The following is a 72089-nucleotide window of genomic DNA, read 5'->3' on the forward strand; positions in this document are numbered from 1 at the left end:
TGAAATGAAATTATCATCTACCCGAAACCCCAAGTATAAGTATAGTTTCTACCTGGCAGAATTATGCAGTTCCTACCTAGTGTAATAATATTACTAGTACGGCATGGTTGTTTCATTCTAGGAGGAGCATGTTTGTGACCTCCCGAAGCGTCACACGGTAATTCGGACCGCACGCTGCGAGGAGAGATCCGGTCCACTGCTAGAGATTAATGCAGTTTACATCTAACGCAGTAGTTGCAGTCGGGTTGGCACATGAAAAATGCAAGCTCGCTGTTAATAGGTTGACTCTCGTGCTCTGCATGTAAACGCTTTATTATAATGCGCTGCGCTGCCCATATTCTAAACTGTCAAACGGTATATTATATAAAATAAATAATGTAGAATAAATAAAAATATTTAAAACATAATGTCTTACACTTTTAAAGTTTTCATATACTGTATTTTTATGTGAAACCGCACAAGAGACCCAACTGCCACCGACAGTCAGGAGCAAGTGAGACCGTGGAATTGAGGTTTATTGAAGGTAGTGGGGAAGGGAAGGTGACGGGGAACAGGAAGGTGGTGAAGTACCTAGCTATTCAGAATTGGTCACCAAACACGTCCAACGCTATTTCAAGCATTGTTTAAATTCTGAATGGTGGTCTTACACCAGAGCGATACTGATAGTATCTTCCACTCTGGGACGTGCTGCAAATATACAATATATTATTTAAATGAGTAATTTGTTAATTAACACAAATTAATCAATTTAATTTATTTGCACACGCCAGGATTTGAACCCGCGACCTCCAGCTTGCTAGTCGAGAGTATAGATAAAGTTAATAAAATTACTCATAAAGGTAAGCTCATTGAATTGATGCAAAAATTGTATTGGTGTCTATTGTAATAGTAATTAAGTACATTCGAATTCGTAATTATTTTTTTTTCAAACGATAATTAAAGAAAATGAATTGATTCAAAAAATTTCGATTTTTTTCAATGTTGATACCTTCCTGTATGTACCTATTTTCTTAGAATTAAAAACAGTTTTTGTTTTTCGAAAGGTTATCTCTTATACTTGTGATTTTGAGAATATCTTCCGGTTTGCTGTTGTTGAGAAGTTATGGAATAAGACACCAAATAAAGTGTGCTTTTACATCACATGCATAAAGTTATCAGATATCGAATTTTATAAAACTTTGCACTGCACTTCCCAGACAAGCACCGGCGCGTACTGGCAATTGTCGAATTCAATTTGGTAATTCGGTTGTCTGTGGAAGTAAACAAGCCAGCGCAGAGTGTTGATACATACATACGGGTACAGTACATATATACACACTGATAATATATTATATCGCGAGAGCAAATCTGAGGCAATCTTCATAAGAAGGAGACGTGCGACTAGTCTGCTACTAACATTGCTATGCAACTCGCACATGACGAAAAGCTGCTTAGCATTTTAAGAGAAATTTCCTTCGGGTTATATTTTACGTCTTCTTGTGTTTAACAAAACTATGTCACTAACAAAATGGAAAACAAAGCTAGCATACCAATTTGTGGTTCAGTGCTGGACACTCAATAATTTATAAGCTTTTACACACATACATATATCTGAAGGTCGATGGAATCTTTTCGCTGAAGTTGATAATTTTGTATTTTTGTTGTTTACATTAGCTTCACACAGGAGGCCCTGAGGAAAATAATTTCTCTCAGGGCCTATGTCATTTTTGGGAGTGCTGTGTGGAGGGTTTTTTCAAGGAAAGGGAGGAGAAGAAGGAAAGGGAGATCTGGGAAGGAAAAAGGTATAAGGGGTGGGTAGGAATCTGGGTGTCAGTGTGTTTTGGAGTGACGGGCGTTTGAATTCTATTCCAACTGTAGTTGAAGAGTTCTACTGGAAAGGCAAAACAATATCTCTCAACCAGTCTATCCAAATCCAGCCATCAGTCAATTCTTAGTAGGTGGGCAAATGCATCCGACGCCAAGACCTAAACAATCCTCATTCCTCACCCCATTAACCCGGGCACCCCTGCTAAGTCACGAAACGTAGCGAAACACTTGGGGTGATCTATGGTAGAGGTGTTGGTTATCCAATGAATGGTTTCCGGGGCGGTGGTACCCATAACCACCTGCAGAATTTTATTCTCCTGGAAAGCAATCACTTTATTATATTAATCTTAATCTTTTTTAAGCTTAACTGTTTTTCACGCAAAGCACAGAAAAAACATAACTAGTTAAAATATTTCACCATTAAATTAATAAATATATGTATTGACGCCGCCTAGTAGGAGATTTAGTATTTAACAATGCCTTTCCTACAAAAATAAAGTTGGTTGTTTCCAGGTGAAAAAATCTGATAAGCAATAATGGTTGAATAAAATACTAGTATTTATTGAATTATTTTGCGGCTTAAAATATTTTGACGTAGCATAGTAGCTAGTGCACCAAACCAGTAATCGAAAGGCAGTTGGTTCGATTCCCGTCAGCGGCATTTATTTTTTCTCGAAAGATTTTTACTATTTATGTGAGTGTTTCAGGCTAATAATTATTGTTTATAATAACTTCTTAATTTATTTGTTTGTAACATTTAGAGATTAACAACACCACATAAAATTATATATATACGTAACAAAAATCACGGTGACAATAATTTATTTTTTAAATTAAATATTACTAGCTAATATTTTTTAAACCCAATTACATACAACAGCATTATTGATAACTACTTATTAATATGAATTATAATGATTATGAAATAAAAATTCATTTATCATTAGTCTTCTGACGGCATCCAAATTGCAGATGTGTTAGGGAATTATCCTTAATGTCTTCTGAAGGCGAAAATAATCAGATTCACAGACCTCGAGTAAATTGTGACGGATTTCATTAAAAAATATATAAGTAACACAATCAAACAGAACAAGTATCTAGGAATCGTAATTGACCATAACCTTAGATATAACAAAACAATACACATTTTCCTAAACATAAACATACATCAAATATAATAATTGAAAGCAATATATTTTGCACTTTGCCAATCAATAATAGAATACGAAATTATTGCTTGGAGAGGAGCAACAAACTCGGCTATTGATTACATAGAAATCGCAAAGAAAACGATCTTAAAGATAATACCAAAAAAACATAGACTGACTGATACAGACAAAATAATCAATAGTTGTGACGTACTAGATATACGCCAATTATACGTTAAAACACTGCTACACTACATTTTTGACCAAAAAAATTTTTTAACGTACACAAAATATAACAGACCAGTTAGACAAGCGTACAAAGAAAACGTAAAAACTCCGACGGTAAATACAAGTTTTTGTCAAATACACTATCAATACCATGCTATAAAAGCATTCAACAGTCTTACACTTTAAAATAAAATTGAGGAAAACAAAAATAAGTTCAGACACAAAATTACAAAACGGATTAAAGAACAAAAAATACAATATTAATAAAATTTCATAACATAAAATAATAAAACCTACGCGTAACACACAAAACTAATATAAAACACACATCACTCACAAACACACAACATATAGTAAAAATATACCGATTTTAACTTGATTTCTTTTTATTTTACTTCAATTTTAATTCTATATTTTTAGTTTAAATTAATTTTAATCTTATTTAATTAAATTTAATCTTATTAAATGTATTATAAATATTTTTTGTATTATAAAATGGAGGCCTCAGCACGGGTAATCCACTCAGTGAGGCCAACATTACTGGATTCTACTATGAAATGTAAAATATTGTACCAAAAATTAAAAAAAACGTGTTTATTATAACTAGCTTTAACTTCTTTCATCTCCGCTGTCTTGCGTTGTTGAAAGTTCAGTGGCCATTAATATATTCTTATTATAAAACGATATCTAATGGCCGTATATTATTCGCATGTGATTTGTATAAGCGATGTTTCCCTTGACTAGCGTTAATCAAGATACATTGTAAATGTTTCGAGTTTTAAATGACTGATATACAAGTTGTCCAAAAAGAGTAGCGTTTATTTAATAGTTGGATTAAACAAAAAAATACAAACTTATTTGACTATTTGTTTTATCCAATAGTTAGATAAAACAAATAGACACTGATCTGAAAAATTATTTAGCAAAGATTATGTTGTCCAAATGCCGCCCTTTGCACTGTTGACACTCCTCTAATCCTAAACGAAGATTGGCAACAACGCGTTGACACATCTCTCTTAAGATGGCTTCCGTTTTTGATCTGATATTTTGCTTCAATAGTGTCAAATTCGTCGGTTGGTTCTCGTATACCTTTTTTGTTTTATCCAAAAATCATATACCCGCTACCCTTTTTGTGCAAAGATGAAACTGATATAAGTCAGAAGAAAAATCACACCCAAACATCACATTTAAAACCTTATTAAATGCCACTGGCCTCCGGTTAAATTATTTCTTTGCTATGTTGTGAAATGCATTTGTTGTTTATAACAAGTAAACTCTTTACAAACAAATAATGTCTATTAAAATAAAATGTGAAATACAACTGAACATAATCTACAAGAAAAGATATAATTGAATAAGAGAATATGATAATTTCTGAAGTTTGGAAGACAAAATAAATTAATAGTTTTAGCGTTTAGCAATAATTAAAGGGTTTTAGTTTATGAGATCAAGTGGGTACCTACTTTTACAATGGTTAGATTTTAGAAGTAATAAAATCAACGTTCTTGATTCAAATAGAGTAGGGTATCTAGCATATACATGCCAATAAGTCATCTCTGTTTAACCTAACCACAGTTTGATAATTGAGTTTTCAGTTTTAGTGCCGACAAATCGCTGTTTATTGAAATATTGTTAACAGTTTTATACAATTTAATATAATGTATATCTATGATAATTCGCAACCTGTTTTAAGGTATTTATATTTAAAATATCTTGATTTTTGTAATGGTTTTGAAAGCTGAAACCGATGTCCTTATTTAATTTTTATTTCTTACAAATAGTAAAATGTTTGCAGATCTTAATAATAAAATCTCTAAATTTGATTACTTAAAAAAATACTCAATATATATCTTACACGGTAATGTTATTGCTAAATTTAGATACCTACGTTATTGCTTAATTTTTTTTAAAATTGAGCCTCGTGTATTTAGAAATTCATTACTATGGACCTCACGCTTCATATATATTCAACATAAATTTGCATTCATTAAGTTATTCAAAATTTCCACAAGCTTGCAAGTAAAATATTACATTTTCATTCTGTGTTGCGAACCCGTTCATACTGTAATAATTGCGGAACTGTTTCCTTCTGATGTTCAGTTAAAATAATGTTTTCAAGAGTTACATATTATATATACATTTGTACTGTGTAGTATGGTCAATTGTGTGGGGCGCAGTGTCTGATCCTATGGGTGGGGGTTAATTTAAGCTGGGGGTTACCGCCCCACCCTGTTACCAGCATTATTCTTGGATGATAAACTGGAAAAAAGTTGTAAAACTATGAAATTGATTCTAAAAATAGTGTCTCTCGATGTCTAAAGGTCATAATTCAATGAATTTTGCAATTTAAGGTTTGAAATTAACTTACAACTTTTGAAGACTTGTTCATAGTGTTAACTAATGAAAACAATATCAATAACTTTAGATGAAAATACGAGTTCAGGTCTCAGTTATATAGTCCATAATCTTTATTTTTTTTATTTTCTGGGTCTTTTTGTTTCACATTTTCATTAAAAGTCATTAATATTATTTTCAATAATTAAGGCTTAAAACTTTTTCAATAACGATCATACGATTTTAAGGGTAAATGGAGGAGGTTGATTTAATGGTTAGATTTCGTAGTAAATTACGTACTGATAAAAATAATTAAATTAAAATATTTATACACCACGTAAGAGACTACCGTGCGGAGCCAGTGCGACTACGGCATCTCCAATTGTCAATATGTTTTGAGACTGGGGATGAGTACGGACAGAGTTTCACCGTGTAACTGTACTTAAAATTATGTAGAATAAGCGCCTGATTATTTTAATATTTTGTCACGGTCGGAACGTCAACACACAAGTTAAAATGGAAAGGTATTTTTTTAATGAACAACCGATACTTTTTCTACTGAAATTCCGTATTTTAGCATTTTTATTCATATTTTATTTTTTTGTTTTTGAGCTGAAAAAACAGGTTTGAATTACCTCTGTACATATATTTACTCCACATAGGAGGCCTGAGGAAAATAATTTCCCTCAGGCCTGTATAATCTTTGAGGATGCTTTGTGGAGGGTTTTTTAAACAAAGAAAGAAGAGGAATTTCCTGGAAAAAAAAAGGTTTTTTATTAATTGTGTATTTGAAAAGGGTCGGTATTTGAAAGGGTGTTTGAAAGGGTTGTATTTGAAAGGGTGGGTCAGTGTGTTCAGGAAAGACATATATTTAACGCCTTTTTATGGCGCAAGGCGTTGGGTCGAGAGATTCCGGCTGGAGATTTCAAAGGTAAGTTTACGGATCACATTTGTAGTGACCAATAGCAAAGGTGTTGGTTATCGAATGAATGGTTTCTGGGGCGACGCTCGGCAAATACAAGTATTTACAAAAAAAACATAGGTAGCACTTACACCCGATATAATCGGATTTTTGGAAAAAGGCGATGCTTTCCTTAAAAATCGCCCTTCTAGGAAAGACGACACATATTTTTAATTCAAAATATTTAATTAATAACAAGCCGAAAATAACAACAAGACCTAGAGATGTTTCACAAAACATGGAATTGCTAAAATTTTGCAAATAACAGCGCAATTGAGGTGATTTTTAGCCAAATTATTATTATAAATAGAATATATTAAGGAAGTCAAATATTTTTTAAATAATCATGTTTCACATTGCGCAGTGTCAAATTAAATGGTTTATTAAAACCAACCACTAAATAAAAACCTAAGATATTTCAATTCCAAAGACCTCGATTCAATGTTAAAACAACTGTCAATTTACATTTCAATGATGGTTGCTAAGGTTGCTTTGTTCAGGTTCAGATTGATTAAAACCCAACCTTATTTCTATCTCAACATCGTTGTTCCTATCCCAAAATATAGTTATCTCCTCAGTACCGGCACACCAAGGGTAGAATAATTCCAGGCTGGGTTTTTAATATAGATAATAGAAACAAGAGAAAGAAGGGACATGAACAATTATTAGTATGAAACCGGTGAAACAGTCGCTAACACCCCATACATGGTATTATATATCTTGATGTCGTTTTATCGTCGCTCGGCGATAGCCGACATGTTTTTTTCGCATTACTCCCTGTGTTTCTATTATCTCTGTTATGTACCTACAGAAAATAACCTATAATATTAATAATACCTACAACTTCTGACGTTTCTCATACACTCTGATGGCAACATGTTACACTAGCTCCTCCTAGCGGTAAGAGTTGTGCGCCTTGGTTTTCTCTCATATATTGGATTTCATCTGAAATTATACTAATTATTTTTAATTAATAAATATAGAAAGTTTTTAACAGCAACATTGACCATATTTATAACTTAAAAATGCTGAACACTGAATGCTACAGGAAACTAACACAGCTTTGCTGAATAATCCTTCAAATTTATTTTATTTTCTTTATGTAATCCACGTTGAACGTAATCAAGAACATTTTATTTGCTAGGATTTAAGGAAATCATTAACTTCACCAACTACTGTAAACTGTATACGTTTTTTGGCATCTTGAAAAACGACTTGGAAGAGTTTTGAATCACGGAACGTACTTTTTGAAACAGTTTTATATATTTTTTAGTTAATATTGATCAAAATAAAAATTAGAAAGGACAAACACCGCCACCAATAACTAAATAAATTCAATTTGCGACCATTGAAAGGAATGTGAAAGTCAATATGCTACACGAGTACCTCTAGCGGTATCTGATAGTATTAATACTCCAACGTCTGGACGGTGTAGGCCCTCTGATTGGTCAAATTTAAATTGTCTGTTTCGGTTAAATTCCGCTAACTTGAAAATTAACACGATTTGAAAATTATGACACGATTTGAATATATATATCGAATAAAATATATCGAAGAAAATATGTTTTAGAAAGTTCACAATCCATTGGATTAATTAAATTACAGTAAAAATTATCCACAATTACGTATTGAAATTTGACGTTTATCATTATTCACGCGAAAGACACATTGTTCAGTGCTGCCAGCGTATATCGATTTCCAATCAATGCAAAAGGACTTTATAGCCAGTTAGTGTCAAGCAATGTACAATGTCAGTGTAATTTTTTAAAGTTAGATATATATATACAAATATATAATTATAAATATAATATATTTAAATCCACCATTAAAAAGCCGGCTGCTAAAATAACCAGTTCCACTCGATACTTAAATACGTAATTAATTATTTTTTGATATTACAACACCGACCCCATGCGCCACCATGCGCTGTCAATGTTTGATATGTGTCATATGTGATAATTATAGAATTATTGACGTGATAACCAAGAAATTTGTTTACAAACTACCTGTGAATCGCTAAAAAGAAATATTTTGTTTTCAGATTATTATTTCAATTTAATTACTATGGCTAAAAGGAATGTGGACAATATTTTACCAGAATTGGTCGAATTTCGGAATGTTCGAATGAGAGGGAAATTTACCAAGCGAAGCGATAGTAGTGTATTCTTGAAGTGTGCTCAATAATCCTAATTATATGCTTCTAGAACAGAATTATTTCGGCGTCATATCAAAAGAGTGTCATATAAAAAGGTAAACTGTTACATTCTTGCTGTCATACTGGAAAAATAATACCATAAATTTTAGCTTATTATCCAGCACCGAATTATTGACAGGAGATTGTAGTCAATCTAAAAACTTTAGGAATTTTATTTATCAATACAAGAGTGCTAATAGATTTGCCTCATTTGAAGCGCAAATAGCTAATATCCCAGGTAATGGTCCATATTGTTTAAAAATTTCTGGTTAGGTTTATCATCTCACTTCCAGAAGTATACAAGTTGCAGGTGAAATACCTTCCTATGCTCAGCTTTATCTATACGATCCTGATGAGGCTGTTAGAGTGCGTATGAGTCATCCATCGAATGCTGATTGCTATAAAAATATAATGCAAATAATTGATAGTGAAATACGCCAAATAAGCCCTCATCAGTATAAGAAACTAAAAGAATCTGTCGAGGAAGAAGAAATACGCATTGCGGCTGAGGGTGGGCAGGTGAGAGATATACGTCTATTATTTACACGTTCATCAGAGGTAAAATGCTCCAACCAGTTCTCACGATATCGCCATGGTATACGTAGCAGACAGACGGGAATTTGCCATTGGGTATAGATATCGCTGTTTAACCTAAAAATGTTGAGGACTTCAAAGGATGGCAACTTTATCAAAGCATTTAGATCCTATGGTTTTCCCACTACTATTTCCATCAGGTGAATGTGGTTGGACCCCCGGCTTTAAGCATCATGCTGATTTCTGTACTGCTCAATGTCATACTGTAACTGCTATGTAGTTTTATGCAAGTAAATTAGCAGTGCGAAGAAACATATTTAATCCAATCCATTATGCGGGTAAACTTTTACAACAGTATTTAATTCATGCTTACATTATTTATCTATTATCATTATTTATGAATCTGGTCGCCTAGATTACATTAGGAAAAACCAACGACACCTCAGAGTGGAATGCTATCAAGGTTTGCAAAACCATGTAAGCAATTTAGCCACTGATAGAGGAGTATGTGCAGGTAATACAGTCATTCTTCCATCTTCATTTACTGGTGAACCACGCCATGTGAATAAACTTTATCAAGTTTCAATGGCTATGGTACGTTAATTTGGTCGTTCTGTCGTCGTCATAACTTTTACATGCAATCCCAAATGGCCAGAAATACCAACCGAATTGGAACATTATCAATCGGCCGCGGACAGGCCTGATATAGTAGCCAAGGTTTTCCATCTAAAAGTCAAGGAATTTATTCATGATATGACTGAGAAACATGTTTTTGGAAAGGTAATTTGTTGGGTGTATACAATTGAACAGCAAAAAAGAGGACTACCTCATCTACATGGTGTGTTTACACTTTGCAGCGAAGATAAGTTGTATACAGCTTCTGATATTGATAATGCCGTATCTGCAAAACTACCCCATCCGAAGAATTCGGCTTTGTACCGTATTATTTAAAAAAATAACATTCATGGACCATGTGGCGTACTTAATCCAAGGTCAGTCTGCATGTTAGACGGTAAGTGCTCTAAAAAATTCCCCAAATCATTTAAAGATGCTACTGATAATAATTCCGCAGGCTACCCAGATTACAGGAGACGTGATAATTTTTCTGAAAATCACGTTATTCGGGATATACGTATCGACAATCGATTTGTTGTTCCATATAATGCATTCCTTAGCAAAAAATATGATGCTCATATTAATGTTAAAGTTTGTTCCTCTTTGGATAGTATTTATTTATCTATACATGATCAATCTCACTCAATTTTACTTCTGGCTTTACATTTACCCGACAGCCAATCTGTTTATTTTGTCTCTACAAAATAAACCTGTTCCTCCCTCCCCTCTGGGCAGGAGGAACAGGCTCTCAGGGAAGCATCTACAAGGAACACCTCTTTAACAGCGTGGTTCCAATTTAATCTTCAAGATATTGAGGGACGCTCTATTCTCTATCAAGATGTACCAAATAACTATGTCTTTACAGCTGGTAAAAAGTGGACGAGGCGACAGCGGGGAGGCGGAAACATAATTGGATGAATATCTTCAATTTTTGACTGTCCTAAAACGGGAAACTTCCTAGTTGGACAGTCAAAGCTTCCTTTTATATTTGTATATCTTGTATGTAATAAATGTAAAAATAAATAAATAAATAAATAAATTTCTCCTAGAAATATAGAACTGTATCATTTACGGCTGATTCTTATAAAGGTGGCTGGAGCTACATCCTTTGAATCTTTGCGAACTGTTGATGGCAATTTACTATGTAGCTACTTTTCATGATGCGGCGCGTGAACTGAAGCTCATTGATGACATACGAGAATGGTCGCAGTATGACGGAGGCTTCATTGTATTTGACGCCTAAAATTCTTAGACATCTATTTGTTTTAATTTTAATACAATGTATCCCTTCGATCTTCGGCTGAAGATTTTTTTCATCATGGTGTTGCTGAAGAAACAGCTATTAATCTTTGTCTTTTAAACATAAAGGATATTCTCATGAAGGAGAATTCATCTTGCAGAATGCAGGGCTTACCTGAACCTGATGAAAGTTGCAGTTTTGGACAAGTATCTGATTTTAATGTAATTTCTGAAAACACTTTAGGTGAATTGATGGCTGCCTCAATGACGTACAACTTCAAGCATATAATTCTATTTTGAATAAGTTTTTTTCACATGAAAATGATGACATTAAATTTTTCTTCATTGATGGCCCAGGCGAAACAGGGAAAACATACCTTTACTAAACTTTAATTCACACTTTAAGACGAAAAGGTAAAAGAGTTTTATCAGTCGCTTGGACAGGCATTGCAGCACTCTTGCTTCCAGGTGGGGTAACGTGTCATACTGCTTTTAATTTACCCCTCAATTTACAGAACAATACAACATGTAAGGTCACATCAAAGAATCGGAAAATTATAACAGAAGCAGATATTATAATATGGGATGAAGCACCGATGGCTCCAGGTGTAGCTTTAGAAGTAATTGAGCGTACTATACGTGATATCATGGGAAGTGATTCTGTCTTTGGTAACAAAGTTATTGTTTTGGGCGGAGACTTTCGTCAGATCCTTCCAGTGTGTCGACGTGCTTCACGAGGACAATTAATTGCCGCTTGCATAAAAGCAGCACACTTTGGTACCATTTAAAAAATTTTCAATTAAAAACAAATGTCAGAGCTTTAGAAAGTGAAAATATATTTTCTAAATGGCTTTTGGACTTGGAAGATGGCAAACTTCCTTTTGTAGAAGGAACATTAGAGTCATCTGTGCTTATTCCCAATGTAAATATTTGTCAAGATTCACTATATATACGGTGAGACACATACAACTGCTGATGCCTTAGGGTTGAGTCAACGTACCATATTGTGCCCTAAAAATAGTCATGTTTATGCAATCAATGAGGATGTACTTCAACGGAAAGCGCCCCTGAGGTGATATCTCACAAAAGCGGTGCTATAAAAATTTCAGCTGTAACTTAATTCAAGCCAAAATCATTACAGGGAACAGAAAAGGTACAGTACATTTCATTCCTAGAATTTAAAACACTTTGTCGGATGTTACAATATAATTCAATATGTGCAGGAAACACTTTCCAGTCAAATTAAATTAAATAAATCTCAAGGACAAACTTTTGAACGGGGTGGACTGTTACTTCCTGAACCAGTATTTTCTTATGGACAGTTTGAGCGCAGTCATCGTTATTTATACAAATTCTGACTGATTGGTATACGGATAATATTGTTTATAAAGAGATTTTTTCCTAATGAAAGTGTATAATATTATGTTGTAGATTGTAAAAAATAAAAGTATAATAAATTGTACTTGCTTAAAAAGTTTTGTTTTTTGTGTCCCTTGAAATGAAAATGACTCAATTTATCCCACCTGTAAGGTTTTCGCGAATTAAGAGAGTTTTGGTGTATTTACTTTGACAATCGTTAGGTAAGAGCGTAATATTATTTCACCCAAATATGTAGATTTTTAGGACTTATCCCAATAAAATAATTCTTAATATATTTAAAAAAATGTAATTACTTTGACAGTCTTTTGGTAAGAGTATATTATTTACCAAAGTTATATGTAATATGTTGAAATTTTTTTATTTTCGAATTACATATAAATATTTTGCAATTTAATTTCGATTTAAAAATTAAATCATTTCGGTGGTATGGAAGAGGAAACATTTTTCTCATTGACGAGATTTATGTTGGGGTGAGGGGTGTTTAATGGTGCAGAATGTCTTTCTATTATTTATCTACCCAATGATCTAATATCTACCTATTAAATGTAACTGTTAGTATCACATAAACTGGGCGAAGCCCAACCAAATGCCGCCCGCAGGGCCTAGCAGCAAAAACCCGCGGAGCGGGTTTTTAACTGCTAGTGAGTTATTGATTTTGCCACTATTTCACCGGAGTTATTAATATTAAGAATTGTTTATATTTAAGGGTATTTGCTTACAGTCACAGCGATAATTTAACCATCTAAAGAATTATCGCTAATTAACGAACCTTAATTAGTTTTTCATCTCTCGCATTACTTATTCAGCGTGTGAACGCACTTGAATGTTCTAACCATGCTTTCATTATGTTGTTCTGAAATTTTAACAGAGCTTTTTTGATAAGTTTTTTTCGCCTTTTTTTAATTCCGCTCGTTGTCTCGCTGGCATAAATCTCAGCGAAATGGCCAGATATTTTCAGAGCAGCGGCGGCGCTACAGTCGAAAGAATTTACAAAGGCGAATGCCGCCGGACCATTGATATAGCTGCTCAATTTAAGAAGATTTTACAAGTAGAAAGGAAACCCCATAATAATATTACCAAATAAACATGCAATATATATTTTTTTTACTTTACAAAAAAATAATTTCGTGGTATAAGTAAGTATATAGTTGAAGAAATCTTCTTTCCATTTTTCGGTTGGTTTGAAAAAACCATACGATTAACATTAATATTTATTATCTAACGTTATGTGCATACTAATTTCTACTGTTAGCTTTGAATTTGTGTCATTTTCAAAAATGGAACTGACTGTTCGAAGAATTCAGACAAGTGATAAAGTAGATACCTATTTTAATATTTTTGACAAAAAATTATTTTTATTGAAAATTTCAAAATCGCAACTGACTTGTCGAGAATTGGCACGATCCCGTGATTTTTATCAGGTCTGCGATAGTTTTTATATAAAAACAAAGATCGAAATATTCATTCAGTCAAAACTAGCAAAAAAAATATCTCCAAGCGGAAAGGGAAAGACTGGATAGTTAAAAGATAGAATTGATAAACACTTTAATTAAAAGGCTACATTACATTATTCATTTGTAGGCCTAAAGCACAAATCACTGTTCGCCAATAGTATCAAGCTGGTTCCGCATTTATTACTTACGCTAACCCCCCTACCAACTATAATGCTTGTTTATCATCAGTTGTGCAAAATTTAAGCCACGTTTATTAGTAAGAAACTTTTCCGAAAACCTTTTCTGTCTAGGTATCGGTAAAACGTCTATTTATTTATTTATTTGAACATAATATATTACAATAAAATCATAAGCCGCTTAAATTACTTGGATATTTACAATTATAGTAAATTCTAAGAAAACATCTGAACTTTATATAATATTGATAATATAAACCTAAAAAATTATTGCAAAAATAAACTACAATAAGTTTGATGAACTAAAGTTAATCAAACTAAACTCACAGCTGGGCCAAGTAGTTAAAAGTTGGCAATAAAAAATATTCCACTGACTAAATAAGAATGACAAAGTAACAGTGTTGTAACACAATAATAGAGTGACCGTACTTACAATGAATAACAAAACGGAAAGTGTGAATAATTAATACCAAAAAATAACAACAAATAAATGAAAATAAAAATTGATAACTTGATCGAGGCCATTTTTTACCCTATAGTATTTTATTTCAACGCACAAGACGGATTTATTATTCCGGGCTACGCTTTATTGGGCATAATAAGGCAACTCCATTAAGATTAAAGGACGGAATTCGCAAATTAATTATGCCGCGTAACATGAAATATCGGAAGGTACTTTAATTTGATCAACTTTTGATGAATTTTATGCTTAGCAATGGGTTCAAGGTAGAAGCTTACAACCTACGTCTATTTGCGAACCATTAAAAAAGATTCGTGAGGAATTTCAGACATTTTTAGATAAAATTAAAATATGGTGACGTTTTTGAGATTGAATATATTTTTACGGGCTTGATAAGAAAACAAATGACATCCTTAAACCAACCACACATAAATAAGTTATAACATTGTGTTTTCTTGTACTATGGTGGTTGTTACCAAGAAAAATCGTGGAATGTAACTTTTGCTAAGATGTAAACCGTGAAATTTTGTTTCCACAGAATAAAAAACTATTATACATTTCAAATATAGAGGAAAAATAATTGTTCTTAAAATACACACATATAATTACTCTTAAAATATATCTATAGATTTGTTATGCTGAATCGTGGAATAATATAAAATTCTCAAAAAATTATTAAAAACACGTTTTTTTCTGTTGGTTTATATGTTATACACATGAAAAAATTCACAGTGCATCTTTAAATAAAACTAAAGCGTTTTTCGAGAGATTTTGTTCTCTTTCAAACGATTCGTGTTTCATTAAATATTTTCACCATTTTCGCTTTATTGTTACCGTTTTTTTTTAATATAAGCGCCATCCCTCTAACATTCGTATTTGCTTATCTCTCTATCAAACCATGTTTGAAAGCTTACTACGTGGCCTTATTGGAATTTAAAAATTATGTTTCCATGTTTTATTTAAATTATTTTTTAGTACCGTATATTTTTAAAGTATTTCTACACCAATGAAGAAAACAGGGTTTTATTTAGTTGCAAGTGCTACAAAATAATATAGGGCTGTACAAATAATGTATCTTGTACTAGGATGAGGTAGTATTAATAATTTTGAAGTGTCACCAAGAGAGCTAGATTTATAACACAGCTGCCCAGATCAAACTTACGTCAACGATGGTGATTTATTGTTTACTTCATTACTGACGCCTTCAGAACGGATATAAGATCTTTTAATTTAATTTATTACATAATCCAAATATTATATTACATTTCATCGGACATTACCATAGGACCGCTGGATAAAACTGTTCTTTTTGTTTTCCAGTCGGCTTTTATTTAACACATTTCATAGGAGTGTCATTTGTTTGTACGCGGAATACGTGAATTGATAAAATATTTTAATGTTAATTTCTCGGTACGGTTTTTGTCTTTTTGTTTGGGTATTTCAGGGATACCCAAAGAGCCACAGAAGAGGCAAGAAGAAGCAAGAAAATGTCGGTTAGAAGAAGCATGAATACACCAGTAGGGTCGGTAAGAATTAAGAAGATACACAAAGAGCCAGGAAGAAATAAAATGAACCAAGAAGGGGCAAGAAGATGCAAAAAGATGCAAGCTGAGGTAAGAAAATCCACGAAAAGACTAAAACGGCCAATAATAAACGAGAAGAGCCAAAAAGGGACAAAACTACTTGAAAATGGACAAAAGGAGCCAAGAACAGACAAAAATATCCAAAAATGGACGTGAAGTTTCAGAATGAGGCAAAAAGGGATGAAATTTACCAAAAAGATGCAAAAAAAGGAAAGAAGAGAGTACAATACCCTAGAAGATATTAGAAGAGACAAGACGAGCCTAGAAGGATCGAGAAGATGCAATAAGAGGCTTGAAAAGCCAAAAAGAATCAAGAAAAGATAAAATGAGCCTAGAAGGGTGGATAAGATGAAACAAGAAAGATTAAACAAGGATAGACGACAATTGGCAAGAAGAGACAAGAAGGGGACAATAAGAGACAAGAAGAGACCAAAAGAGACAAGAAAGGTGGTAAGACTTAATAATATCCAAGAAGAGACTAGACCAGTTAAGCAGGGCTGAGGAGATGCAAAAATATGCAAGAAGAAGCGAGAAAAACCAAAGAAAACAGAAGAAAAAGGAATAGACAAGATGAGCCAAGAATATACAAGATGAACAAGGAAGAGCCAGAAAGAGGGAAGGAAATGTAAGAAGAGGCAAGAAAAAGAAAGAAATAAAGAAGAAAAAAAACTCTCAGACAATTCCTTTATTCTTGCTCATTCTAAATTCCAACATTGGCTTATTAGGTTGGCGGAATATCGGTCGATTAAAATTCAACCTCTTTCCCATCCTCAGAGCACGTGTTCCAAGTCCTAACAAAACAGTGTCCCCTGGCGTACCGGTTGCACCGAGACAGGGGTGCTCCTGGCTGAGGTGGTACAATCGTATCGTTTTTTAAAAGATGGACAAAATCAAATACTCATAACACAGTTACGTATTAAATAACAGGAATTAAAGAACAGAGGTGACAGGCTATTTTTCAATCTTCAACACCTTTCGTGATGGAATTCATTGAAATTAGGACGGGTTGTTTTATAGAATTCGACTTTTATTTTGCCATACTAAGATCACATCACAAGATCTTAATGTAAAAGGGCATCATGTGAAATGCAAAGGCATTACAATACATTATGCAGACTCACTGAAAGCTTAAATCAGTTCAGAAATACATATTACAATATTGTTAGGGTGACAATAAAATCCATGCAAGTATTTCCTTTGTTTTCCAAATTTTTATTCCTCCGGGTGATTTCACAAAGAAGAACAAGATTCACGCACACTGTAATACTTGTATGCACACACGACAAGTAGTAGTTCTCAAGTAGCAAGGGGTGGATAAACTAAACTTGTTGCCAACCGCACATAGTTGTACGTCGCCTAAGATAAATAGAAGGGGATTTACTGAGCAACCCCTTAACAAAGAAAACTACTGAAAATAAAAACAAAACAAACATTTAGTAAGTAAATTAATTTACATCGTTAGGGTAGGACGGGGGGATTGAACGCGTACTAATGGGTTTGCAAATGATCCTTAACCTCTCCTTGAATGTATTCTGAGTTTAACACTTTAAAAATTTCTTTATGCTGTTAATAATGCATTTTCATTACGGTATAGCAGACCTGTAACATTCTAGGTGTAAAATTAATGGAGTTTGAATGCAAAATTATTTATTATTCAATGTTAATATGATTTTACGAAAACTTAAATTTATAAAGTATTTTTGCGATATCCACACCTGGCAGATTTGAAAACAGAATGATAAACGGGTGAAACTAAATTAATGGCGGACTAATATTCAATTTGAGAAACGGGTTTGGGGTGCTACGTTTGGTAATTTAACAGGGGTGCCCGGGTTTATTGAGTGAGGTGTGTTTAGGATGCGCTTGGCCACTAGCTGCATGCCAGATCGGGAGAGGCTAGTTAGGGGTGACCCTTTGACCTCTCCAACTACTCTCTCGACTCATCGCTTTGCACCGCAGCCAGAGGAGTGTATTCATACGTCCGTCACTCCTGGACACATTGATCCCTAGATTCCTACCCACCCCTCATACCTCCAGTGCGGGGCTAAAGCAAAAAAAGCTATCAAAGGAAGCGAGAATAACAGTCAATAATGGAGTTGTAATACAAAACCAGATTTCATATTATGCCACAAACCCATAAAACTTGCAGAAAAAGGACGACAAATGCAAAAAAAAATTGTAATCCCTGTCGCGTATTTATGATAAAATCTGGTTTTACTAGAGCATTGATAGGTAAAGAGTTCAGAATTAATGAAATAAAATGACAGCGCAATGAAGTCATGTATAACATGTAGATAGCATAAGAAGTCAGGGAAGTTTATGCAAGATATAGCATGGTCAAATGAATCGTAAATAAGTCCGGTCATATGGTGAGTCGGAACTGCAGATTCTCCCGGCGTGGAGGAATATATTGCCTCTGAACCAAATCTCTTACGTTATCGATATATTTTGCGTCAGTGAGGAGAGATTTTATTTATTTTTTTATTTATCTATATACGTTCGATTATAAGTATTTTTGTGATGCCCATCTCACCAAGATGTAGAAGGTACGTATAATTATGCATATATACGTATGAAGTATAAAGGTTTAATACATTTTAACAATTTTATTTCTTTCAGGTCGATAGAATCATTTTTAAATGAAATAAAAAAAAATGTATTATGAGGCGTAGGATATTCTAAAGTAAAGAGATTAATATTACAATTATAGAAAAACGATGAAATAGAATAGATATTGTAATAATTATTGTAAAAGTTAGGTTTGCAAGATTATATTATTTAGGTTATGTTGTGTGTAAATTAATATTCACATCTGCGGGTAATTTGTTTTACAAAAGTTTGCAATTAGTTTGCAAGTTTTAGCAATTAAATTATTTAATTTGGTCATTTTTTCTATTGGTACAATTGTAGCTGACAGTGAACACAAAAGAGAAATCCTGTTGATTCTTGAAAGAGTCCCTCCTCATTGACGCGATTTTCACCACTGCTTGAAATTTGATAATTTTTAAGAAATTTGTCTCTTTTTCTGTTTTGTATATGATTTCTTTTGGTATTAATTAAGAGTTTGTAATATATGAGTAATTTATAAAAAATATTTATAATTTAAAAAAATACTAGGAAATAAAGGAAAAGCTAGTAGTAAACTTACCTAAGCGTGCAGATGGGTGTTGGCGGGATAGTAATTTTGAACAAAATTATTGAAAATTAGTTATATTTTCATGTCCCTTTAAAACGTTTTGATAAATGCACTTTGCCAATTCTGTTCACGGGAAATGTCTTGCAATAAATGTTTAATCTGAACATAAAGTTTCACTCATTTGTATAAAAATTTCACACTTCCTTTAACAAAAGTTCTCATAGTGAGCAAAAAGATTTGCAAGATTAAATTGGATACTACAAATGACTGAAATATAATAGGTTACCCAGAGTTGATTTTGCTGGTAAGAGCTAATGATTAAATAGAACTCGAGGATCCGCTATGCCATTTATTTTTCGGAAAATCTCTGAATGCGGCTACACCGTCTACCGTTAGTACTGTGTCAATTTGGTTTACTTTAAGAATGTGCAAAAATGAATAAATTTTAAATGTTCATAAGCCTAATTTAATTTCTTCTATTATATTAATGTCTTGCTTTTAACATAGACATAATTGCAATACAAAATAAACTAAAACTTAGTTAAGCGAAGGGCATTCACATAGAATATACCACTTGCAGTGGTATATTCTATGTGAATTAATTTAACATTTAACATTCCTTAATTTAACATTCGTTAATTTTTCATAATATTTAATTAGGTTTTAATCGCGCCTTAAGGACTATTTAAGGACAGCATAAAAACAATATTTAAATAAGGTGAATCAAGAACCAAATGTCTAATGATGATCAAAATAATTTCTTTATCAAAATTATAACTTTTTTCTTATTACACTGTATCTTCTGAAACTGTAAGGTCCTCATAGGGAACAGGATTCACTTTAAACGTCGCGATGTAAAGTTTTAAACCAACGAAAAGTTCGCGCGGATAAGTGTTCGCCATCGCAATCCACCCCTCCACCCCTCCACCCAACTACCCAACCAGACGAGTGACGTTTGGCTTGTCCCCTTTCATTTAGGGGAGTACCTACTCTGTACCCACCAGCCAGTCGCCATCATTTCATTATTCAGACCCCATAACAATTATTGATCCATTTATTTGTAGACAACTCTTAAAATAATTCTTTTTTTAGCTTTGTGTATATTTGTGTGATGGGAAGTTGTGCGCCTAACTGTGTCATTCTCATTACCGATTCTCTACACTTGCGACTCCAATTTTGTAAAAGCGTTGCGATTGGTTCGCTCCTTTCCCATGATTCGTGTTCCGGCTCGAGATTCAGCTCGCAAGTGTATACGTAGTGTTATATAAATACAATTTTCAAATGATAAAATAATTCAAATTCTGAACATGAACATCTTAATTCAATCGGCTCTTCGTGTATCCGTGAGATGTTAAAATATTAGTTAAAAGGTGTTAGTAAGTAGTCTAAAAAACATATTGAAACAAACAAATTGATGGAAAAAAATGTTTGGCTAAATTTATTATTTTTTTAACAAGAAGAGAGAGAGAGATTATTTGGAGAGGAGAGTCGGTTATATAGATCAGACCATATATATCATATGTCAGCAATAAACTCTATAACTGGGGTTCACTTTGATTTAAAAAAAATAGAACTGATTGTGAGAACCATTCCGGCTAGCGATAAAGTAGGCATCAAAATAATTTTATTAATTAATAATTTTATATTTGAAATGTAAACCTACCTATTTCTTCTGTTAACGTTTTTGATAGTTGTAGATTTATAACACTCACTTTGAATTTTTTTGGCATTTTCCTTAAATTAGAGAATTCCTTACAATCCGACCGAATACTAAAGGTGCTCATTCTAAATGAAAATTTCAAATCGTATCTAAAAACGACTATGTTTATTTTTGAAATGCAATCCCGAGGCAAATGTATATTTTTTTAAATACTTTCAGCTTTAAAAATCATCATAAATATGTTATAAAAATAAATATATGTACCTATAACCTAGTGGAAATTTTTAAAATAATCATTTGTCCGCAGTAAGTAATTTTGTAACCTGCAATATCTGAACCCTACCTAGAGCTTAAAATACATGTATTTCAATCGCACATTGCATAACAGAATAAATGTCACATTACGCGTGAAAGAACATTACATATTATACTATTTGATTTGGCTACATTAAATTTTTTTGAAAACGATAAACCTTTGTAATTTACATATTTTGTTTGTTTGGAGGAGCAAACAATTTGGTTCTGTGTTGAATAGTAATTTCAATGTAGATTGCATAAGAGTATTCATTGCATTTTTAATGTGTGTTTTTAATTATGGCGATGCACCATTAGATGCTGCAGGAATCTTAAGTGCTTTCTTTAATAGCGCCGAGAGGGTTGATAAATCTACTTAATTAAATGGTTGTTTATGTAGCCATTTTATTGTTATATTGTCTATTTCCTTTTGTTGGTCATTTCTGCAATACGTATGTGTTAGATAATGCTTTTATCGTGGAATAGAAGAGCGGTTATTTACGTTTTTGTGAAAATAAAACGGTTAAATAGTGAAATGCCCTGAAAATAATAATTCGTCAAATAATAAAAAAATTAATTTACGAGAAAGATTATTTGAACAGTTAATTAATGTACCTGCATACTTCTATAAATTAGCCAAAGTCGTTGATATTCTCACCAGTGAAAGACAATCTAATTAAATTTATATAATTTCGTTTCATTCATCAATTAACATAAAACATATTTGTGGCACATTACAGAATTGTAAAAACTCTCATTACGCATAGCCGTCTCGGCAGAAGTGAAGGACCACCACTCAGAATCGACCCCTTTGCTTGAAATGGCTTTAGTCTTGTCGAGTGATCGGATCTGAATCCCGAACTACTGAACTTCTCCTTCACCTCCTCGTTCCCCCCTCCCTCCAACCTCAAAACATACCCCAATTGGGGATGCGAAAGTCTCACTGTCTGTGGAATAAACTTAATAAGTTACTGCTTTTGATTTCTTTTTACTTGAGGGCACTGACTCATATGAAAAAACATATTTTTGATGAAAATATATTTCTAACTCTATTTTTATAATATGACTTCAAAATACTCCAGAATCTGTCAAATTAAATTTCCAGGGAAAATAAAAGTTCTTCGGCTGATATTAAATATGTACAAAATTAGGTTTTTTATCCAATTTAAGGCTTCTAGCATAAAGTACCACGAGGCGCCACTACTTAAAACCACGATTAACTGTTTTTTCCACTTTAATTAGAAAGCGAAATTTTCATAAATATTCAAATCATCTATATTTATTTCTTCCCTACATAATTACATAAAATATACCTAACTTTTTAAAGTTGAGCTTTGATCAAATTAAAATTACAATGCAAATTGATGGAAAAGCCATCATTAACTAATATAATATACTCTATCATATTCCACGTGCAACATTGTTCCAATCGTTTTTCACATTCCGTACGCGATTGGATTTTTTTGTTAACTTTGGAATTTAATAACCGTTCACAGGTTAAATATTGCGTTGGCACGTACGTTTCGTGAGAAATAAAATAAACTAGATGTGAAAATTCATTGTAATAAGTAAATACACGAAGTTAGGCTAATCCCAAAACAATAAATTAGAAGAAAGTAAAACTATACTGGGCTATCCATATCTTGCGACAAAGTTAAATATTGCGTTGGCACGTCCGTTTTGAGAGAAATAAAATAAACTAGATTTGAAAATTCATTGTAATAAGTAAATACACGAAGTTGGGCTGATACCAAAGCAATAAATTAGAAGTAAGTAATTTTTTACCGGGCTTTTCATATGTTGCAACCATGTTCAAACTAAATAATAGTATTTGGATGACTCGTATAGCGCCGTTTTTGTGAAAAATCGCCACAGGGTAGCTGCACTAAGAATAAAATAATTTTTTGCTCTGAAAGATAATCCTCCTTAAGGGACGAAACTCATTTAAATAATACGCAAAAATACATTATTGAATTAGACTTAAATGTTGTTTTACAAATTTTATATACACATTCGGTATTTTGAAGAAAGACACACAAGACACCCGGGTTACGAATAATTTTATTTATTACGTAAAAATTTAAAAAAGACTGCTACTGCTATCATTTGAATCGATAATGTTGTTTAAGTGATGATTTATGATGACTACGCGACACATTTCTTAACTCAGCTAATAACCGGTCAAATGTTACCCCTACTACCACTTTGCTACCGAGCCTCTACTTTTTCAGTTGTGAGTGACGGTCATTTGGGATACGTATTATGTAAAACAAGACAAAATAATACTATGCTGACAAAGAAGCATTGTTGTATTCCGATTTTTGGAACAACGGGTTTATAACATAAATATTCTTCCAATTCTGTCGAGATATTTTTTTAAATCTTTCAGTTGAAATGTACCGACACGTAAAACATATTTAGACACATAATTGTAATTTCATTATAACACTAGTCCTTAAATAATCCATTTTAGAAACAAGATAAAAATAATGTTTTTGATCGGGGCTAGAAAGACTTTATATGTGGTGCGGTTACAACAACTTCAATAATGCAATTATTTTTTAATATTAGCACTCTAGTTCACCCAAAAGCCATTTGTCGCCAGTGTAAAGGGTTAATATATTATTATACAAGTTAACAAGGAATCACTAAGACAATTTTGTTCAACAACATTGGTTTCCAGAAATCCTTGAACACCCCCTTGCTTGATGCCTAATTTGCCGGAATATTAATAAAATGAGATATTTTTTGCCTAAATATCTAGAGTTCTCTACATCAATGGGTAAAATGGATTGAAATTCAAAATATGTGCAAATATCGGAGCGCAGAGAACACGGGCCACGTGTGGAGGGGAGATGAAATAAAAAAAGAGAAATTAATGTAATGAGTCTAGGTACAGAATGTTGCATTTATTCATATAAACTTCTCTGGACATATGGATCGAATAAGAATTATCGTTAAATTGCATAACAAAAACCCATTTTAAACATTTTAATGATGAAATACCGATGACAAACAAAGCGAACTTTTTTAATTATCTGCTTTGCGTGAGCTTATAAAATAGACAGTTTCATAGAATTCGATGAATAATTATTAAGTCGTGAATACGATTCATGCGCATCGCAAATATACATACATATTAACAAAAAATCTGTAATAATTTTGTGGCCATAAACTCGTCTGGGTAATTTAATGTTGAATGCTTTATTATTTGTTTAGCTTAGAAAACTAGTTTCACGAAAAATGAAAGTTAATATATGTACAGAAGCGGACATTAAACATTATTCTGCCTAACGTAAAAATTTTCCAACCTCAAATTATGCTATCTGTAATGAAATAGGCACAGAATAGAAACATTAAATCAGCTGAGAAGTTTAATCATTTTCAAAGCCACTTTGTTATTGTAAACATTATATCTTTTGTCTTAATACATATAAAGAAGAGTGTACGTGAAGGCGTGGTTTTGTATTTATCAAAATCTACAGTTTTATTCCGAAATTGATGAAAATTTGCACACTTGACTTTCAAAACAAGAGAAACGTGATTGTCCACATGAAGTTTAAAAAATGCCAACATTCCCTTCCCCAACCCAAAAATCAGAATTTTAATTTTTCTTGATCAATTTTAAAACTTGAAAATTACTGTTTACATCTGATTTTGAAAACTAAACATAGTGCTCGGGCAACGCCGGAAACTTTAGTTGGTATAATAAAATAACATTTTCTTTTACACTGTTTTGAGACAGTATGTACCTCAAAGATATAAGCTAAAAAAAATCAAACTGTTAGAGAAAGCAATGTCTGTAATAATGCATTTTTCGTTTATTCCATAAAGCGTAAATATTAAGTAAACTTTTAAAAGCCTATTTGTACAAAACTGGCTTATAGGATTTTTCAAAGTACGTTATCTATATTTTAAAGTTATTTTTCACATTTGTAAAGTTTACTGGTAGTGACACTACAAATAAAAAAAATGTTTATTTTTAAGAAAAAAAACTCTACGAAAATTCACATGCCAGCATTAATTTATTTTTTACAAGATTTCAAAAGTATTTTGTTCTAAATTATAAATAGAAGTCTTTGTGTATTGTGTTGATTACAGAGCACTTAATGCCCCTTCACTTAGAAGTCATCAGCGAGAAGCGCATCTTCATTTGGAAGTGTGAATGAGCAACACACTCTTTCATTATAATATCTCTACCAGAGGGAAGCCGGCGTAATCAATTATGGGTCGTAAAATGCCAAGTCAGCCATAAGCAATCGTCTTACTCTTTCTACTACCCTCGCTCTTTAAACTCAGTACCCCCGAACAGATCAAAATCTCAAGAAATCAACAGACATTTCATAAAAAGACCCCCTTTCAACGATGAGATGCACTTTTCACACAGCTTTTGATTTGAACTTTTTTATAACTGTACACATTTTAAAGCGTTGACCCATGAGTTACTCCTGCTGAAGTTTCAATCTTCAAAACGAAAATAAAAATAGCGTGCATTTCCGGTTAGTTAAAAACCCGGAGTAAAACATGCATTTTATTTATTTGGCTATAAATCGCAAAGAGTTTATTGGTTTATACCTTTTGTAAATGGTGTCTTGCTGAAGTTATATTTTGATGATGAGGATATCTTGGTTTATGTTATCCGTAAATCTGTGTGCACGTAAAATATTTAGTGCTGACGGTGGAATGAAGCTAACTGAAAAATGTTATAATATTTTTTCATAAACTATATGAACTTGCTTGTATCAAGTCTGTAAGAACTTACACCCTGTTTTGACGTCAAAAATCATACTACTCATGCATCGAAATTAAAATTTTATTATTTTGTTTTGTGTTTATATCCTCAAAAATAATAAAATTTCTTTTGTCATCAGACCAATACAGTTTATTCCATTATGTAACGTCATGCAAACGTAACACACGTATTTCGTATTTGGAATAAAAATAACCGTCTGGCAGAAGTACCTACTAGCATTACGCTTTGACCCTTCTAACTGGGATATGAAAAATATTGTGTTTCTCGGATATATTCGATTAATAACTTTTTTAATTGTTTTCAAGTTCGAAATTCGAGTTCTAACTGGATATAAAAAAAGAGTTCGATCAATAAAATCTGCTAATTAATTTCAGTTCTTTTGAAACAGACACTGTACTTGCAAGGAAAATTATGAAGACATTTTTAAAGCGGTCCCATGTAACATAATGACAGTTAGTCAGGCGCTTAGCGTAAGTGTGACCCAACCAACAAAAAATCACGATCAGCGAAAAAAGTGGCCAAATTTTAGTTTTCAGTAATTTCAAAGGATGGCGCTATATAATATCGTTCTTCCATTACTAAATTAGTTACTTACTTTAACAATCTGATGTTTTCGTTGGTTGGGCCACTCTTCCGCTGAGCGTCTTAATTAAACGCACCTTTAAAAGGTGATGTAAAGTCATTGAAAGTGATGAAAAAAAAACTCTACAACAAACCTAACCTAACCTAACCTAACCTAACCTAACCTAACCTACGTTACCTGTTTTTGTTCCATCACTTTTCTTGTACTTATATCATTTTTTAAAGGTGTGTTGAATTGTCCGATTTTGTTGAGTTATCCGGCCACTTTAGCATGGTCGATTGGCGTAAATATAAGGTTTAGGCAAAATTACAAAATGGAGTAAAGAACAAAAAAGACAATTTTACCAAAATTTCAACCAATATAAAACACAAATCACTCATAAACACACAAAATTTAATATAAATATACCGATTTTAACTTTTATCTAATTTTATTTTTTCTTACTTAAATTTTATTTTACTTTAATTTGAAATCTATATTTTTAGTTTAAATTTATCCTTATCTATTTTTTTTCTTCACCAACATTATATATATATTTTTTAAATGTGTTATGTAATTTTTTTGTATTATAAAATGGAGGCCTCAGCACGGGTAAGTCACCCAGTTAGGCCAACATTACTGTATTGTACTATGAAATGTAAAATACTGTACCAAAAATAAATAAATAAAATTGCGTCAAACGAAGCTCATTCATTTAATAAAAAAAAAACATTTCAATGCTTCCATCTTCAAAGTCCAAACTTCTATCTTCCATACATATTATTAATTATTTAAATGAACGTTTTTTTGTTCTGACATAATTAATTTAGGTAACAAAAATAATTAAATATCAACATTTTAGAGTTATTTTTTATTAATATGAAGAAAATTTTTATGTTTTTCTGTATGTATTTATTTTATCCCGACCAACTAAATTTAAGTTGATTTCATCTTGTTTTAAATAATTTTACACTCAAATGACATCTTTGTAAAGTTTTGGGAAATAGTATAGCCGATTAATTATAACGAGACACGAATAATAATAGTCTATATTGCTTTTTGGTTGCCACATAGTTAAGTTTGATTTATAATAAAACTTAACTATGTGGCATCCAAAAATCAATATAGACTATTATTATTCGTGTCTTAACTACTCTTGGTTGCCAAATAGTTAAGTATTTTAAATCAAACTTAACTATGTGGCAACCAAAAATCAATATCTATAATATTATTACGCTAGCGTCTGGACGGTGTAGGCTCTCTGATTGGTCGAATTCAAATATTATGTTTCGGGTGAATTCCGCATGGCGTTCGCACAAAATATCACGTGATATAACGCATTCGTTCCTTGAAAATGTCAATCCCTCCTTTACCGGCCGCTGGAGTAGTTTCCCTATTGGCCGACAGAGCGCACCTCTGGCGGCATAATAGCGAATTATAGTGTTTCATTAAAAATAATCCATAACAAATACCTACAATTTCATCTATTCAAACTAACTTTTTAATACGTATTTAAAAAGAAAACAAATATTTGATTCAACTTAATGACAATAAACAACAACTCTTTGGATTTACAATTTTTTTTAAATTTTGATATTTAATATTATTTACGTAAATAATAATTTCGCACCATTTTGACAGAAGAAGCTCGCGCATAATACGGGTTTGTTTGTAGGAAGTGTAGGCACTGCTAACCCAATAAAAAAACATGAAACACAATCGGAAGCTATAAACGCTTCATTGATTGTAAAATTAGCCATTTATAAATATCAATTTATATTTCTAAATCTCTAATCTGACATGTACTTATTTGTATAATAAAATGATTGGTTAGGTTAGGTTGGGTCGTTATAGGTAAACTGTTGGTAGTATCACTTAAACTGGGCGAAGGCCAACTCAGTGCCACCCGCAGGGCCTAGCAGCAAAAAACCCGCGCAGCGGGTTTTTAACTGCTAGTAGACTATTATTATAAATCAAACTTAACTATTTTTGGTTGCCACATAGTTAAGTTTGATTTATAATACCTAGACGATTTACCCTCTTATATTGACCAATAATCTTATTTTGGATTTAACGTCACCTTTTTTATTTCTTTAACTGTTTACAGACACTTTGATGATGCCTTCAGAAATAGCTGTCACGCGTAATAACTACACTGAAGAACTTGTTTATAAATTGAATAATAATATTATTGAAATATAAAAGAATGAAATTAAAATTAAAACAGAGTTTAACAAATTAAACCGGAACAATTCGATCTTTGTTGAAAAGAGTTAAATATATGAATGCTGTCCAGCATTTCAACCTCAGGACCAGTTCTTTCATCCAATTGAAATAATTCTTCAAATTTGAAAGTTAATTTTCAAGTTCCGTGGAAAGTTCTATTCAAGTTCTGTTATTATATCACTATGGGTCAGTTGTTTCACAGAACTTAAATTATAACAGAGCATGAATAGAATTTTTATAGAACCTTAAAAATGAATTTGAACTTTAATTATAAAATTTAAATTTAATTAAAATTTTAATTAAATTTAATTAAAAATGAATTTGAACTTTAATTATAAAATTATTAATGAATTTTTCAAATTTTGTAAGACAACCCGTCTTTAGTGTTTTGGCACCCGTTTGAGAGCAGAATTCCAGCTTTCAAATTGAATAAGAAATTTATATCTTACTTCATGAAACTGCATCCGATTTGAATGCAAGTCACGCGGCGATGAAACATGAAAAAGGAAATGCATGGTCCGTAGAGCGGATGAACATTAGTTCTCCGTCATTTTATATGAAATCCTATGCAAGATTTCGGCATAAAATTAACTCGAGCGTGAATTAATACTTTATAAATATTCTTTAAGAGTCTTTGCGCTTATAATTCTGCACATTTGGGAGTAGGTACGTGCCGGTTAATGCAGTCACGTTTCGGTGAAATGATATTGAGTGTTTATTTAAATGTGAAACCACACTAGAGTCCCAACTGCTCCCAACCGCCTAGAGCCAGTGAGACTATGGCATCCTCAATTGGGGTATATTGTGAATCTGAAAGTAGAGGAGAGGGGAAGGAGATGGGGAAGAGGATGGTGGAGAAGTACCTGGCTATTCAGATCTGGTCACCAAACATTTCAAGCAACGTTTCAATTCTGAATGGTTGTCTTACAACAGAGCGATAATGAGAGTATCTTTCACTCTGGAACGTTTCGCAAATATACTATATATTATTTTAATTGAGTAGATTGTGAAATAACACAAACTTCTGAAAGAAAATTGATTTGCGCGGTTTGAACCTGTGAACTTCGGTACGCTAGTCGAGAGAATTGCCCCTCGACCACGGAGGCCGTTAGATCACCTAATAATGTGGAAAATAAACTATTTACAAATGAATTCTAAACATATTTTGAATTATTGAAAGAAAATTTAATAATGCAATGGTGTTTTTTTGTGAAATTGACGAAGATAAAAGTACTGCATTCATTGAGGCCGGATCTGGTTGGTTGATTTATACTATTTCAGGAATGGTTAAGAGATAGATTAACTATTTGGATGAGTATACAATAATTTCACATGTACATAATACATTTTAGTAGGTTAGGTTTTTAATTTATTTAGGTAGGTAATTTACAAAAAGGCTGTAGTGGTTGACGGAAAGCTAGAAGAAGAAACCTTATTCTCTGGGAAGGAACTCACTTATCAGTCATAGAAAAGAGTTACACACAAAATCAGAATAAATGGAACACCGATGAACTAATATGAATTTAAAATGCTTTGGACAGATGGTGGGTAAGGGAGGATCTTTTCACGGTAGACTGGAACTTTTCTCCTGGTGGTGATAGGTGTGAAGCGATAAGCGCAATAAGAAGCAGGAAACGAGAAGCAGCAGGAGCTACGAGCGGGAAGCAAGAAGCATTGTAGGGGCCCCACCACTTTTCCAGCAACGCAACGAAAACAAAAAAAAAGAAGCAGCCAGAAATGCGAAGATGTGAGAAGCTGCAAACACTAAGTGGGGAGCAGGTAGCAAGAATTAGTAAGCAAAAAGCAGCGATAAACAGAAACCAAGAAACAGTAAGTGGGAAATAGGAAGCCAGAAGCAGCGGAAGCGGAAAATATGAAGCAACGTGTAGCTGGAAACGGAAAGCGTAAAGCATAAAATAATGGGAAGCTAGAAACAAGAACCAAAAAGCAATGGGAAGTAAAAAAAAACATACACGGGAAGCTGGAAGTAGGAAACTGTAGGTGAGAAGCTGGAAACTAGAAGCAGGAAGCTGGAAGAAAGAAAAACAGGAAGCAAAAATAAGCGAAAGGTGAGAAACGAAAACCAAAGCTCAATAAATTCCTTTATTCCCACCCATCTCAATATTATATTCATTATTAGGTCGCCATGTATACTGGTCGATTAAACTTTGACCTCTTTCGGGTCGTCACAGCAATTTAGTGTTACAAGTCCTAAAAAATCTGTTTATCTGGTGTACTTTCGTAAATCACAGAAATTTACACATAGTTTTATAAAATCTCTACCCAAAACTTCGGTGTACTTAGATTCTTTTCCAAACAGTACGTATCTACTAAGTACCTAATCAGTCAGGTCACTTTTAAATTATTTCGGATGACCGCATATCCAAATTTAAATCCATGAGAGCTAAAAGCTTTACAAATGCTATTATTTAAAGTGGTGTGGTTTTATGTGTCCTAATTTGATAGTGAGAGTGACTTTCAATCAAATTTATTATTTTATAAAATGCTGAACAAAATATATCCGTATATCACAAAATGTTTTAAAATAATATCGACACTGGAATTCCCTAGTGAGATGAGCGGCTTATGATATTTTTTTGTAATATGCTATAAAATAATATCGACACTGGAATTCCCTAGTGAGATGAGTGGTTTATGATTTTATTGTAATTCACTATAAAAAAATATCGACACTGGAATTACCTATTGTTATGAGCGGCTTATGATTTTATTGTAATATGCTATAAAATAATATCGACACTGAATCCCCTAGTGAGATGAGCGACTTACGAGTTTATTGTAATTCACTATAAAAAAATATAGAAACTGGAATTACCTAGTGTTATGAGCGGCTTATGATTTTATTGTAATATGCTATAAAATAATATCGACACTGAATCCCCTAGTGAGATGAGCGACTTATGAGTTTATTGTAATTCACTATAAAAAAATATCGACAATGGAATTACCCAGTGTTATGAGCGGCTTATGATTTTATTGTAATATGCTATAAAATAATATTGACACTGGAATTCCCAAGTGAGATGAGCGGCTTATTATTTTATTGTAATTCACTATAAAATAATATTGACACTGGAATTACCTAGTGAGATAAGCGGCCTATGATTTTATTGTAATAGGCTATTTTTGGAATACATAAATATTTAGATAAAAAGGTATATTTGAATTTCACTTTTGTTTCTTGCATGTATGAATGAAGTGGAAATTAATTTCCCGATATCCGATTGAGCTGAAACTCGACAGGTAGACTCGTTGTCAATGACAATGAATTCTATCTTTCTATTCTATTCTACTTTTCGTGGATAGAATTTAATGTGATATTATCACGCTTCTCTTCTCCATCTCCTCCCACTCCCCACTACATTCAGCTTCATAACATACCTCAACTCGGGATGCCATAGTCTTACTGGCTCCAGACAATTGCGAGCAGTTGTGATCATTAAATTTTTTTTTATATTTCTGTGTGGGGTATCTTTTTTTAAGGAAAGGAAGGAGAGTAAGTTTTGGGAAGGTAAAAGGTACGAGGATTGGTGGGAATCTAGGGATCAATGTTTCCAAGAGTTACAGACATATGCATATATCCATCCGACTATGGCGCAAAACGATGGGTCAAGAGACCAGTTGGAGAGGTCAAAGGGTCTCCCCGATCTGGCACGCCACGCAGCCGGTGGGCAGGAGCATCCTGAACACACCTCACCCGTTGAACCTGGGCACCCCTGCTTAATCACCAAACGTAGCTAACCACTTGGGGTGACCTATGCCAGTGGTGTTGCTTATCCAATAATAATTGGTTCCCGTGGCGGCGGTACCCAAACCCACCTCCCAAATGGATTACTTGTTCGGTATTCGTGAAATAAATGTCGGTCTTACTCAATTTGTATATCTTACTCAATTTGTATATCAAAAAAAAAAAAAAAAAACTAAAAAAAAAAAAAAAAAAAAAAAAAAAAACTAAAAAAAAACTCCGAATTCGTGTGCAAACAGTATTTATATGGAAAATTTAAGTGCCAAAAAAGTTTATTTTTGATAAAACAGTAATAAAATAATACTATTCTAGCGGATTCTAAACATTTTTATCCAAAGTTTTAAAACAACCTAAGATTGTGTGTTTGTTCTCATTGAAATGTCCATCCCACCGATGCCTGATGAATGCTGCCATCGGCGTAAAAAAAGAATGCTGGATAAGATGACGTCCCCATCACAAAAAAAGGCCTCGGGAATGATTTCTCCAGTGGTTGAAGATGAGGAATCTGACGGAGCATCGGACTATTCCGACGTGTCTGAAAATGAGAGTGAAATCCCAGTGTCCTCAGTCCAGATACTGAACGACACTGAAGCAAGTCTAAGAGCACTCCAAGATGTCCTTGCTGAAAAGCAGTCAAGAGTCTCAAAGGATCAACAACTGCGGATAAGCGCATATGTATCCGCTGTATTCAGATCAGTTTCACAGCTGCTATTGGAACGAGAGGGCTTCAAAGCTGATCTGGCAACAGTCAATGCCAAATTAATAGTGGCAAAGGGAGAGATCGCGATTGAAAAAGCAGAAAACCAACACAGGTTAGAAAAAATATTGCAGTTGGAGTCAGATCTAGGACCAGTGATGCGTAGAGTAGCCGATGCCACGGAAGCAAGCCTATCGTTTGCCGATATTGTGAAAAATGGCCCACAGAAGATGATACCATCAATCAACCGCTCAGGACTTAACGTTGGGACCCCCAAACCTGCTGTATGCATCTTCCCAAAGCTGGATTCTACAAAAGATAGCGACGATACGAAACAGCTACTAAAAGATACATTACGACCATCAGAACTTGGAATCCGTGTGACGGGCATTAGGAGCATTCGAAACAAAGGCGTTGTAATCCATACTGCAACACAAGAAGATCAGGATAAAATTCTGAAAACCCCATGTCTAGCAAACTCGGACACTCTAAGCGCTCGATTACCAACAAAACGGCTTCCAAGGGTGATTTTCTTCAACGTTCCTCGTGACCTAACGGACGAGTGCTTCCTAAAAAATGCCTTAGCAGGAGCCCAGGACAAAGCAGGCCTAGATTTCGCAGTAAAAAGTTGCAAGCTAAGTCACCTTGCTGGCGCTCGAACTGGATCAACTTGCCACCGGGTCTTCGAGGTTCCTGCCCACATTCGTCACGTGCTGGTGGAGCAGGGGAAAGTCTTTGTGGACTGGAATGTGTGCCGTGTTCGTGACTTCATTGGACTTACAGTGTGCTCCAAGTGCCAAATGATCGGACATTCCTTCAAGTTTTGCAAGGACCAGCAAAGATGTGGACACTGCGCAGGCGAAGGTCACGCGCGGATAAACTGCCCAAAAGCCGCCGCCGAGCCTGTCTGCGCCACCTGTACAAGGTTTGGGAAGCCCGCTGCACATCCGACTGGAGACAAGGACTCCTGCCCGGCCTACAAGGCTGCCCTTGCCAAGGACTTTGCAACTATTGATTATGGCGTCTAATTACATTGAAGAAGATGACGAGGTAGATTATGAAAATACTCATAATTTCTGTGATTGGCTAAAGTTTCATAGCAACTACAATATGGAAAATATTAATATTGTTCAGTTGAATGTTAGATCGATTTATAAATACTGGGATACTTTGAATGTCTACTTAAATACTTGTTGGAAGCATATTCATGTGTTAATGTTATGTGAAACGGCTATAACACCGAATCTTGTCTGTCTGTATAATATTCCTGGATTTAATTGTTACAACTATTGCCGAACTAAAAAATCTGGAGGAGGTATATTGCTATATGTTCGAAATGAATTCACATTTCAACAGAAAACAATAGAAACAAATCATTTTGAATGTGTGCTTGGCTCTATGACACTTCCAAACAAGAGTATTTTAAACATCATAGCAATATACCGCCCCCCCAACTCTAGCCAAACACAATTTCTTAATGAAATATCTGCCATTCTGCATACTATAAGCCCCAAAGAAAATGTTTTACTTATAGGAGATATTAATCTAGACTTGTTGAATTATCAAAACCCTATTATTATGGCATATGAAAATATAATGTCGGATAATTATTTAATCAAATGTATTTGTGACGTAACTAGAGAAGCAGTTTTAGCAGGAAAAGTTACTCGTACTTGTTTAGACCACATATTTATCCGATTTAACAGTGGATGTAAACAAAGCGATTCTCTTTCCTCATGTGTATGTAATAATATTACTATAGCGGATCACTTTTTAACTGCAGTTAATATTAAATATAGTGCAAGGAAAGAAGCCCCAGAACACGGGGAAAGAATTTCGTTTTTATCGCAAAACAAAATCGACAAAAACATTCATAATTTTAAGTGGCACTCCTTGCTTGAGGAACAAGATTGCAATATACTATATAGTAAAATTAAAAACAACTTTAAGAATTTGTATGAACAGAGTAAAATCGTTATGAATTATAAACCCAAAAAAAGACCTCTGTCAATAAAACCTTGGATAACTTCTAATATCTTAGAAAACATTTAAAAAAAAGATTCATTTTACAGAAGGTGGAAGAATTTTCCTAGCAATCAATTCTTTGAATTGGAATATAAAACTTTCAGAAATAAGGTGACAAAAGAAATTATTAAATGTAAGTCTACCTTTTTTAACAATAAATTCAAAAATTATTTTGGAAATACAAAAAAAACTTGGGATGAAATAAATAAATTATTAGGACGCAAGTCCAAAAGTAGTTGTGACGAAATAATCTCGAAATATATGTTAAATACGAATAATGAAGAAACCGTAGCAGATAAGTTTGTTGAATATTTTACAAATAGTGTTAGCTCTATGATACATAAATGTGATTATTTAGCATCGACCGTCAGGCCGAATGAAGTGCAACATAGTATGTACCTACCCAGAGCTACCTGCCAAGAAATCAATATTATTGTTAGCAAATTAAACAATTCAAAGTCACCAGGGATTGACAACATTCGAATGTTTGACATTAAGACACATATTAATATTTTAGGGCCTGTTATAACACACTTTATCAATTTAATTTTATCGCAAGCAGTAATACCAGATGAACTAAAAAGTAGCATCATTAGGCCAATTTACAAAGGGGGCAAACATACAGATATTCAAAATTATAGGCCAATAAGCATATTGCCAGCCCTAGAAAAAATACTTGAAAAATACATTTCCATAAAACTTAATAAATATCTAGAATCTTTCTCTTTGTTGGATCCCAACCAATATGGATTTCAAAAGAAAAGAAGTACGGAAATGCTGCTTCAGGAATTTTCAAATCACATAAATTATGAATTAAATCTAAAAAAACAAGTTTTGGTTTTATTCATAGATAACTCTAAGGCATTTGATACCATTGATACAAATAAACTATTAGAAACACTGGAGGCAATAGGAATTAGAGGAAAGCTGCTAGTTTTATTAAAAAATTTACTAACTGATCGACAAATAAGAGTAAAAATTCTTAAAAAATTTAGCAAAAGAAAATATATCTCAACAGGTGTTGCACAGGGGTCAATTCTAGGGCCAACCCTTTACATTATTTATGTCTCAATTATGAGAAAATTGTTTTCATTTGTTAAACATTTTGTATATGCAGACGATACGGCGCTCGTAATATCGCACGAAGATCTGGTTACTGCAATGAACCTTATGCAACATGATTTTATTGCCCTACTGAAATGGTCGCATGATGCAGGCCTCTTTATAAACGCCAAAAAAACTAAAATTATGCACATCAGATCTCCACACGCCAGATGTAATGTAATTCCTTCATTATATACACACACATTTGACTGCATACATAAAAATGTTGCACAGCCCTGTTCATGTGAAACCATTGATTTTGTCAAAAGTTATGTATATTTGGGTGTTACTATTGACTGCTACATGAAATGGGATGTACAAATTGCTAATGTTTGTAAACGTCTACGAGCTATTGTGGGTAGGATTTATAAAATAAAATATTTCGTACCTATAAGTACTTTAAAGTTAATCTACTTATCTCTGGCTGAATCCACTATACGTTATGGAATTACTTCTTGGGGACATTCTTGTAAAACTAATATAAGCTATATACAAACATTACAAAACTCAATTATAAAATTGTTAATCCATAAATATGACAATCAACACAGAAGTAACATTAAATTAATATACAAGTCTCTGAATATTTTACCTGTCAGAGGATTATTGTTTTATAATATTGTAAGTCAACATGTTATATTGTCTGATTCATTGTATAGGGAAAGAGTTTGCCATAAACATAACACAAGATTTACTCAAAATGAAGGACTGGTAGTTCCGAAATGTACTAATAAATATGGTGAAAGAACTTTAAACTATATAGTACCCAAAATGTTTAACTTATTACCAATGACAATTAAAAATAATAACATGTATACTGCTAATGTTAAATATAATCTAAGGAAATGGTTATTGGATAATAATGATCTATACTGATGCCCCTGAAATGGAATTCATATTCTTAGAAAATGGAAAAACAATTATTTTGTAATACCTGACTACCTACCTCTATTTATGAAACTATTGATGTACTTGTTGATAATACTAATTTGTTCATACATTTATTTTTACTTGCTTATTTTATAAGGCTTTTATGTTTTATGTTGATAATACTAATTTGTTCATACATTTATTTTTACTTGCTTATTATATAAGGCTTTTATGCTGCTATTTAAACTTTTCTGCAATGTAACCAATTTATGTAATTATGTACCGTTCAAATTGTATCTTATGAGTGTATAAATGTTGTCTCTATGTCCCTGCTGACAAACTACATAAGTAGTTTAGCGGGTTTAAATGTGAATAAATATTAAAAAAAAAAAATCTTCACAATGCATAACATGATGCAGCCTGGAACAACTCTGATTTATTTTATTTCGCTATCCGTGAGACAGAATATAATTATCCAAGCAGCAAGCCTAATTTAATCAGATAGGTAAACCATTTTTTTATACTGTGACGAACCCACTCTTTACTGCATTTATGCCCTACTTCAAAACTCAGTCGAGCTATGAATTTGAAGTTTGCACAATGCACAGTATAATTCGAAGCAGGACATACTTACAATGAAGTTATCCGAGCAACTCGGAAATCCCATGTAAATTCATGCGAGAATTCAAACATGATAGAAAAGTTACATGCCCAGGGGACAAAATTATTTTTGTCCAGCAATTACTCTACCCATCTAGGAGCAAAAACACAACAACACATGGCATCGATTGCTCTCCTCGTACTTGTAGTGGTTAATATTTAATGCTTTAGTACCTATGCAATGTGTTAGTGTACTTTTTGAAAAGATACAGACCGAAGCTGTTATTAGATATTTACATATTACTGTTACGTTCATAAATGACAAACAAAAAATGCTGGAACAAAAACAATCATTTAGTTTTTTTTCTCAATCGAATTATTTTTGTGTCATCGAATACCCTATGACATTAATAATACGTCCAATTCCAGTAAAATATTTGCAATATCAAAAAAGCTGGCTGCTAGGGGCGCTATTGCAGCGCATTGACGTTGACATTCTTTGCAATGGCGGTAAATTTAATTTATTTAGTTCTTGGTGGCGGTGCTTTACAAATGCCAAATGGGATGGCAATATGTAATTTCAAACAAAAGAGAAAGACCGCGTGCTAAATGGTCTAGAACCAAAAGGTACTAAGTCAGTGGCACATTTGTTTCCATTAATTTTCTTATCGTAGCACTTCTAGATTTCTTCTTTATTCTGTGTTCTAACCCTATCTCTACTTCCTTGAGTATCCAGTAGAATTTGTCGAGTTTACATTAATGTAGTACCATTGTGAAGATTTTCACATACAAATACTATATAAAAATTTAATTAATTTTTTAAAAGAAAGACAAACATTCCCAGGTTACGAATAACCCAACAATGTTTGAAAATCTCCTACTACCACCACAGAAAGCCGAAAATGTTGCTTGTGTTGTGATGGAGGACTTAGCCAGCCGAGGAATCGAACACGCGACGCTCGGGTTAGACCCAAGCGCTATGCCCACTCAACCACTGACCGGTCATATATATATGCGAATTATCCAATTACTCTTATTTTTACACTATTTCACAACGACTTAGTGTACTGTACTCCCATGAATGGACTTACTAAATTAATTACCAAAAGACCGTGATCTCTCCGGTAAGAAATATGACATACAAACCCTCATCGTAATAAATTAACAAAATTCTCATACTTTTCCAGTGGAATTAATAATTGAATGATTTTAATGACTAGAAAGCAACACTTTGACCGCATTCCCGACCTTGAAAGTGATCCCAGTCCGTCACACGAACACAATACCAGCGCCGGGGGAGTTTCGCGAACTGCCGTATGTCCCGCTAATGGTGACCCCATGTAATATTTAACACGGGTTGTCAGACGTGCTTTAATGTGTTTTCCCAGAGAGTTAAAAGCCGTGAATAATTTATTCAAAAGCTTGATTATATTACACATTTAACGAATTAAGTGACATAAAACTGAGCCACACGCTTCAATTAGGGAGTAGTCATTTGTGGAACTAGTAAAGTTGAGTCGTGCGTGACGACATTATATAACCATTTGTAAGCGTTTGATTTTTATGGACACTCTGCTTTGGAGATAATTAAGTGCTCGGTTATGCCGTACAGCCATTAATTATTATTGTAAACCAGCGAATAAGGGACCATTTCGTGATGTATTATTCTCGCATCGTATCGTTTCATACCGTTTTGATTACATACTCCTGGAATATCAATTTACCCAAGTTTGTAGGAAACTTGCCAAGGAAGCGAGTGGCTGAGTGATTTTTTATAAACACGGACAGAATTAATGCAAAACAATAATTTTAATGTATGTTGACAACCGGAAAACAATGTTGTTAGTGGTGGGGATAGGTAGTGAGGGACTTAAATTTGGATTTAGTATTGTCATTAAAGGATTTATTTTAAATTATTAATAAAAATTATACATATATTGTAAGCTATTAACGTTTGAATGTTTTTATGAACACCGAAAATAAAATAAAAATTAGAACTTGTAATTTAAAATAAATCCTTGGCATGAAACGATACGATGCGAGAGTAATATCGGTGTTCATAAAAAACATTCAAACGTTAACAGCTTACAATATATGTATTATTTATTGTAAGCTGTTAACGTTTGAATGTTTTTATGAACACCGATAATTAAAAAAAAAATTAGAACTTGTCTGGGACTCCCGCCCGCAGTATATTCACGCAAATGTCTATAGAAACTGTTTATGAATTCCATTTAAATTTGGACTCGCGGTTCAATTCGACGTTGTTCTTTTTATGAACGTTATTTATTTCTTCGGCTTTCCAACAAAAACAAAATTAATATAAATTATTATTATAAAGGAACTAGATTGGCTAACGGTGAAAAGGATGTTGACCTTGAACACGATGATATTTGTACATAAAATAGTAAACAACCTGCTACCCAAATATTTTTCAAATAAAATTGTATACAACAAGGACATACACAAACATAAAACAAGGACGTGCAATGAAATAAAGCTAATAAAAAAGGACAAGGCGAATAATCAGAATAGTATACTATATAAAGGGATGAAATACTATAATGCGCTGCCGGAAAACCTAAAGTCTGCCCCAATTGGAAAGTTCAAGAAGTTATGTAGGAGCCACATCAAGCAAAAAAAATATAGTATATTTATATCTAACACATTAATTAGTAATTTGTAAACGTAAATGTACAAATTACTAAAATAAAATTAGTAAATAAAAATCAATTATTTTTAGATCCGGTCAGTACGCCACTACACAAGCAATGGTATTTTAACATTTATTTTAATTTACCTGTGCGTTGCATTAGGGTGCTTCTTAACCAAAGAATGTGAAGACTTTCGACCTGTAAATATGTTACCAAAATATGAGCAAGTGATGGAATACATAATTAAATCTCAACTTGAAGAATACTTGGAAAATAATAGCATCCTTTGTGACGAACAATCTGGATTTAGGAACAATAATTCATGTGAAACAGCGTTAAATTTAGTAATTGATGATTGGAAGGAAGATATAGATAAAAATTTGCATATTGTTGCGGTGTTTTTAGATTTTCAGAGAGCTTTTGAAACAATAGATAGAAAAAGAGTTATTAAAAAATTAAAAAAATATGGAATAAAAGGGAAAGAAGTGGAATGGTTTAAAAACTACTTAAGCAACAGACAACAAACAACAAAGATAAGAAACAATATATCAAATCCGATTGAAAATAAGCTGGGTGTACCGCAAGGATCTGTATTGGGTCCGATATTGTTTATACTTTACATAAATGATATGGTAAAAATATTAAAACATTGCAAAATAAGACTGTTTGCAGACGACGCACTAATTTATATTGCAGAAGATAATTATGAGAAAGCAATCAAAAAGATAAATAGTGACTTAGAAACATTGTCAAAATGGCTCAAACTAAATAAATTAAAACTAAATGTAAATAAGACAAAATACATCCATATAGGCAGAACAAATACGCACGAGGAACCAAAGGTTTCTATAAATGGAGAAATCATAAAAAAAGTGGAAGAAATTAAATATCTAGGTGTTATTATAGACTCAAAATTGAACTTCTCAAAAAATGCAGACTATACAATTAAAAAAATTGCAAAAAAAATATCATTTCTTGGTAGAATCAGAAACAAAGTAAATAAAGAAACATGCCAGATAATATACAATACAATTATATCACCACACTTTAATTACTGTTCAAGTATTCTTTTTCTCTGCCATAAAGAGAAAATGAAAAAAATGCAAATACTGCAAAATAAAGCAATGCGAATAATACTTAAGCGCAACATATACACACGGATAAGAGACATGTTAAAGGAGCTGAATATTTTGACGGTGAAGCAAACTGTGTATTTGAATGTACTTATTTTTATACATAAAATTAACTTAGGGATGATGTCTAAGGAACTGAAAAGAAAAATAAATTACAATAACGAGATACACGGACACGGGACGAGAAATTCTAAGCAAATTAGATTGCCAACAAGAAAAAAAACAAGCACCCAAAAATCTCTGATGTACCAGGCCGTTCAACTCTATAACAAAATCCCGAAGGAAATTGCTGTGATAGAAAATATTAATAAGTTCAAAAATGAATTAAGAAAATATGTCTATCTCAATTATTAATGTTTTTTTTTTTTTGTGACTTTAGTGAAATATTTAAAGAAAGATTATGTTTGCCAAACAATGTACATGTTTATATGTTTATAAAACTATTAGCACACACGAAGATGTGAGCTAACTTAAGATTAATAAATAAATAAATAAAGAAAGCTATTTACCTGTGCGTTGCATTAGGGTGCTTCTTAACCAAAGAAAGCTATTTACCTGTGCGTTGCATTAGGGTGCTTCTTAACCAAAGAAAGCTATTTACCTGTGCGTTGCATTAGGGTGCTTCTTAATTAAAGAAAGCTATTTACCTGTGCGTTGCATTAGGGTGCTTCTTAACCAAAGAAAGCTATTTACCTGTGCGTTGCATTAGGGTTCTTCTTAACCAAAGAAAGCTATTTACCTGTGCGTTGCAATAGGGTGCTTCTTAACCAAAAAAAGCTATTTATTTTTTTTAAATTATGTTTGGTTAAAAAAAATCCCTATTTGATTTTTTTTACGAGTTAAGGTTGTCTAACGGATCTGCATCGCTTCTCCTTATTTCTCCTGTCCCGAGGTGAGGCGGTGCCGTTATGATTACGATGCTGATTAGTGTACGTTGCAGTATGGAGTTTCATGCAAAGAATTATTTTAATCGGCTCGAGGTAAGACATGCTGGTCGTTGCCAGGGTGATATGTGTACGACAATCTTAAGGCGACACAAGACTTCAAGACTTGTCCGAGGATTACATTTTAATTAATTTCAACGAATTTGTAACGATAATATGTATATATTTTTAGAGCAATCCCTACGGATTGAAGTTTTTTTTATATATTTAATATCAATAAAATCAGTACCTTACCATTCAATATTTTGTAAAACGGATTGAAAATTTAATAAAACGTTTTTCAACTATAAAATTAGCGGTTAGCATCAGATTTTATTTTTTAGACGATGAATTTGTAACTTCCTGAAGGATTCCTCTAGTAACATTTGAAATGTTATTAATACGTTAAGTCCGTCCATTACGCCAGGACGCGGGCCTAATATTATTTTTACACGAACTCATTTCTTATGTTATTAAGATTCCCACTTAATTTTAGAGATTTCAACCCCTAGGTCTGTCTAATAAACAGGGCCGACGGTCGAATATTTGTGTGCACGGCTTCTCCACTTACGTCATTAAGGTTCCGATGTTATTTTGGATATTATCTTAAGGCGGCTCAATCGCGGCCGAATCAACATTAGTCTGCTAATGTTGCTGTAAAAATGCGTGATACCGAGAGCGCTCGGTTTCATATTTATAATATCTCAATTGAAGCCGTGCACGGCGCGGCGCGGCGCGGGAACGGTATCGCGTACTTTCAGTAGAAAAGCAGCGCCAGCGGTACAATATTTCAGTAGCTTCTCGATCATAATAGAAATAATTGGAAATTTTAACAAACTCTTATGTATTAAATAGGCATATTAATTATCACAAATACATGCCACAGTACTAAATGCGAGACAGTAAAACAGTAATCTGTAATATGATCTGCAGACATCAATATACAAATACTTTGTCATATTCTGCAGACCCGTGTGCGAGTCCATTCAATGATACATCGGCAATATAACTCCGCTTTTTTACTGTACCCGGTTTATGTCGATTCTTTATCGGTCTATAAGGGAGCCGCCAAGTTAGATTTGTGCTTCCTACTAAAATATTTCCTGTGGGTTTAGGTTTTCTGAAAATTCAAATCCCCCTTTTTTCACAAGAATCTTTATTTCAAATATAAAAACACGATACTTATTCCGAAATCTGAAATTAAAATAGAACGAAGTTTTGACTGCAGCACCAAAATGATGTTTTCGCTGCTAGGTAATAGATCTGATTAGTCGATTTTAAAAGAACGTAAAGTCAATCTTAAAAACAAAAACTTTTGATTTTGTGTTGTGATCATACTAATATAGTTTAAAATACATAAAAAGTGAACACCTGTTATTGTAGCCCTACTGATTGTGAAATGAATTTCAAAATATTTTCTGTAGATTAAAAAATTTAGCTTTGGGGTAAAGGTTATTAACTTTATAAAATCGACGACTACACAATCGTGTGAACTACATAACTTGTAATAATTTCAAATAGTAACACCCTAATTAGAAGTAAATAAATTTTGTATTTTTTGTAACAATAATCAATGTGACTAATTATACCCCTTAATTCCAGTAATTTAATGACAGCATTTGAGGTATCCTATTATCGGTAGCGGTTACAAAATCATACCGAATTTGTGTATTTTGGTTTACAGTATCAATTTCATTTTAGGCGAATCTCGTTATAACTATCACTCGGTTGGAAAATAAAAGCATTTAATTAATCGGTTGACCGGTCAGTGGTTGAGTGGGCATAGCGCTTGGGTCTCACCCGAGCGTCGCGTGTTCGATTCCTCGGCTGGCTAAGTCCTCCATCACAACACAAGCAACATTTTCGGCTTTCTGTGGTGGTAGTAGGAGATTTTCAAACATTGTTGGGTTATTCGTAACCCGGGAATGTTTGTCTTTCTTTAAAAAAAAAAAAAAATCAACCAAAATAGTTATAAACATCGTGCATTTACATCAGAGGCCGAAAACAAGAGTAATTTGATTCGTTTTTCTCAGGAATATTTCCAATGTGTTCGTTTTATTATTTGTCTTTCATCTGTTTTCTTAGATTCTTCTTGTTGATTGTCAATTCGAGCATATGGTTAACGAGTGTGTGGTAAAATTATGTCCAGTTTCCTAATAATAACGAGGGTTATGGTTCTTCTTACACAATGTGATTTAATACATGTTTCCATGATTGAAATTTCAGGTTGAAATTTTCTGTGATAGGGTATTTGAAAGAAATGTATCAATTATGCGTATTTTTTTTTAAATTACCATGATTTAAAAACTAACCAGTTGTAAACAGACTGTTTTCTTTTCTTTCTAAGGACAGGTACAATTTTCGTTTCATTTAATTTCTTTGTAATATCTTAGTAATTTTAACTTTTTTGTCTATATATTTTCCATTAATGACGGTTTATCTCAGAAATCTGCACCTTTTCACAAAATACAGTGTCTTTACATATAGAATAATACTTGTCAATTTTAATGTTTTGTTCTAGACCCGTTTAGTTTTGAGCCCATGTATTATTATAGATATATTTTTTTGTTTTTTTACAGAGAATACCATATTATTTTTATATTCGAAAACAGTTATTGTGCGTTTAAAATAATATGTATTGCATGACTTTGAAACATACTAGACCATAGTAAAAAAGTAAGTGTAAGGTAATATAACGTAGTTGAGAATCAGCAAAAGACACTACGTATTTTATATATTCTCTTATGCAAACCATTTCAAAGCTATCACGGCCCTAGTGATATAAAGGTGAACAAAATAAATAAAAATATCAACACCTCCTGAAAGTTAGTATCCACCCCCGGAGCGCCACCCACCGCCGCCGCCTACCGGAGAAAGGAAACCCCTGAACAAACAATCCCGTTTATCCAGCGGGTAGTAAAAAGAGTAGAACTTGCCACCAAGAAAGCTCCGCGGCGCTAGGACAAAGCTCGGCCGGAAGCTCCCTGCGCCGCTACATCCTGAGCTTTGATGTCGACGCCTGTAAACTTGTTAGTGACAGTAGCTAATGTTGCGGCCGCTGACCAACTGGACTCCGGTTTGCGCTTACTCTGTTGCGGCGGTAAGTCTCGGATTGCGGTCGGCGCTGTGAGCAGTGAGCAGTGAGTTGAGGCAATGCTTGATGTAAATAGACTGTGCTGTTCGACTAATTCAAATAATGTTGATACTGAATATGATAAAAGATTCGTGATGCTTCGTTTAATATTATTATTTATATATGCGAGTTAAATACTTGAAAAATATATCTATTTACAAAGAGTGAAGTAAAGTATTCATTTTATATCAAATACTATTCTAAAACACTTAATATAATTATTTACATCAATTATTCAATACATAGCCGAGAACACATTGAAATTTTTAAGTTATAAAATTTAATTTAGTATAGCTGATTTATTTAAATCTTGTTAAAAACGTGATTGCAATCCATTTCCTAATAAAATATTATTCCATTTAGAATATATCGGAACAAGTGTTAATGCAGATGTGCGTTTCCTGATAAATATAATGACAGAATGCTAAAAAATTAGAATTTACTTTAAAATGTGTTCCAACATCTTAATAAAGTATTCGTGTTTTACTGGCAGTTAGTTAGGAAACCTGTCAATTCATTCGTTAAATCCCTGCAATCCCGTTTTTAACAAGAATATAAATAATTTGACCAGATTCTTAGTAGGGTAAGTTTTTAGATTCTCACGGCCAAAAGCATTTTTGTTGTTTGTTTTTGGGGTGTTATGCCGTGTTGCGCTAACTCCTTCTTTAGCCGACGTTTCGGACAGCGTTGCAGTGTCCATCATCAGGGCAGATCCGGTAGATCCGAAGATGTCGTAGATCTTCGGATCTACCGGATCTGCCCTGATGATGGACACTGCAACGCTGTCCGAAACGTCGGCTAAAGAAGGGGTTAGCGCAACACGGCATAACACCCCAAAAACAAACAACAAAAAAGATTCTTAGTAAATTATCAATATTTTATATCAGTAAGTTTTCTCCCCCCCCAGCTGCCGGTTACTTTGGTGTTGCTAGCAGCAACTATTACAAATGTATTTTCAACAAAAGTGTGTTATTTTATTTTAGCCAGCATTTCATTTTATATTTCTAAATGTCTACAATATTTTAAATTAAAAGTTTCATGATTTTTTTCGGCGCTCTAACAAAAATAACGGAAATAGACTTCTTCGAAAATTTAAGTACAAAATGGAAACTTGGTAAATAGGTTTTTACAATCTTGGCCCTCTTGCGCAAAAAAATATTACCCCTCAAATCCCCGTTGTACACCTGATAATATTATAATTTTGGGAATGTGGTAATTTGAGACGAATGTGGTGGTAATCACAGCGTTTATTGAGTGTCAGTGGAGATGTTGAGATGACTCCGAACCGACGCTCGATGTAGTTGGTTTATATGATCGGTGGCGAATTCCCTAGGCCGAAGATCGACACCGCGTCGCTAGATATAGTAGACCTCGATGAAGTCAGTGGCTCGAAACCACGCTGGTGGTAATCGGACTTGTGGGTGGTGTGCGACGCCGTCGTTACCCGTGTCGCGAGCCCTTCTGCCGACCAGGTCCACTGCACTTTCTTTCTTCACACTGGAGCTTCAGGAAGTCTTCAGTGCTGAACACCACCCACAAGTCAGGTCTTCACCAACGCACTTGCCTTGGGATAACTGACTGAGTGCAAAAGACTGACTAGCCGCTTTATATACTATATACATTGTATATACAACGCTTAAAAAAACAAATATATTATTACATACATAAATTATATCTAATATTGTAAATGTTAATGTAGATAGATTCTCCTCTAAGTGTACTATGTATTTTTTAATTTATTTTTTAAATGTTTTGTATTTATTTTTTTTAAAAGAAAGTAAAACATTCCTGGGTTACGAATAACAATATTTGAAAATCTCCTACTACCACCACAGTAAGCGGAAAATGTTGCTGCTGTTACTTGTATTATAAGTTCACTACTTGTAAACACATAACCTAACATAACTTCATCTCTTTATGTTGTAAATCTTAATTTAATTCCTCCAACATATTGTCAGGTACCTGGTTTACACTGTTCAATATTATTAACTTACTTAACTTATCTCATACACTGTAAATCCTTATGTATTATTTGTAACCAGGTTAATTCGGTAAATTCCGAATATAATACATGCTATCAGGTTACTTTTTCTACATTGTCACAACTAAAAACAAAAAAATAAATCTCCATTTCTACTTTTCATTCCTACTAAATACCTAACTTATCTCTTGTACTGTAAATCCGAATACAATATATGTTACCATGTTAATCTTTACAAAGCCACTACTACTGTAAATTGAAGAGAAAAATGATTTTTTTGTCATGTAATTATGTCCATTTCTTACGGAATAATATAAACTACACCTGTCAATTTGTCTGTCATGGAACGGGAAACTTTCCTAATTGGACAAGCAAAGCTTCATAATATGTAATTTAGACTTTCTTTTCTATATGTTTTTAAATAAATAAAAAGAAAATAAATATGGTAAATACTTGTTCAAGAACATTAGGCAGTCGTGAGGAGGTAAATATGGCGCGCTTTCGCCACATTAAAAACGCGATGCGCTTTGCACATATCGATGTTCTAGAAATTACTAGCAGCTTACCGCTACATAATGGATAAAACTTATAAATGACATATCGCAACGAATGAGTATGTCAAATTATAGGTACAATTTCGCAAAATTTAAATATTTTTTTGAGTGTTTCGGAATGAGTGCATACTCTTCCCTGTTTAATCTTAATTATTAATATAAACGAATAAGTTTTATAGTTTGCCCCACTTTTTAGTTACACAAGTTTTACCTGAGACTACATTGTTATAGGGTGTTAAATAACGAGCTCTCCTATCTTATTTCTTGTTCATATTTATTCCTTATTCAAACCAACTATCATTTGACCTACATAATTATCTTATGAAAGGTTAAGGACGGGTTGTTTCGGAGAATTTGAACAATTCATCAAATTTCAACGTTCATTTTCAAGTTCTGTGAAAGAGTTTTTCAAGCTATGTTTTTATTTCAGTTTTGTCAAGCAACTAGCCTACAATGATATAATAATAGAACTTGAATTGGACTTTCACAGAACCCGAAAATGAACGTTGAAATTTGATGAATTGTTCAAATTCTCCGAAACAACCCGTCCTAAATGTTATGAAATATCCATAAAGAAGGTAAAGTCATTTAATAAACATGTTTTTGAACCAAACAAAATTTTATGGTAAAATATCAAATTTCGATTTTCAATCAAAATTTCATGTAGGGTAATTGCTCTCTTAGGTGATTTAGTTTCATGAACTATTTAATTCAAATGATATTTTTAATCGATTGTGTAATAAGGCTGAAAGAAATATAATTATTAGCCTTATTTTTAATTTTTGAACTTTTTAAAAAAAAAATATTTACATTTCCCTGTTACCTGATATTATTTGAAAATCTCCTATTACCGCAACAGTAAGCTGAAAATTTTGTTTGTTTGGCGATGGAGGACTTAGCCAGCCGAAGAATTGAACGCACGACGCCTGGGTGGGACCCGAACGCGATGCCTGACCAGTCGCTGATTAATACAACATTTTTCGTGAAAATTACTAATGGGTGTATAATATGATATTAAATTTTCTCAAATTCACTTTATGTAAACTAAGTCAGTAAAAATTAGGAGAAATAGTTTTTCTAAAAAGAAAATGATGTTACAAATGATGTTCGGAATAGTGACATTTCAATACTTTTCAATTATTTTGTGGATTATAACCTACACAATAGAAAGAAAATCAAATTAAAAAAATATTAAATTAAATCCAACTACAGTTAAAATGAAATGACAACAAAAAGCTAAAATAATATACCAACCTAGCGCCCTTGAGGTTTTTTCGCACAAAAACGACGCTATACAAATCATCCAAATATTATTATTATACATTTAGTAATAATAATTAGCAATTATAGGTATATGAAAAAGCGAGAACACATTAAAAGCAGAATAACGTGTAACCTGTGTAGTGGCAAATCAACATACTTCACCACACTCTTTAAAAGTTATATAAAGTAATAAAAAGTGACGAAAATGATCATATTCCACAAGTTTGTTGAATTGCCATTGTTCTGAGTTGCATGGAACTGGAGTTAGTAGATATGTACTAGTGAACTTTGTTGTAATTTTTGTAGATGCTGGCAGATATTAGCAATAGGTATCTGAGAAAATTTAAAATAGTTTTTTTTTGCATATTCTTCTAATAAATTTACGTACGTAATAATTATCAGTTTTCGAAATTGAATATGCAAATACGGTTTGATCATGACTTTTAAGAGGGTAGATATTTCTAGCAATACGCTCTCTAATAAAAATACAATAAAACATTAATTGACGTACGGTAAATGGTTGTTTATAATTTGTGTAAATTTTAAAACACGTTTGCTATTGAGGGGGAAATATGTACATGTGAAAGAATACAAAATTATTTTTTGGTAGGTAGGCAGGCACCTACCAATTTCGTAAAATATATAAAATTTCAAAATGTTTAATGATTCACTTTAAAACAATACAATACGAGAGAAGTTCTCTCAGAAAACGTGACTTATGTTGAGAATTTGATAATCCTGCGATTATGATACGAGTAACACGGTATATGAAAAACGCGCATTTAAAATCATTTTTCGGGAGGTAGGAAATCCCTTCATTGAGTGAGATAAAGACAAACACGCCATAATTCAAACAAAAACACTGGGGGCGAACTTGTAAGGGCGGTTGGTTGAAAAAATATAAAATTTAAAATGTAAACAATAATCAAAGTAAAATAAATATCCCTACAGAACCACAACAACAGGGAACAGATGGCCGAGTGTGTTGATGCGAGAGAAGGGTCTGGGAGCATATGGTCCGGAATAAGTACATTGCTTAGGTAAAACTATTTGTCTTGAATCAAAGCACGCACTCAAACGGTGTGAACGAAACACATGGATCTATATTTCTTTCATATGAAACGTTATGTCTTTTTTACTTGCAGATACTTGTTTTAAAGTGTTTGCAAATTTAAATTGTGTTTGTTTTTGTTCTTACGCTTAAGTGCACTTGCATTGTAAAGGCAGTGTGAAATGGTGTTCTATAAAAACAGTTTAAAACAAAAATCCCTTTATGATAATAATACGTGTGTTGGATAAGATAATGATATGATGTAGCTCGAGGGTGAGTTTCTAAAAGGGTTCAATTGACCCTTCCTTTGAAATCATTTCTGTAAAAATAACAAAAACACAGGATTTTTCTGAAGGACGAGGAAGTGAAAGCATAAATGTTTTCGTATGCGTGGTCAGAATCGGTTAAATAACACATTCGTATAATATATATGACGAAGGGTTGTTTATAAGAGACCCCTGTAAAAATCGTTCCATAAACAAACATTATATTTCTTTTGAATTGACATGGTGTATTTTTGTTTACTAAAATACAGCGAGTAGCATAATTTAAACAAATTCCCACACAAAGTTCTCATAGCAACAAGTTAAAGGAGTTGGCGCCTAATTCAAATAATAAACAAAGGTACTGTAAACTTAACTTAGAGGTGAGCGACTTCTAATGAACTGTTCACTATGAGAGAAGGAACTAGGATATCAAAAAATATCAGGCATTTTTCACCAACATCAAATACGTACTGCCGTAGGTACTCTTATTATTTAACCTATATTATAATAATGGTGAAATGTCCAAGTGCAAATAACCCAATAATATAAACGTTTAATTGCGACTAGTTAATCCATTCCACTTATCACTTCCCCAACTGGCGGCTGTTTTTATTGGGTCTAAAATATTTTTACGGTATTTAAAAACTTTAGCTATATTATGTACATAGTGCAATGTTATCTACATATGGTAGATTCAGAAATTTAAAAAAAATATACTGTGGAAAGTTCACAAGTATAATTTTTTTAGATTTTACACAAAAATATTCAAAAACATCGTAAAAAATTAACTGTTCTTCACGTATTGGTGAACCACTTGTAATATCTAAGCCATTTAAATACTTAGGTAGGTTTTTTTCACAGAATTTGAACAGTAGTAAAAATTAATGCACTGTGAAAGTTTCATTCAAGTTCTGTTAATATCCAAGATCTGTGAAGCAACTGGTCCATGAATAAATAATAACAGAATTTCAATAGTTCATTGAAATTTGACGAAGTGTTAAAATTCTGTGAAACAACCCATCTTTAAAATAAATAATAATCGATCGTAATGAAATTTCAGTTTATGTAATGATTTTTTTTATGTTATGCCAATTTGGTGAGGATCAAGAACAACGGCACATCAAGTATACAAAAAAAAAAATACAACGTAAGATATAGTCAAATAGCAAAGTCATATTTCATATTATTCAAAACATCCTTTCTTCCCTTTATCTGTCAGGATATCGCCGTAATAAAGTAGCTTTTGCCGTAACTTTTCAATATATCTGTCTGCGGCGCATCTTTTTGTAACATTTTGAAAGCATCTTGTATGCATACAGCGGCGGGATGAGGCACCAGGGCACAGGAACTAGCGGGGACCTCGCCTTCTGGGGACTATAAAATATCACCACTGTCCCGTGGGAGGTACATTGACCTGACCAAGTAAATATACTATGTAAATTTTAGCATTATAATAGAATTTAAATTACGTATACGTCATTTTATTGTTCTTTCATGCTGGTTCGATCACCGCTGTTGAAGAATTGTAAGCATTCATATTGATTTGTTTGTTTACGGACGGTATGTTATATAGCAAGATGAATGAAAAGAGTTTATGATACGAACAGCTCAGGCTGTAAAGATTAAACAATGTAAAGGAGCTGTAATACATTTTTTGATTTTTATTTGGTACAATAACTTTACACATTTCGATAACGAGTTCCTCACATGATCACAAATATTGGCCAATATTATGAGGTACGGTTTATATAATGAAGTGTGTACTCTAATGTGTATTTTTTTTTATTGTTGATACATTTTTGAAGTGAAACTTCTTTAGCCGCGTAATGAATTTTCGGGAACGTAGTAAAACCGAGTCAAGATCGAAACGAAAAAGCGGGTACCCCCACCACCGCTCACCGTTCAGAAAAATGGTGTACAAAATTCGTTGTAATTATTAAACAAGTTAAATAACGTATTTTCGCACAATTTCGCAAGTCCAGTATGGTCTAGTGGCTAGGATACCTGGCTCTCACCCAGGAGGCTCGGGTTCGATTCCCGGTACCGGAAATTATTTTTGGTCAATTTTCTGAGATACTGTTTTATTTAATTTGTGTTTTGATTATTTCAGGTGATATTTTTAAGAATTCATTTTATTAAATACAAGCAGTGACTTGAAAAAAATCATAAAATTGTTAATTTTTCAATATGGACTTTTGGCAGCCGGGATGTATTTATAATTTCACAATTATTTTAGGAATGCGGAAGCACATCATGCAAGATTCCCATTCTTGCGACCCGGGTTCGATTCCCGGGCAGTGCACTCCTTTTTTATGGAGAATCATTATTTTTCAAAGGAAGGATATTTTTGATATTGTATTTTAGCTCCAGTAGTATGAAATAAATTTTTATTTCATATTATATTCATATACCCCCACCACCGCTCACCGTTCAGAAAAATGGTGTACAAAATTCGTTGTAATTATTAAACAAGTTAAATAACGTATTTTCGCACAATTTCGCAAGTCCAGTATGGTCTAGTGGCTAGCTGGCTCTCATAGTGGATACCTGGCTCTCACCCAGGAGGCTCGGGTTCGATTCCCGGTACCGGAAATTATTTTTGGTCAATTTTCTGAGATACTGTTTTATTTAATTTGTGTTTTGATTATTTCAGGTGATATTTTTATTTATTATGTGCATCTATATAAAAAGGTTTATATATTTTTTTTGGCTTTGCCTGTCTCACTAGAAATTCTGTGCCGAGACAGACTAGCTTACAAATATTTTATAATATTAAAATAAAGTGCATTTTTCAATAAAGCAAAAATATATATATTTTTTTGAAGTGAAACTTCTTTAGGCGCGTAATGGATTCGGGGACGGAGTAAAACCGAGTCAGGATCGACACGAAAATGCGGGTACCCCCACCACCGCTCACCGTTCACTGTCCCTCTCTCACCATATGCGCTTGTTGAGGTGGGGGAGCCGCTCACGAACGTTCTCTCTCTTCTCTTCTTTCCTCTCTCTCAGACACCAGCGAACTGCGCCACGCCAAGCATCAGCTGCTTGGTTAGTATACTGCGTCGTGAGTGTAATACGAGTGAAATACGTAATTGATTGTGGTTCATACGGTTAATTTGAAAATAGAGAGAGAGGAATAAATTAAATTTGAAAATAGAGAGAGAGGAATACTAGAAGTTTCACTTCTGTCTTGCGTAGGCTTGACACACCCACTTTTTTTTTTTTACAATATTTCATATTTCAATTTAGTAATGTTGGCCTCACTGGGTTGTTTACCCGTGCTGAGGCCCCCATTTTATAATTTAAGAATTTATACATTTAAAAAAAATAAAAGAAAAACAACATTAAAATAAAGATAAATTTAAAATAAAAAATAAAGATTAAAAATTAAAATATAATTATAACACTAAAAGAAAAATATCAAAAGAGAATGTAAATCGGCATTTATAATGATATATGTGTTTGTGCGTGTTTCTTTTTTTTATAATTTTTTTTTTGTGTTGCGTGTATATGTTTTATTCTTTTATGTTATAGTATTTTGGTAATATTGTCTTTTTGTTCTTTAATCCATTTTTTTATTTTGTGTTTGAATTTATTTTTATTTTCCTCAATTTTTGTTTCAAGTGGAAGACTGTTGAATGCTTTAATAGCGTGGTATTTATGGTGTCTTTGTCCAAAGGTAGTGTTTACCGTCGGAGTTTTTATGTTTTCTTTGTACGCTTGTCTGACCGGTCTATTAGTGATATTTTGTGTTTGTTGGGGTTTGTTTTTTTGGTCGAAAATGTAGTTTAGTAGTGTTTTAACATATAATTGGCGTATATCAAGTACGTCACAGCTTTTAAATATTTGGTCTGTGTCGGTTAGTTTATGTTTTTTTAGTATTACTTTTAATATCGTTTTCTGTGCGATTTCTATTTGAGCGATAGCTGCGTTTGTTGCTCCTCCCCAAGCAATTATTCCATATTCTATTATTGATTGGCATAGTGCATAATATATTGTTTTCAATTGTTTTAATTTATATATGTTTCTTATGTTTAGGAAAATGTGTATTGTTCTGAGGAGTCTATTTGTGATTTGTTTGATGTGATGTGTCCATCTAAGATTATGGTCAATTAGGATTCCTAGATACTTTATTTGTTCTGTTTTTTCTAGAGGGGGGCAATCGCAGATGTTGGTGTTTATGCATTCGTGTATTTTTATGGTGTTTGTATTGTTTTTTATATTATTTTTATTGTATTACGTACATATTTTATGTTTTATTATTTGGCGTTAGAACTTTTTTAGAATACTACACCACTAACTAACTAACCATTATGCTGTAACCACTCTAATCTTAGTTAGTTAAATATAAGCTATATAATATTAATACACGTAACAATAATAATTTTACAGAACATAAAAATAGTACATAATATCTTACCCTAACAATCATTCTAAATTATGTTTGCTCACCTTGAGGCCCCGTAATAAGCGTTCAAAGATGGTTTGAAAGGGAAATGCAAATACGAATGTTAGAGGGAGCGGGCTGATATTAAAAAAAAAAGTGGGTGTGTCAAGCCTACGCAAGACAGAAGTGAAACTTCTAGTATTCCTCTCTCTCTATTTTCAAATTTAATTTATTCCTCTCTCTCTATTTTCAAATTAACCGTATGAACCACAATCAATTACGTATTTCACTCGTATTACACTCACGACGCAGTATACTAACCAAGCAGCTGATGCTTGGCGTGGCGCAGTTCGCTGGTGTCTGAGAGAGAGGAAAGAAGAGAAGAGAGAGAACGTTCGTGAGCGGCTCCCCCACCTCAACAAGCGCATATGGTGAGAGAGGGACAGTGAACGGTGAGCGGTGGTGGGGGTACCCGCATTTTCGTGTCGATCCTGACTCGGTTTTACTCCGTCCCCGAATCCATTACGCGCCTAAAGAAGTTTCACTTCAAAAAAATATATATATTTTTGCTTTATTGAAAAATGCACTTTATTTTAATATTATAAAATATTTGTAAGCTAGTCTGTCTCGGCACAGAATTTCTAGTGAGACAGGCAAAGCCAAAAAAAATATATAAACCTTTTTATATAGATGCACATAATAAATAAAAATATCACCTGAAATAATCAAAACACAAATTAAATAAAACAGTATCTCAGAAAATTGACCAAAAATAATTTCCGGTACCGGGAATCGAACCCGAGCCTCCTGGGTGAGAGCCAGGTATCCACTATGAGAGCCAGCTAGCCACTAGACCATACTGGACTTGCGAAATTGTGCGAAAATACGTTATTTAACTTGTTTAATAATTACAACGAATTTTGTACACCATTTTTCTGAACGGTGAGCGGTGGTGGGGGTATATGAATATAATATGAAATAAAAATTTATTTCATACTACTGGAGCTAAAATACAATATCAAAAATATCCTTCCTTTGAAAAATAATGATTCTCCATAAAAAAGGAGTGCACTGCCCGGGAATCGAACCCGGGTCGCAAGAATGGGAATCTTGCATGATGTGCTTCCGCATTCCTAAAATAATTGTGAAATTATAAATACATCCCGGCTGCCAAAAGTCCATATTGAAAAATTAACAATTTTATGATTTTTTTCAAGTCACTGCTTGTATTTAATAAAATGAATTCTTAAAAATATCACCTGAAATAATCAAAACACAAATTAAATAAAACAGTATCTCAGAAAATTGACCAAAAATAATTTCCGGTACCGGGAATCGAACCCGAGCCTCCTGGGTGAGAGCCAGGTATCCACTATGAGAGCCAGCTAGCCACTAGACCATACTGGACTTGCGAAATTGTGCGAAAATACGTTATTTAACTTGTTTAATAATTACAACGAATTTTGTACACCATTTTTCTGAACGGTGAGCGGTGGTGGGGGTATATGAATATAATATGAAATAAAAATTTATTTCATACTACTGGAGCTAAAATACAATATCAAAAATATCCTTCCTTTGAAAAATAATGATTCTCCATAAAAAAGGAGTGCACTGCCCGGGAATCGAACCCGGGTCGCAAGAATGGGAATCTTGCATGATGTGCTTCCGCATTCCTAAAATAATTGTGAAATTATAAATACATCCCGGCTGCCAAAAGTCCATATTGAAAAATTAACAATTTTATGATTTTTTTCAAGTCACTGCTTGTATTTAATAAAATGAATTCTTAAAAATATCACCTGAAATAATCAAAACACAAATTAAATAAAACAGTATCTCAGAAAATTGACCAAAAATAATTTCCGGTACCGGGAATCGAACCCGAGCCTCCTGGGTGAGAGCCAGGTATCCTAGCCACTAGACCATACTGGACTTGCGAAATTGTGCGAAAATACGTTATTTAACTTGTTTAATAATTACAACGAATTTTGTACACCATTTTTCTGAACGGTGAGCGGTGGTGGGGGTACCCGCTTTTTCGTTTCGATCTTGACTCGGTTTTACTACGTTCCCGAAAATTCATTACGCGGCTAAAGAAGTTTCACTTCAAAAACGATAATAATTAAGCGAAAATTGTGAAAATATTTAATAAAACACGACTTGTTTGAAAAAGAGCAAACATCTCTCGACAAATGCTTTAACTACATTTAAAGATACAATGAGAATTTTTTCGTGCCTATGAAGTATTACATAACAAAACAAAACGTTTTTTAAATAATTTTCGGTGCTTACTTTGAGAGTTTTTTTCTATCGAGGGAATTTCATATAATTAACGTTTCGGCTAATAAATGCATAGATATTATCTTCATAACATATATTTTTCATGGATCTTATTCGATTCTCCTTTCAATTCTCTAAAACCCCATGGTCTACGCGTCTCTCACCACTTTCAGTCTTTACTGTACTTGTGTACAATTTATTATGTTGTCTTGTATAACGTTCGTGTACATGTGACGTATTTATAAATGTTGTGTTCGTGTATATATTTGATATTCTTGATCGCACTATATTATCCTCGGGTGTCCCCAACTTTTTCTACATTCTCCAACCAATCAAAGGCAAAATCTGACCACTTTTTGTGCATTGTATTTAAATATATATTTGTAACTGACTCATTTTATTGGACTAATTTGATTTTCCAAATATTTTTTGATAATTATTTACTTGACCGTCGCACTTTTAGGCACAGATTATCAAAATTACAATTCGTTCCAACAGTTACTGCAAGAAATAAATATTTATTGCAGATAGTAGGTAATTATGTTTGTAATTTAGTTTATTTAAGTAGTTTATGCGTATTTAGATTGAAACAAAATATTCACAAATACAACTCCACAAAATGCCGGCAAAGGGATCATTTTATTAGGGAAAATTAGAATTTTGGATAAAAATGGAACTTTAATGTATCTTTTAGCATCTCTCCAAAGTAAATTAGTTGTTTCTTGAAGTAATTAAGTTGAAACGAAGTGAAATTTTTATAATCTGTGCCTAATAAAAGAGCGGCGATTAAGTAAATATTTACCATAAATAAATGTGAATATAATTTCTATACAATGTAAATTTGATAGTATTTCCATCTTCAAGATGATTCTTTCAATTTAGTCTAGTGAAAATTCCATTTTTATTCTCGTTTCTCGGCAAACTCGAAGGGATGCTATTATCAAATTCGTTTTCCTTACAAAGTATGTGAAAACATGAAGCTCAAAGGTGTTCTACTCGTAGGTGTGTTGAAATCTAGACTGAAGAGCACTGCGTCTTTTCCATGCACATATATTGTATACAAACATAAAGTCGGGAGAAGGCTGAACTTAATCTTTCTTCTATGTTTATGTGTTGAATCCCTCCGAATGAACTCCAAACCATTAAAATTCCAATTGTTGAAAAAGATCAGACAAAACCATAATCTCAGTTTTTACTGCTTCCTTCAAATCATTTTATTCATACATACAGCACAAGAGTCCCAACTGCTCCTAACTGTCCGGATCTAATGGGACTACGACATCCCCGACTGGGGTATATTGGGAGGCAAAATGGAGTGGGAAAGTGGATGAGATTTTAAGATTGAGAAGTTTTTTTTTTTTTTTTTTTTTTATAGTTTTTTTTTTTTTATATACCTCACAAGAGTCCCAACTGCTCCCGTCTGGAGCCAGTGAGACTATGGCATCCCCAATTGGTGTATGTTGTGAGGCTGAAGGTAAGTGGGGAAGGGAAAGAGGAAGGTGGGGAAGTACCTGGCTATTCAGATCTAGTCACTAAACACGGCTAAAGCCATTTGGAGCAACGTTTCAATTCTGAATGGTGGTCTTACACCAGGGCGATACTGGTAGTATCTTCCACTCTGGAACGTGCCGCAAATATACTATATATTATTTTAATTAATTAATTGTGAAATAACACAGATTAATCAAATAAAATTTATTTGCGCACGCCGGGTTCGAACCCGCGACCTTCGGAATGGCAGTCCAATGCGTTACCACTGGACTATGCCGGCCGTCGAAGTACCTGGGTAATCAGATCTGCTCACCAAACATCGAAAAGCAACGTTGAATTGCATATCTACCTTTCTGGAACTGCGAGTATATACGTAGGTACCACTCTGACCACGCTGGTCTCTGGTCGTTTTATGACATTTATACATTTCAAAGGTATCACGGAAAAACTTACAAATCTTTTATATATTACAAGTATATACATAACCTGAACACAATTCAAAAATGAATCATAAAGACCACACTAAAAGTACCTATAAGAACGCCTTCGATTGAAATTTTCAATAGTTTTGATGTACCAAATGAACAAAAAATATATGCTTAAAATATACCATTGAAACTATTAAAAAATACTGAATCCTTTACAATACCACGTATTCATCACACTAGGTCAAATCACAAAAACTTTAAAAAAATATTTCAAGTCATAAAACCACATCCGAACAAAGATACTATAGTTATGTTGGGACAAAACTCTACAACATCCCGCCCCCAGATATAAAGCGAATATAACATTTGAACAATAACTAAATCATGAATAAAAATCTGGCTGAAAAAGATACGTGAAAAAAAGGCTGAAAAAAACATTAAAAAACGACATAGAAAACAAATAAAACAGAAATGAATAACTTTAGTCTGCCTCGGCACAGGTCATCCTAGTGAGGAGTAAGAAATACAATGTTCTATTCATATATTCACATATTCTATGTACAATAGTCGCTGTAGTAAAATAGTTAAAAATATTTTTTAATTAGAACAGAAAAAACGTTTTTCAGATTGTAATTATTATTTTCAACTTGTAACGTCATTGTATATGTCCAATAATGTTAGTTAACACTAGTTTGTAGTGGTTTTTTATGTAAGGGTCAAGCAAGTAGTCACAGGAGTTTGACTGCACCTTAACATCGTTTAGTCTATTCTCATTTCCGTGCAGCCTCACATTTCTCTTCCCGATTATGTACATAATACTATAATATTATGGTGTAAATATTAGTGTAGTGGATATCACACCATGGCGATTATTATTCCAAGGGGTCGCCAGATGTGGCCGCTGATGGGGAACGCATGCCCCGATTGATTCACAGCACAACACAACAAGACTAGAGTAGATGATAATATCGTTGATGTAGAATACGCAAGATAGGTCAGTGTAATATATTACCTATATGGTGTACTGGCTTAAGTCTCGAGTAATGAACAATTGTGTCCAGAGTTATTTTTTATTTGAACCAGAAAAAATACAATGTTTGTACTTATCAATGATTAATCTTGCTCTAAACTGTCTAAACACTAAGATTAATATAATTGCGTAGGCAGAAACTATTTTTAAAATCACCTTTTCAGACGGTAAATTGATTTTTATTTGTGGTAAATTTTATTCTTAAATATTGTAGCTTTTCTAAATCAAGGTTGGGAACAAGTAATTTTTTTAGAACCTTCAATACATTTTTTTTAAATAACATATTTTTTATAACTTTTGATGGCTATACCCATCAATGTCATATATCATTGAAGAAAAACGTACTAATAATAAATCTATACATAATGAAAACGAAAAATACAACAAAAACCCCTTACCAATCAACGCGTTTTAAATTTGATAATTTGTTTGTGTCTTAAACAATTATTGTCTTGTCTTAAATTGATCGTTGTTGACCAAATTCCAACTAAAAAAAAATATGAAAATTAAATTCATACAAGTTAAAAGCTACCAGTTTCGGGAATGCATATTTTGTATTATTTGTTTCCGTCTTAGCATAAAACTAACTAATAAAAACCGGTACTTAGAAAGACTATCTCCGATCCATAGAATTTATTGTAGCGGTGGAACCAATCTAGGCTACGTTTTGTAAATGGTGAGTTCACCCAACATGTGGCCAAAGTTGCAGACATAACACTTTGTTTGGAAGATGACTTGAAATATTGGTTGACTAAGATAGGGTCCATAACACTAACAAATATTCGTTTATGATATATCAAGATTTTTCAGAAATTCGTTTGATTTTTCTCTCAGTTGCATTTATCACACGCATTACCCCCGAAATGTTTTATATCATGTTGCACCCAATGTTTACTGATGTTATATTTCACTTGAAAATTAAGAAATTTTTTTATGCGATAATGCTGAATCGCCATGTTATTATATTTTGCGTTATGATTACGTTATTCAAAAAATAAATATTCATCCTAGACTTGCAGAAAATTCAATAGATGTCGCACATTAACATTGAAATAAGATATATTTATCCAAGACATTGTCTAGATTGCATTCAGTTCGAGTTGAATCTTGCGATCATACATAAAGATAGTAAAATAAATAAATAATAAAATATCATCCAATAAATGTGCGATGAGAAAATGAAGATAATGTTGGAAGTTCGAAGTATGAGATAGTTAAATATGACTGAAGAAGATAGGGTCGTATTAGCTCACTTGGTTGAGCGGCTTCCCGATAAGATGAGGGTCCTTGGTGCAAGTCCTAGATGGGAAAGTATCTTTTTGTTTCAAATATTATTTTAAGAATCGCTTATATTGTCGTCAATAATTAAATATTACAATTTGAGGTTTTACTCATTAATCTATTCCAAAAATTTAACAATATTTACTTTATAAAAACATCATGAAAAATGCTTTGTTTGAGATAAACTAACTTTGACAAGGCATTTTATATTCTTATTAAAAGAATCTTAAAGTCTTCTCTTTTAAAAATAGGTTTCAACGCAGACCTCAATTTTCCCTATCCTAAATACAGATCGCAGTTGAATATTTAATTTTGTTAATATTTGCAGTCATTACACTCCACTAACTTGAACGAAAACGATGATATCGTTTTGAATAACCCATTTATAAAAATGATGAATATTTTAGAAATGAATATACGAGTAATATTCTTTCGCCGAATCAATTTTGCGCTTTTTAAATGTTGTTATTCACCTCTTTACGGGCTATTCAGATTCTCAGATTACTCTAAACGGCCATCAAAGGGTTGCGGTTTGCCGGTCTCCGAGTCTCCAAGAAGGCTCTTTTCATCCCCGCGTATTGAGCTTTTCAGTGAACCCTTTACATACGGGGGTGTAAAATGTAGCTTGGGGCGGTTTGGCGCTCTCCCATAATGTAATATCTGGAGGGACTGGCTGTAATGCCGTTGTCAAGAAACCACCCTCGTGGATAAGCACTGATGTTTCTTTTTCTTCCCCTACAAAACTATCTACCTGCCGGGGATACTGTATCTGTACACGCGTACATATTCTACCTGTATTTATAGGTGCCTGGCGGGGGGAGGCCAAAAATGGATTTACATGAAAAGTGAAACAGACTGGAGAGTACTAAAAGCAACGTTTTTTCAATATCAGTATTTTCAACTACCCTTCGAGTTTACGTAGTTTGGAGGTAACAAGCCAAATAAATGATCGCTTATTTTATAATAAGCCGAAACTGATTCTGAGCAATGTTTTATATGTTAAGTTTTCTTTTTATGAACGAACTTATTAATGAGATTACCTTCCTTTTGGGATATTTGTAACTATTTTTTTTTAATTATGACACAGTAAAAGATCTTTGTTTTTAATTCTACCTACACATTGGTGTAATCTGTAGCTATTATATAGATAGGTACCTGTTTTATTGGTACATCTAAAAAATACCATTAATATTAACAACGAATACTCGGTGGAGTCGTATTTATTGAAGATTACACTTTCACGTCGCACCTTTTACAGCTATGTGAGCCGATTTCGGAGTTAATTTTTTTCCTCACAATCGTTTCCGTGATGCAAGAATGTTATTCACATATTAACTCAGTATAACCTGGCGAGTTAATGTGTGAATAATTGTACCTATTTATGGTATGATTACCGCCGCTCCGAGAATCAAACACTTATCGAAAACATTCACCTCTGTTGACATGTGAACCCTAGTGGTACGCTACCTTTGGTGTCTTACCAAGTTGGTGTGCTCGGTTTTATGGGATAAAATTTGTTCGGATGCGTCCGTCCACCATCTTCGGTGAGCCCGCTTGCTTTAGAGATACTTTTTGACCTCTTCAGCCGAACTGTCTCAACCCAGCGCCTTGCACCGTATTTGGAGGGAAGAATTTATATGTCGGTCACTACTCGAAACACTGATTTTTACCCAGCCCTTATTTATTTTTCGTCCGACTTTCTCTCCCCACTTTCCTTAAAAAGACCCTCCACGTTGCCTCCTCAGTGGAATTATATTAAAAAATTAAAATAAATGTTCTTTTACCACCCAAAAATATATATGTAAATAATAAACAACCAACTAATACGTATTTAATCACCCAAGCCAAACAAAAGTTTAATGGTTCTCTTCTAAGTTGCTAAATTTCAGAATCTTATTCAGAATAAACTAAGTGATTTTTACTATGCATTTCTGGCAAGCATAAATTTAGAAGTTTGAAATAAATTGCTGTCTCTTAACACAAAATTTCATTCTACTACATTCTATAATGGGATTGAAATCTACGTATGAAATATATTTTTTAACATTCAAATACTTCCTTGTATATTTTGCGAAGCTTCAGGCAAGTTATCCTATTCAAGTCATTTCGGCCTGACGATAGATTTTATAAATCAAATTGAGTGATAAACATTCGCGGAAATTCTGTAGGAAGAGGAACATCGTAAGTAATCCTCTTAGAATATGTTTTCTCTGGAGGAATTTGTAGAGTGATACAAGAAGGAAGTCGTAAATGTGTTTTCTCTGTCAAAAGGCCAAAAATTAAGCTTTCCCCATAAATGTTTATTAATAAAGCAATGGCAGAAATATCACGTACCATTTTTATGTCTCTAAAAATATTATGACAGAATATCTGTTACCAAAAACTTTCTTAGATGCTTGAAAATTAACCCACGACGAAAACAAGATATTCACCTTGCTTTGAAAAGAAGCTAATTTCCATTAAATTATGTATTTTAGTGTGGGTATATTACAGAGTGTTGTTTGGTAATTAATTCACTTCTTTATAGACATCATTACTCATGTACTACGTTTGTTAATTCTATTATTGTCGATAAATCTTACAATAAATATCTCGGCTGGTTGATACTTGGTTGGTCAAAATGTAATTCATAAAGTAGGCATCTACAATATCTACATTGTTATTAGCATTCAAAATAAATACCTAATGCTTGATGAAAATGGATATATTTTTACACATTACACAATTTATCTTACAAAAATAATAAACAGCATAAATCCATTCTTCTTAAGCTACTTATTTATTATATTACGGTGAGCTCTAGCATCATGAAGTTTGCATATACTTTTTGTAAGGGTATTTTAGGACGACGCAAATATTTTAAGTTGACCACGTTATTTCCACGAGTTTTTAAGCTTTGAAAATAATTCGACTATTTGACTTAAGGCGATGCACTACGTCGTGTAATATTTTAAATTGAGACGCTATCAATAATAACCCTTACGTAGATGACAATAAGGTTTAAATTCCCGCTTAACACCATCCGCCTCTTTTGATTTATGCAAGAAAAAAACATGGTCAAAAAGTGCCTTTTATTTTATATTGTGGATGTTCAGGCATAAATATTTTTTTTTCAATCATTTTATAAATAACGTAATTTGTCACATTATACAGTAAAATTATAACCGAAAATGGGTTCGTAAGTAGGAGATTTTGAACTTCAAAGCAGTTTTCATAGGCCTTATACATTATTTTTTCTGGGCTTATAGAAAGACTTATCTAAAAAATGCTCGATTATTTTAAAGGCTAGGATGTATTCTACTCACAGTATTTAATTAAAGCATCTGAAACATGTCTAGGCGACCAAATTTTCAAACCAAAAACACATGATTTTGCATTACTACGTATGTTATCGCCTTAAATTTATCGTTTAATTCATTCTATGCACTATTTTTGTTCCGTATATTTAAAGTTTTCTATAAAAGAAAAGAAAATTGTATAAATTAGTAAAGCTTATATATTTATGAACGTAAGATGAAATAAAAATGTTGATAAAGTTAACCCAACCGTTTGCTCACTGTAAGTAATTGATTTTATAAAATGTCGAGCTGACTTTTAAAATCGGGTTAATCCACCGAATCCGAAAAATGATATTATCAACATTGAAAAAAGTCATTCTGGAGTATACCATTCACGGCCTTAATGACCGGGTTTATCCTTTGAAAATTACACACAATGGCGCCCCAGCGTGGGGGCGACTTCCCCCCTGTGGAAGTATAGGTTATGTAAACATTTGGCAAATATGTTCTCCTAAACAGCGGCGGGGTGTGTGCGGATGTCGACACAGATACATAGAGATTGAGTTAGGGAGACATGGCGTAAAAGAGTTTGTAAAGCATTGGCGTAGAAAAAAAAGTTATATGTTTTTAAAAACATTGATTTAAATTTAAATGAAATTGCCAAGTTTCTTAGAACAAGTCGGTGGAAAGGGTTTATTTTCAATGCCCTTCGAATGATGATATTATAATTAAACCAAACATAAGTTGAAGATAAATGAGGTGAATATTCAAACATAGGTGAAACTGAGTCGAGAACCCGCAATCTTTTTACAACCAGACAAATTCTCTACCAACAGAAGTATTAAAAATTATTTGTTATTCAAAACGAATATAGAATCATCTCTAAATCATCAATAATTTCAAGGATAACGTAATGGAATTTAATTTAAGCTAACGCTTTCAGCTCCAATCTGAGAAGGTACAAACCAATAACAAAACATTTAGTTTCACTACGATTTTGTAGGCACAAATCTTGGAGAACGGAGATCAATCATTTTGTTGTATTTACGTTGAGTGAATGAAAAAAAAATTGGTTGAAGAATCCACACATCAAATGATGTATGACAAATGACAAGCATTGAAATGTAAGAAGACGTTCCTTAACTTTGACCAATTTTAAAATATTTATATTTTTGATACTGACAGTTCGTGATGGAATTCCACTAAAATGATATGTTGAAGCAATTTTAAACTTTTTTTATTCTTATAATTCTAATAAAATCATTATATTCCATTTTAATTTTTGACAAGTTCTGCTGTGTAATTATTATTAAGCATGACAGCTGTTTCGCCCTCTGAAGGCATTAAATTAAACTTAATAACAATAAATAATTATATACCATCCCTGTTAACTCCCCCCCCACAAATTTTGTAGATATATATTTAAACGTTTAAATTTAGTAAGTGGTTGGTGATTGCAAACAGTCGCCTTTCAAATTAAATTTATACATTTTTTGTCTATTTGCAATAAAGATTTGGTTTTAAAACAATTTTCAAGCGTTATTGTATATTTTATATTGAACCAAAAATTGAAGGTGCCATTGGGGGTCGCTGTCATTAAGCAAGTTAAAGCTTTCCCACTTGACCTTCGTTCTGACATTGGGTCATTAGAGCATCGGGCCTTTTTATTTGCTACCCCAAACTGCTAATGGGAAGGACATAATGTTCAATTTATAAATACAGCCTTTCATCGTTAGGGAACTTCGTTGAACTTATTATTTGAAAATGACAATATTCGATGGTTTACCTGAGTAATAGAAGGTAGGTACGGATACATTATTGATAACAAGAAGCTTAAGGCAAGTAAGTGCTTAAACCTTGGGTGTTTTAATCTTCGATTAGAGAGTGTTTAATAATGGTTTTCACTTCTTGCTGTTGAATCGTAAGCAATCCAACAAGCTTTCCATTGAAATACTCGGGATGTCATCAACGATCTAAAGTTAAGTTGGCCTCTCAGAAGCTGAACGTAATATACAGAGTCCGTCAATACCTACTATAATAGTATAATTATTAACGTACCAAAGTGACGATCTCAAGAGCACCCCACTGTTGTGTGGAGCCTAAATGTTACCTTAAAAATATATTTGATTACATTCCCCTGTCATAAAGTAAATATATCTTGTACTTGTATTATATGTTGCTTGAAATGGCTAAAGCAGTGTTTGGTGACCAGATCTGAATAGCCAGATAATCTCTCACCTTCCGCTTGCCGATCTCCTTCCCCTCCCCACCACCTTCAGCCTTACAACATGACACTAATTGGGGATACCATAATCTCACTGTATCCAGACGGTTGAGAGCAGTTGGGACTCTTGTGATGGATTGCAATCTGTATGGGAATGTTGGGTTTGTTCTTATAGTAATTAATTGAGTTGAGCTTTATAAATGGCTGGGATGCAGGCTAAACACTTGCCCAACATTTGTACACGGTTGGTATTTGCTTCGTTAGAACTTAGAATGGGTCCTTTTTAATAATCGTTCAGGTATTCAACAGTTTGGCTACTGTTTCACTTCTCTCCAACAACACGAATCTTTTGGATACCCAGGGTCAAAATCTTTATTTATTATTAACAGACTATCCACAAATAACATAAAAATGGCCCCGTTATGTTTAAAGGGGCCATGTTAATGTTATTTGGGGATAGTTTGATAGTTATATGTTATTTGGGGATTGTTTTAGTTATATCAAACTATCCCCAAATAACATTAACATGGCCCCGTTATATTTAAAAAATAATCCATAATCGAAAAGTTCAATGTTTTATTCTTCGTATCTCCAATAAACCCCTGAAAAATAATTTAACCGTGCGGCTATCTACCGCTGACTTGGAATTTAATATTACTTAAAAAAAAAAAAACTTTCCTTATTACGAGAAGAAATTATGACACCGGTTCAAAAGTTCCCTCACCGATTGACATAAATCCCTTTCATTTCTTTCTTTTGCCAATTTTCAGTTTTCAACTTTCAATTTGTTGCCAATTGGTTTATTTTTGACAGTTTGATTTAAATATCGCACATATTATTGGAAGTCTCATTAAAAATTATGTCAAGAGTAATAATTCAAATGGGCCGCCTTCCTCCCTATCAAAATAAGTTAAAAATATGGAAAAAACGAATTGAGTAATCTTTCACTAAGTCTTCCTCTAATACGAGTATATATATAGAGCTATTTCCAAGTTGGTGGAAGCAGTCTTAACCCTAGAGTAGTCGCACATTTCCGTGAAACGTTAGCAGTCGTGTTGGGAGCCTTTTTCCGCTCATATCAAAATATATTTTTTGACAAATTTGTAGTTAAACTAAATTATTAATTTTGTAAAATAATCAAAATAATACATAAAGATTCTCTAAAAAAATTTACTTTTAATCATCTTTGTAAAAAAATGCTCATTCTGAGGATAATTTTTACCTAAACCTACGTAAAATTAAAACAAAAGAGCTGAAAATTAACACAAATTTATATGTTTTCACAATATACGCTTCAGCGTAACGGTTTTGAGAAATCTACTAACATTGTTCGTTGCACAGAAACTTTGCGCATACATTTCAACCTTTTCAAAAAATAAATAAATTAATTAAAACACATGAAATAAACATTCAAATATGATATATAAACCAAAACAAACGCAAACACAATACAAATCAAAAGTTTTCAACGTTCTTAGGAATGTGTACTTAAGTAAATACATAAATTATACTTATATGAGTGGTCGTGCATTGAGAAATTTGCCGCCGCAATTTGACTGTCCTCAAACATACAATACGGTAGGTAAGGAATGGCGGGGCAGCTGCTAGGACGTTTGACATCGACGAGTGCAGAGTTAACAAAATAATAACATTTATTTTGAGAGGGCGGCAAAATGCTTATAGAGCGAGCGCTCTAGGGTTAAAGATAAAGAAAAATAATTTACACGTTGTTGGTTCCGATCTTATATATAGATTTGACGATAAGTTTGGGTTAATTTAGATTAGTTGTCGCCTGTATTTAATCCTTAATAACAACCCTTTTTCGGATCACCAATTTGATTCGTTACGCTTAGAGTTATCTTATCATGTTCGTCCATCAATTTTAATGATTTATCTTGACCTTGTACCTTGTGTGTAGATAAAATTTACGTAGTTAGATTACGATAGATGCCCTCTAACTGTTATTAAAAAGGTTTCAGTAAGCCAAAAGTTTTGAGTCAGACTCCTTTTGTTTGTTGAAAATATGAAGCTCGCGAGTGGTTGTACCAAAATAATAAACAGAATAACAATGTTATATTTCGAGGTTAAATAAATAATTAATTACCAACTATAAATACCGAAGTAGAGAGATAGACAGGTTGGTATGTGCCTTGAAGCCCATTTTAAAAGTTAAGTTAGTCCATATCGACACCGTTTGAGAAAGGGTTCACAACTTTAAGGTCTGAAGCGGTAGGTAACTATGTACTATCAATAGGCGTGTGTTCAAGAATTCTGCCTCATTGTCCCCCCAAAGAATAACTAAGACCGCAAATCGAGTGAAACGGCAAGTGACAACAGTGATAAATAAAATTAATTGTTTATTTTGCATAAATAACAATGGACTAAATTGCCACGAGGGGTAATTTAAAATCAATTTCAGCGGCCATTTTTGATGACATTGAAAACGTAACGACGCGATGTATTATATGACTTTCAGAATAATTGCCACTTGCTTTAAAATTAGAAATGAATTCAGCACTTTTGAAAAGTTAAATAATGGCCGTGATCCGTGATGTCTACGCGAATGTTTTGTTTGTGTTCGAAATAAGACCCTCGTATTCCATGGATGTTTTAAAACCGGTTCATTGGAAAGATAGAAACACGATCCTCTGAAAACTAATACGAACAAGTCTAAATTTATTATATGAAGAGATCAAATACTATGAACATAAACACAATGATGAGTTATAGAGAGGAATTCGGTAGCAAAGAAAATGTATTAAAGTATGTATCTAATTTAAATTTGAATTTAAATTAATTTACTTCGATCATTCAGTTTTGTCAGACCCTTTCTTTTGTGTAAGTGTAGCAAAAACTTATAGTGCATATTGCAGGTTTCCTAATGGAAAAAGAAAGATTGGTTGATTAAAATAATTACGCCAGGGTCACTGAACTATGAAGTATAGGTTATCATTTGTCATGGAAAAGGCAATGTTGTCGAATGCTTACAATCATACAAAAGCTAGCTTAAAATAGATATATATTATTTTATTGCGGAGTAAACAATGTAATGAAAATGACCGTGGCGCCATTAGCTGGTCGTAAGTCGTCACGAGTGTTGCCATGTGAGAAATATTAACGTTGTTTAAACAAACATGCCTAAAGTAGACTTTAATTAAATTTCCCGGATAGGAACGCGCGTAGCCCAGAAGTGAATACTATTTAAACTGTACTGCACAAGCGAAGGAAAAATGACATAGTGGAAGATACGCTCAGTATCGCTCTAGTGAAAAACCACGATTCAGGTTCGAAGCCTTGCTTTAAATGGCTTTGGTCGTGTTTGGTGACCAGATCTGAATAGCCAGCCCATATTTTCCCAATCTTATCCCCTCTTACATTTCATTCAGCTTCACAACATACTCCAATTAGGGATGGTATAGTGCCACTGAATCCGGAACATATGAGAAAATTTGGTATTCTTATTCGTAAATTAAAAAAAAATCACGAGACACCACTGCGCGTCGTTACGTTATGTGACGTCTCAATACCTCGTCACACATTGTGGACGGGGAGCCTGGTAAGCCAGTGGCGGGTGCTGATTCCTTATTAGACTACAGTGGAGTATATACGAGGCAGGAGGGATATCATCATTTTTTCCCTTTCAGTAATGTACTGCATGATTTACTCCCGCCTGTCCACAATTTACATAAACCAAGGATTCAAGCTGTCGATATTTACGTGTCTTGTGATTAGAAGGTAAAGCTAAAAGTAGTAAATTTTAAAATAAAACTAGATAAAGCAGAAAAATAATATTTATTCATTAATAATAAACTATCAGATAGAAGAGTTCTAACTGATATATTATTTTTATTCAAAATTATCAAATCTTTCATTGACAGCCCTAAATTATTGGAATTAATTTATATGAATGTACCTGCCAGACAAACTCGAAGCAAAGACACTTTTAAATGTAACAATAACCTCAATACTAACTACTCTATGTATTCACCAAACAAATACGGTGAACTTATTGATATATTTGGTGTTAATAATTTTGTGAGTTTCAAAATGCAACCAATTTCAGACTTATTTGCTGGTTATTAACTTGTATTATTTAATAGATTTAAAAAAATCTTGTCTCTATACCTTCCAACTTTTAACTCATATACTCCTTAGTTTATTTGTTATTTATCTTTTTGGACGCATATTAATTACTGTATGCATGTACGGTCATACTTTTTATGTATATTATACTTTGATTTACTTTACCATTTCAAGTACTATTATTTAAATTCGATATTAATTACGGCGTTGGTATTTTGCCATTACTTATTAGTTTTTTCTCTATAGATACAACAGATATTATTTTTCTTTTTTTTAAACATTTGTTTTATAATACATATCAGTATATTACATAAATTTATTTTCTAATTACCTTACGAGTAAATTATATTTAACTATTTTATCCATGTATTATGTTACACTTACATACATATACTGTCAATTTACTATGTAAAAGCCCGAAAGAAAGAAAAATGGCGTTAATGAATAATAAATAAAAAATAAATAAATATTATATTTGAAGAATTAAAAAAAAAAAACAGTTAAAAATTAAACTGAAAAATTAAGCAAAAACAGAAACCAACAAACAACAAAAATAATAATAAAAAAACATCTTAATAACTAGATAATCTAATACCCCCCCCCCCTACACACACACACAAGCACAGATTTTCATAAGGTAAAACTTTAAAATACAAATTTAACGGAACATATATGTATTAATTTGAATGAAATGTCATTTGTTTTTAAATGAAAAATATTTAAACAATTTATGTTTTGTTTTAATTTTTTAGGATTGAAAAAATAAGTGGTAATGGTTTTGTGGTTGAACCTTGTTTAAGCGTACGCTAAAAAAAAATTGTATTTGAAAAAAAAAAAGTTT

This window comes from Hesperophylax consimilis, chromosome 3 (genome assembly GCF_061612785.1).
Source record: "Hesperophylax consimilis isolate HC1 chromosome 3, BYU_Hcon_1.0, whole genome shotgun sequence".
Taxonomy (NCBI): Eukaryota; Metazoa; Arthropoda; class Insecta; order Trichoptera; family Limnephilidae; genus Hesperophylax; species Hesperophylax consimilis.